The following is a 71,626-nucleotide window of genomic DNA, read 5'->3' as shown; positions in this document are numbered from 1 at the left end:
TGTTGTGTAGGTGTTGTATTGCCAACCCTATAATCCAAGTGCAAAGGATGCCAAAGATAGGCCATTTATCTTGGTTTTTCAAGATGATTGGATGTTAGAAATGGCTTTACGTTTCTCTAAAAACAACTCATGGGCCATAGATAACACTTTCAAGACAAACGTATTTGGGTTACCCTTCTATGCTGCAGTGCTACCAAATCAACTTGGTATTGGCATACCAATTTGGTGCATAACATTGGTTCATGTTGTGCACATGTGATGTGGGAGCCCACCATGAAGTCATTGCCTCGGAGTTGACATTGTGGATTGTTCTTGTCATGGGACTCTTTTGTACTTCGTCTTGAAGAAAATAATTTGAAATCTCACAAATTACATCATAATTGAAATAAAGACTTGAATTGAATTTAAAAAACATAACTAACATAATAAAAGGCAAGAGAATTAGAATAATATCACCATCAACAGTAAAGGGTAGAGAATACCACAAGACAAGATTGGGTGCAATCTCCCCCCTCAAGTGTGTAGCTTCACTTTTACGACTTGAGTATTTTGAGAATTTTATTCATAAAAATAGCCCAAGGAGCTAAGAATAGATGAGCATACAAATTGGGCTTGCTTTTTCCACTTTTGGGATATTGCTTTATATATTTTTAACCATATCAAAATCCCTAAGATTTGTACATATAAAAACCTTTGCCCAAATATAATTGCTAATGGGCCTTGTTACATAAAATAACTTTGTGCACATATAATAATGTTGTGCTCATTTTCACATTCCATTAAGCTGAATCCTGCACAAATTAAATTAAGCATATTTTTGTATGATTATTAATTCATCAAAAATATGATAAAATATATACCTGTAAACAGTCCTCCCGTTTGAGGAAGTAACTGTCCTCAGTTGTGTAAGAAAAATGTCGAGAGAACAAGATTATGCTCATATGTATTGATGTCATAACCTGCAAGGTCGGCTTAGAGGTACAAAGACATGGCTCAGAAGTTCTTATGGACATGGAATACCAACAAGAAAACTTGTGTGATGCCTAAATTGGTGATCCTCACACTGATCATCAAATCAATAATAATATGCACAAAAATTCTAATACATGATTCACAAAAGAAAAACGATCATCATCTTCACACCACCGCTCAATTCACCAGCCATACGACACCTCAATCGGTACCCACGTATAGTGTAACACCTCAATCGGTACCCTCTCACTTCCGTTGCTATACTCAGACATTGTCCACGTTAGTTAAGCAATTAATTGAACACATCAATTAATCCCAACGTCGTCTTGAGATATAGACAACCCATAAATATTCAAATAACAGCCACACACATGTTTACCAGGCGTAAGTATCCCAGGAATCACCCCTCCATAATGAACCAATTGAAACAAACAGTGGAGGCCCAAAAGCATGCCATATACGGGCATCCCTGATATATAGTTGCATAAACGCATGAGAGGATAGCTTCATGATTGGTGTGGAAGACTAAATCTACACATAATGCATATGCAATGAACTAATCAAATGAATGGATGTAAGACGAGTCTAAGTGTCCCATACCACATAGATGCATGTAAGATGGTAAAAAGATAGAAGATATAAATATGTATGGAGTAAGTATATGAAACCAATCTGATGTCCCAAACCACCAGATTAATTCCATACATCACTTCCTTCAGAATAGAACTTTGAGGCGGAGTGGCCAGTTCCCTCTGAAACTTAAATTCCAACATAAATTTTCTCTATCTAGAAATTTTATTTAAGTTACTGACCTCGAACTAATCTTAATGTTGAATCTATAGTTTATTAATTAGGTTCTTAGGTTGGAAAGATATTATAGAAATACTTATGAAAAAGTTGTATAAAAGGCAGTAAATATATACATATACATACCTCCATCATTGTAATAATATATTAAAAATAATATTAACACTCAAAAGAGATGTGAGTCGTCTCATTACTTCTATGGATAGGGTATATAAAGTTATTAAACAGAATCTCATGAGAAACTTAACATCATAAGAATAAAGTTAAATTGGTTATGGATATAAGGATAAGAAAATGCTAACCTTGAGTTGGAAAGGTTATTTGAGGGGATGTGAGATTATAAATGAAAAATTGATTAAATACGAATGACTAGTAATAATTCTAAACATTTTGATTAAGCCAACAAGTCTAGATGATGAAAAATTAATTTACATTTGTAGTTGAAATAGACTTGAATAATAAACATGAAACTTAAGCGTAAGAGAGTCATACCTTTTATATATATCCGACTGCAATGATGCTCTACGTTGAGAAAAATGAGAAACAATGCGAATGGATTGAAATATAATTACCCTTTCAAACATAACTAGGATTATATTTAATTATGACTTTATAAGAAATAGAACTTACAGTAGTATGATTTGAAACTCTATGTATAAATATTTAAGAATGATTATTTTAAGGATAGAAATGAGAAACTTACTTGGAAGGTGTTCAAATCACTGTCTGAAGATAAAACTTATATAGAAACATTGGAAAAATTATTTACTAAGTTATAGAGGATAACAATTTACTTGCAAGTGTCGACTAGTTCTGCTACGAGATACATTGTTAAAAGGACACATATATTGCAAGCATATGTGATTGTTTAATTTGCTATGAATGTTAAAATTATGGAAAATGGAGAATCAATTTGCTATGGGCATAAAGATAAAGAAATACCAACTTCCCAAACAAAAAGTTTTAATATAACAAGAGAATGAATACAAGAAATTGGACAAAATTTACATTCTTCTAATGATGCAGGTATGGTCAGGTATTATCATTTTCTTAGGGGGTAATCTGGCTCTAGGGTAACGTAGTCGATTCATAAACTCTTCATCTATTATCGATGAATAATCTTCTATAGTATATCCACGTATGATGTCAATCCACTCTAGAAGGTGGCAAAAGCGTATGTTTGGAGTAAAAACTGTGGGGTTTCCAATGGGTATGAAAACAAAACATCCCTCATGTGATCATGTGTCCAGATCTTTAACCATTCATCTTGTTCCCGATTGTTGAATATCCATAGTAGTTGTTGAGAAATAGCATGATTTCGTTCAAATATATATGCTAGGCGGGTGTATTGTGTCATGAGTCGAATGAGTTCTGAAGGCGTATAAGGATCATGAGGTGATGATCAAGTCATGATGTTATAATCATTTAAAAAAATTGACATGAAGACTTGTTAAATGTAGTTGGTGCGATGTTGTACAATCAATTTTGGTTTTAGTGAGAGAGTCTTGAGGTTATGCACTATTTTAAATACATTGAAAAACTAATAGCAATTTTAACAATCTAGATTTTAGAAGGAAGGAACACAATTACTAAAGTCTATAATTCAAGACAAAATTAAATTTAAATACATCTTTAGTCTAGGGCCAAGGATGCCATGAGTCCTTCTCAAATAGTCTAAAAAGATGAGGAAAAGTATTCATGAGGTTTGTGATAGCTATTATGAGGAATGTGCCAACTAGTTGGGTACGTGGATACGAATTTCAAAAATCATGTCAAAAAAGGGCCAAGGATGCCATGAGTCCTGCTCAAACAGTCTAAAAAGATGTTGAGGAAAAGTATTAATGAGGTTTGTGATAGCTATTATGGGGAATGCTGCCAAATAGTTGGGTACGTGGTGGATACAAATTTCAGAAATCACGTCGAAAAGGTATAGAATATACAGCTTGGGTAAGGTGTCAGGAAAGGTATTATGGGTAAGAGTCGTGATGTCAAAATCCACGATTTTTGTTGCTGAGTCCGAAGCAATTCCTCGTTCCCCCATAGTATTATAGAAGTCCATCCTTCATAGAAGGGCCATGGGGGAGGCTCATGGTTGATGAGCTTCTTGACTAGAAGATAAATATGTGGTCCAGAAGTCTCTCTGAGGGCCCATAAAAGTGGTCATCAAGAGTGGTCCATAAAAGTGGTCATCAAGAGTTGCCTAGCCATTTTAATGATGTTGATTTCAAACCAAAATTGTTGAACTTTAAGAGGAAACTTGTAAGCAAATGTATTTTATCTAGAATTTTAGGTAAGCGTCTTTTAAATACTTTCATAATATTCAATCAAAAGAAGAGTTTAACGAAAAGTATGTTTTTAATCTACCCCTATTTATATGCTAGGCTTTACTGTTAAACATAGTGAGAAGGCATTGAAAAATTAAAATAAAACATCTGAACAGTCAGTATAATTAAATTAGGGATGAGGTGAGTTGAGGGATCTTAAGGGTAAGTGTATAAACGTTTCTCTTTTTGTGAGAGAGATAAGATGGATAGTTTGATGTAGGCTTCACTAGACTACTTATCTAACTCTACAATGGACACTTAACAAGACTTTTCTTCTCCTTTCCCTTTGGGCCTATGAATATCTTTGGTGTTACAAAAATTTAAACTTTGTAATACCCTAGGTTTATATATATACATATACATACATACATACATACATACACACACACATATATATATATATGTGTGTGTGTGTGTGTGTATGTATGTATGTATGGTTGGAAATCCCATCCATAATCATCCTAGTTCAATTTTCTCTTCTACCTCTTTAGAGATTAGGGAGACATTTTCACAAACTGTTCTAGTTCAATTTCCTCTTCAAAGATTGGGGAGACATTTTCAGCTTTATTAATATAAATACCTTTCCTTCTAAGCACGGTTTTCTCCTCTCTCATCTTTTCTTCTTTTAGTGCATGTTTTTTCATTTCCAATTTATGTAGTTTCCTTTGTTTCAAAGAATGGATTTCTCTTAACATTTTCTCAATTAAGGGTCCATGAAATTTTCTCGGTTTTCTCCCATTCATATAGGAGTTAAATGGAATACTATCCACAAGGTTTCAAGTGCAAATCTGCTAAAGTGTGTGATCTTTGAAATTATGAAGGGTCCTAAACCCAGCAACTTCAACTTCCATTGTTTTTCTTGACCACATACATGAGTACTCCCTTGTTAAAGTCCCGTCTAACCAAGTGGTTATCAAACCACTCCTTTCTATGAAGCTATATATATATATATATATACATATATATATATATATATATACATATATATATATATATATATATATATATATATATATATATAGGCTCCAGCCCAAATGAACGACACGGGGCGCACAGAAAGAAAAAAAATAAATAAAACATATATATTTTCATTGTAAAGCTTAGTAAAAGCTTCTTCTTTTTTGCTAATGGCTCTAGGTGTATGAAATAGCCCGCCCTCTGCGCAGCGCGAAGGAAGGAAGCCAAAAATAGAATTCAACCAGGCCGCCATGCGTCCGTCCGCCGAGAGGAGATTAGAAATTAAAATTTTAATTTAGAACTTGGGTCCTAATCTCCCCATGCTGCGCTTCACAGGTTTGTGATTGAAAAAGATATTATTTGAAAGCTAGAAGCCTCCAGGCCGTCCATTATAGAAATCAACCATCTCCACTCATTTAGCAATATTTGCTATGGTCCTCTATGCTCTTCCCCTTGCTGATTCAATTGATACAAACAGATTATGAAGAGGATTAGTGAAATTAAAGGTGGTTTTGCAGTTTTGCAAACCCATTAATGGTTTTCCACCTTGCTTTACCCTTTGGGCAAAAGATTGATAGGCAATTGTTATCTAGTGGTTAAAAACAAGCCTTCTTTCAACCATACATAGACATAAACGTATTCTTCTTCAAATTAAATTTTAAAATTACCAAAATCAATTGGGCAAAAGATTGATAGGCAATTGTTATCTAGTGGTTAAAAACAAGCCTTCTTTCAACCATACATAGACATAAACGTATTCTTCTTCAAATTAAATTTTAAAATTACCAAAATCACCTGTGTTTTTGTCTCTTTCACCTCTTTGTCCACAAGTCTTTGACTGGCTTCAAGAAGATTAAATTAAACCAAAGCTCTAATACCACTGTCACGGCACCCTTTTGTACTTCTTGAAGAAAATAATTTGAAATCTCACAAATTACATCATAATTGAATCAAAGACTTGAATTGAATTAAAAATAAATAAATAACTAGCATAATACAAGGCAAGAGAATTAGAATAATATCCCCATCAAGAGTAAAGGATAGAGAATACCACACAGAAGACAAAACTGGGTGCAATCTCCTCCCTCAAGTGTGTAGCTCCACTTCTACGACTTGAGTATTTTGAGAATTTTATTCATAAAAATAGCCCAAGGAGCTAAGGATAGATGAGCGTACAAATTGGGCTTGCTTTTCCCACTTTTGGGGTATTACTTTACATATTTTTAACCATATCAAAATCCCTAAGGTTTGTTTTGTACATATAAAAACATTTGCCCAAATATAAATGCTAATGGGCCTTGTTACATAAAATAACTTTGTGCACATTTGCATATATAATAATATTGTGCTCATTTGCACATTCCATTAAGCTGAATCTTGCACAATTTAAATTGAGCATATTTTTGTATGATTATTAATTCATAAAAAAATATGATAAAATATATAACTGTAATAGTTCTCTCTAGAATGGGTCATGTTCATCCTACCGCACTTGTTGACAAGTCACAACAACAAGAATTAGAGGCTATACTCAAGGTTGCGAATGAAGATCCATATTATTGGGAATTTCAAGAGAATGGAACCTGATTCAAATTTCATGTCACGTCTTGCTATGTTGGTTCCATGCTAAGAAGGCTTGGGTCAAGAATCTTCCTCCATAGGTAGAACTAATCCATTTTATAGTCAAGCTTATTTATTACCCATCTAGATTGCTCTTTATATTTATAACTTCGTGAAATATGCAAACATTGTTTGTAAATTAAGGTTCCAAAGGAGATGAGAGATGATATATATACTTCAATGTTAAACCTTATGCATTTCGTTAAGGAGGATGATTTTAAGGAAAGGTATCAACTACTTCTATAGAAGTATTCAATCCAAAATAATGTTATCTGTTATGTTACAAACGGTTGGTTTGGATAAAATTGTATGTGGAGAAAACGATGGCCAAAGTTTGGAAGCATTTTCAACTATGGAAATGTTGATACAACAAATTTAGTGGAGCAGTATGGTAATATATCAAATACATGCTCTTGGAAGCTCGTATAAATCGAGCCATTTTGGATTTTAATGCATGCACTTATGAGCGATTCAAAGATTGGTAATCACATGTGTGGAACCTTGGTTTCTTTAAGGAGAAGCAAGAAGAAATAGGTATATGGACTTGTTTTTGTGTAGCTTGCTAATTGTTTAAATTTATAATCTTGCTCTTTTATTCTCGTGTGATAGCTGATTTTGGCCGGTTTAGCATCAAAGGATCATAAAAAAAGCACACTTTAAAATTTCTTGAAGGAGAGAAGATTCTATGCCGATACGAAGTTGACCCATCTTCTTTGCAGATTGTGAATGAAATGACATTATTATTTAAGGTACAAAGTAGCTCCACACTAAGTCAATGGTACCATGTCAGTATATGCAAAGTAACTATTGTGATTGTCCAGATTGGATTAGTGAATGTAAGAACCTTTATGACATCCGATTAATAGTTATGCGGCATTTTTCTCATTTGCATGCTAATAATAGACAATGCATGTGAGATGGTGTCTCCTCCAATGAATGACATGTGCGATAAGACAAGTCCCAAAGAGGAGATATTTCAATGTAAACAAGAAATTAAAGATACCTTGTCATCAATCCAGCCAGGAAGACCTAAGAGAGGTGGAATTTGTCTTGCATCAATTGAAGTTGTCTAAAGATACTCTTGCGTCATTGGTGTCTCCAAGCCAAATCAATATGCCAACTCGAGGGAATGTGCGGCAAATCCAAGCAAATGTAACCACGACTCGACTTGGGCATGGGGAAGCACAACCAAATTTTGTATCACCAATAAAGATGGGTGCACAAGGTTCCACTTGCAAACCGAATAAGCCAACACATCAAACTAGCAGTCTTAAAAAGAAGCATCAACGTGGTCAACATTGTGTGCATTCTGAGAGAGGGCCTCGAATTTGGTGTCCACATTGTTGCACCAAAACGTTGCTAGTGGATCTAGCAATTACTATCTCATGTCATACTTGTCATGCCTTGCTACCTTTGAGCAAGAGACATGGCTCTACCGAAGTACAAGCGAGTCTCATTGGTAAGGAGGTCAAAGTTTGTAATGATACTAATAGTTTTTACTGTAAAATCACTTTTTGCAAGTATGGTAACTTGCAAGATGAAGAGCGGTCATTCTCTTTGATTCTTCCAAATGCAAATGAAATTTATAACATTTTTGCATCTCAAGTAAGGATCTTGCTCATGTATACACAACACATGCCAACAACTGAGTTATTGTTACGTTAACTCCCAAGACGTGATTAGTGCAAATAGCTTAATGTGTGCATGGATAATCAAAAACCAGCAAATTCTCATTAGGCCAATGCCTTAATTTATAGAGTTTACATCCAAGCATCTAATCCCACTGATTTCTCCTTGATTCACTCCACCTCTTTTGCTTGATTCTCTCCACCTCTTCACTTTTCCCATAATATCTCCACACTTTCTAAATCTTCTCATGCTACCCTTTATTCTCTCCCAGTAGATTCTTCTCACCTTTTCACAGGTTCTCTCACATTTACAGATTCTCTTTTACAGCCTCTAACCAAGGGCTTGTTCCCGCACACACCCTATTCACTTGTATATTTCAATACCTCCCCTCAAGTGAATACTCCTAGAACACCTAGACCCTATACCAAGTTTCCCTCTTACTTGATAGTCTGTGAGACCAGTGTCTAGTACACCTCCCCTCAAGTTAACTTAGCATACCTGGACCCTGTACCAAGTTTCTGTCTTACTTGATAGCCCGCAACCAGTGCCTCAAGTCCCTAAACTCATAGTCCTTGACACTCTCTCTCTCTATGTGTCCAAGGCTACTACAAGTGCCCGTCCGCGACCTTGACTAAAGTGCTCACACATACATCTATCTACCACGTGGCCTACATCATCGGTGGCTCAGAGGTGGTTTTACTTTGTTAGGGCAGGTTACATTGGGTTGTGGGGTCTCTCTCTCTCTCTCTCTCTCTCTCAGAAAAGATGATCCGAGTCCACTTCCTTTGGAGCCTCCATGAAGTTTGCCGATGTCGTTCCTTCTCCACTGGGTTTGTTGTAGAAGTCTCTTGCCATGTGTCCTAGCTTTCCACGTTGTAGCAAGTGAAGGTCCTTCCTCCTACTCTGCCTCTTCCTCGAGAGAATCCTCCTCGAGTGAAGAATGCTTTTTCTTCTCTTGTTGTTGAGTTGAGCCATTTCTTCTCTTTGCCTCTACTCTCTTGGTCTAGTAGAGCTCCTTCTATCTCGTGTAGCTTCAATTCAGGTACATTCTTTAGTGTTGCTACAATATTTAAATATTCACCTTTGTCCACACTCTTCAGAAGTACAACTAGTGCCTCATCATCTTCTACCGTTTTGCCAATAGCTGCCAGTTGTTGCTTAATGCTTTTATATCTGTTCACGTGTGTGATTAAAGGTTCACTTTCCTTCATATCCAATTTGTAGAATTGCATTAACATATTTATCTTTGAATTTTTAGCTTGTGTGCCAAATAATTTATTGAGTTCATCCCATGCATCTTTTGCCCATTGTATCCCTGTGATGTGATGAATGATTTCATCATTTAAACTGAGTGCAATAAGTCCCAATACTTTTTCATTCCTGCTCTTCCACTCATTTTCCCCTCACCTCTGGGCATTCATCTCTTCCCTCAACTAGCCCCCACATATTTTTTCTCATGAGCAAATACATGGTTTTTGTCTGCCCATGTGTAAAACTGCCCTCCATTAAATTTGGCTATTTCTTTTGCTGTACTCATGATAATGTGAAGGGGGTCTTACCTCTTGATCCAATTTCAAGATTCAAGGGCAGTGTCTACCCTTTTACAACTCAATCTGGTGTTTAAGAGATGATTACAACAAATTTATCAGCATAAAATCACCAAAAATTACATTAAATCAAGGATAACCAATTTGTACGGAATGGTTGGAGTATCAAACCATCTCCGAATTGTAATCTGAAGTTATAGGGATCTGTACCAGATACCTAATGGTTAATTTGAACCCTCAATTGTACCAAAATATAGTGATTAGCACTCATTAATCACTGATTAGCAAATTAATCCTCTCTTTTGTGTACAGAAAACAGAGTATACAAGGAGTCTAGATCTGGTGCCTTAGACTTCAAATGAGCTCAAATGCTTTCAAGGCCATCAATAGCAATGAGTCTAGTAGAGAATTAAGCCAATAAACACAAGATTTGACCAAATATTGAATGCTTAATCTCTTTGTTTTACCAAAGCCACCTGTAGATTTGATGAAGAGCTTGGATCTCACTGTAGACTTGATCAAATTGAATTCTGACTTCACCAGCTTATAGAGCATGCTTGAAAACCCCCAGAGCTATGAGGAATTAGACCAATTTGATTGGATGAAGATAAGATCTGCAGATTTCTCAGAAAAAACTGCGCTGGCTAAAGACACGATTTCTCCTCCCTCTGCTGGCGGTTTGTGCTTCTGATTGGCTTGTTAGCTGGAGCACCATTGGGTTAGCTATCTTGGGCTAGAAGGGTTTGGGCAATGGTTGAGTGTGCAAGGAGAGGGAGCTCCTCCACTGGTTGGGGGTGCAGAGACTAGTTGAAAAAAGAGGGAAAATTTATAATTTTCTACTAATCCTAATTAGCAAAATGATTAGCAAGATAATGAGCTCACAAATTGATGGATTCTAGGCATGGCTCTGATACCATGTTGAAATTAGAGCAATGTGATGAGCTATGGTGGATCAAATGCTAGAATCAACATCATTAACAAAGTGATTAGTAAATAATTAAGACGTGATTAGTGAGTAATTAACAAATAGCTTAATGTAGGCATGGATAATAAAAAACTAGCAAATTCTCATTAGACCAATGTCTCAATTTATAGAGTTTACATCCAAGCATCTAATCCCACTGATTTCTCCTTGAATCACTCCACCTCTTTTGCTTGATTCTCTCCACCTCTTCACTTTTCCCAAAATATCTCCACACTTCCTAAATCTTCTCATGCTACCCTTTATTCTCTCCCAGTAGATTCTTCTCACCTTTTCACAGGTTCTCTCACATTTAGAGATTCTCTTTTACAACCTCTAACCAAGGGCTTGTTCCCGCACACACCCTATTCACTTGTATATTTCAATAAGGAACCCGAGATTACTTTCACAACTCGAGATTACAATCACAACAGAGACATGTAAGGTCTTTGCTATGAGAAGTAATCTCAAGATCCCGAGATTACTTTTCACAACAGAGACCCACATGTAGTTCAGGTCTCTGCTCTGTGAAAGTAATCTCGAGAACCCACATGTAGTTTAGGTCTCTATTGTTAAAATAATCTCGGGCTGTGGAAGTAATTTCGGGAACCCGAGAATACTTTCACAGCTCGAGATTACTTTCACAGCTCAAGATTACTTTCATAGCAGAGACCTAAACTGCACGTGGGTTTCTGTTGTGAAAAGTAATCTCGAACTGTGAAAGTAATCTCGGTGACCTGCATGCAGTTTAGGTCTATGTTGTAAAAGTTATCTCGAGCTGTGAAAGTAATTTCAGGAACCCGAGAATACTTTCACAGCCCGAGATTACTTTATACAATGGTACAGTTAAGGTTAGTAAACATAATTAGCAATAGAGTTAATAGTGTGGTCAGTAAATGGCACAAGAGTATTTAAATCTTTGGTACTGCTTTGAGATGAGTAGCTAATAACAAAGGGTAAACATATAAATCTTGAGCACAACAATAGTAATCCACATACAGTTTAGGTCTTTGTTGTAAAAGTAATCTCGGGCTGTGAAAGTAATCTTGGGTTCCTGAGATTACTTTCACAGCTCGAGATTACTTTTACAACAGTACAATCAGGTCTCTATTGTAAAAGTAATCTCGGGCTATGAAAGTAATCTTGGAAACCCAAGATTACTTTCACAGCACAAGATTATACAACATTGCAATTTAGGTCAATAAACATAATTAGCAATAGAGTTTATAGTGTGGTTAGTAAACATAATGAGCATCCACTTTAATACAAACATATTGTGATCACTTGTTGGAATAAGAGTACTTAAATCTTTGGTACTATGAGATTCGTTGCACAAGTCATTGATATTCTCAATGACCGTCTCATACAAAAAGTTTATGGAAAAATATAAAACCTAAAACTGCAAACATAACTTGCTTTTGACAAGATTACACGAGCCATGACTCATACAAAAGATGTCGAATCTCAATAACCGTCTCCCCGAAACACTTATGGAAGAATATAAACCCAAAAATGCAACCATAACTTACTTTTGATAAGATTACACGAGCCGTGACTCATACCAAAGATGCAAAATCTCATACAAAAGATGTCGAATCTCAATGACCGTCTCCCCGAAAGACATATGGAAGAATATAAAACCTAAAAATTAACCATAACTTGCTTTTGACAAGATTACACAAGCCATGACTCGTATAAAAGATGTCGAATCTCAATGACTGCCTCCCCGAAACACTTATGGAAGAATATAAAAACCAAAACTACAACCATAACTTACTTTTGACAAGATTACATGAGCCATGACTCATACAAAAGATGCAAAATCTCATAAAAAGATGTCGAATCTCATATAGAAGATGTAGAATGCCATACAAGAGATGTTGAATCTCAATGACCGTCTAGTGGTATATAACCATCTCATACAAAAGATGTAGAGTCTCAATGACCGTCTCATACAAGCACCCACATCATCTAGCAGTATATGATCGTCTCATCTACTGCCGCATGGTCGTCTCCAACATGCAAGTTTGGATCCAGGCTCAGAGGCCACCCTTCAATCTCTCTACATTCGCATGTGAAAACCAAGCTTTTGAAAGCTGAATACAATATATCAACAAGGTAAATGAAATGATAAATTAACCACCCATGAAACTAAAGAACATAGAGATGCAAGTTTATATCCAATTTCTAGGCTTGGAATGTTGTCATCCGCTCTTAATAAAAAATCACATGGTAGCCATAACATAATACTTGCAATCGTACCCATTAGGTTGTTGAGGAATCTTGTATAGAAATTATAAACCACATAAGTATAAAAGCATTTTTGTTTTCTATAATAGCTAATTGTTTAATGGTAAACATACCTCCACTATCGCGGCCTGACACAACGTATCTGGATCCAAGAGCTCACTTTGTACCACAAGATGAGAATTGTGGCGTGCAAAAAATGCAAGCACCCTATAATAATAACATAACTTCCATCTTAACAAGCACATGGGATTACTTCTTTACACAGCATATACAATAAGTAGATTTACACCTGTAAACACATGGCAAGTAGTGTGTCGAATAGTGCATAGACAAGGAATCAAAAAACAAGATTGCACTTTGCTCTCTAGGTAGCCCATTGACACATTGAATGTGTCCATTGTAGAATGCCACAAGGGTCCAATGAGATATGCCACAAGGGTCCAATGAGATATGTATCATTATGCTTATCATCACAAGTGATTCCACTCTACAAATAAAGTTAGCAATATTCTAGTTTTACAATTCACAAGTGGGCTTACCTATAAAGGATCGGAAAAAAGGTGAACATATAGCTCCCGAGATGTAGAAATTTTGAAGTGACACATCATCAACTTTAAGGGACATAAAGGACAACCATAAGTTGTCCATAAACCACACATGATTTATCACATTATTTGGCAAAGTGTACTCCATCCACCTACATGAAACTTCTTTAATATTAGGACACACACAAAAATGTTTCTGAAAAAGAGACGCACCAAAGCTTAACCTTAAAATTTTATCTCTTAAATAAGCAAGACTCAAGAACACACGGTGCGTTATCTTATACAAGAAAGGTTTTGTAATTGGCATTTTACAAAACAACCATCATTATTACTTAATAGTAACCAAGCTACCAATCGCATTTTTGATAATGACCATTGACATTGGCAGTTCTCGATGACTCCACTATCACACCCCCACAGTCGCTCGTCTGCAACTTGAAAACGAACGGTGACACAGATAACTATTCCCCACCCTCACTTAATCTTACCTGGTCATCAAGTGTTAGCTCTGATCTCCTCATTAAGGCGTTCCTCATGTTGTGTTATGATTTCTTTTGATATTGATTAATTGACACTCACATATCTTTATGGAGAGAAAGGGAGGGTTTTCTATGTAAGCTTGCACCTCCACGTGTAGGTTTTATACTTAATACGAAAGAAACCCCCCCGTCCTTCCTCGTTAATTCTATCTTCGTGATACTGATTAATTGACACTGTCACATATCTTTATGGAGGGTTTTCTATGTAAGCTTGCACCTCCACGTGTAGGTTTTATACTTAATGTGAAAGAGAAACCCCCGTCCTTCCTCGTTAATTCTATCTTCGTGGTATCGCTCGTATGCACGCTTTCCCCTCTGTTTTTATTTTGCAATTCCTTCTTTCAATATTGATTTGATTTTGATGCTTTCATCTAAAATATGCAACTATCTTTTGATGTGATTTAGGCACTCCAAGCATGGACGAACAGACTGCGAACCCGCACTCGGATGAGAGAAGCGTACCTGATGAAGTGGATAGAGACAAGGGAGGTGGACGCCTGTCTGGAAACATTCTTCCTCACATCCTTAACCTGTAAGAACACATCTTCTTCCTGACTTAACTTTTGTGTGTGTGTGTGTGAGAGAGAGAGAGAGAGAGTTATTAAACGTCTCCTAAAGATCCAATGGGTCTATGAGACCAAAGTGATACAATGCTACCCATGGTATGTCTCATCGTGGAAAAGAAAAACAAAACAAGTACAAATAACATAGCTTTCTGAAAGTAGAGGCTGATACAATGATCAACATGGGGAAGTATATGGGGTATACACACTAGTACAAGAGATTTTCATCATGGAGTACATGAGAATATGAAGCGTGTGGGGCACATGATCCTCTAGTAAAGGCTACACCTTTCTCAAGTATGTCAAGCATGGGGTTACTGAGTATGGCCGAGAAGTCCCCTTCTATCACAGTATGTGGGAAGGTGGTGTGATGGCAGTAAATTCTAAGAGCAGATCATTGTGTAGCGAGCGTTTTACTATGAGAAGTATGTTCTAAAATGTTGGAGAAGCTATAAAGAGAGATGCTGTTGACTAACTATAGCTGTTTGTCTTTGGTTATGCCTCAATCAACATACCGTTTTAATTGTGTAACAGGTACAATTGTGCTTCTTCAGCATCCGATTATGAAATATATGCTCCAAATGGAACATTTGAAGATCCTCTGTGATGTGTGCCCATGGGTATGATGTAGACTTATCCATTGAAGTTTTCTTGCGGTTGGTTAACATGCAGGCTACTGGATACCGGGTACCTTTGCTGTATGCATATTTGTTCGTATTGCTGTCAAAATTTGAGCTGTATCTTTTTTTGTGTACCAGAGTCAAGCAAATCAAGTCAGCCTTCTACTCTATTCCCAAAGTGAGTTTTTTCCAAGCCTTTTTTTTCTTGAAAGTGGAAGGTGGTCTGGTTATTCTCTTTGCTTTTTTGTGTCATAGAGAAATAACAGTTTTATGCCAAAGCTGAATTCTTCCCTCTTGCCACCCTGTATTGGGGTATCGTTTTGTTTGAGAGCAATCTTTTGACCAATCCATGTTTGAGGACAAAAGAACATCTAACCTTATGGAGTATAATGGCCCCTTACCTTCATCTCAATTAAATTTTCATGATCTTGACAGGCAACTCCTTCTTGCTCTTTCTTGGATTCCTGTTGCACTTTCCTTCCTCATCCTATGATTGCCTTAAAACACCAAACCTTTTGAAAGGGTGAAGGAAAAGATTTGGTCCACTAATCTATGTAGTGAGAAATGTTTTATAGAAAATATAATGGAAATGCTGATAAAGCTCAATCAGGGTAGAAGCCTTGTTTAACCTTTGATAATTCTGCATCTCCTTGTTAAAATGATTGCATGTGAGTAGAGTGTTAACGGTTTGCCTACCAGCACCTGTTGATTTTGCAAGTAGAGTTTTTGTTGCACATCAAATATGCCAGGAATTGGAGTTGCTTTATGAAGCCACTTTGGCTACTGCAACTGCAGCTCGTAAGGTGATTCCAATAGGAATGGCTGCTCCTTCCTTCAGATTTGAAGGAGGTGGCCTTCCCCTCCTGGCGTGGCCCAGGAGTTGCCCTGGATGCACTTTCACAGCAGATGTAGAGGGTGAAGATGAGATCAGTGCAAATGATGGAGTGCTACAGCTACAGAAGATCTATAGATTTGCGTTATTTAATCATCATTCTAATAAAGCAAATACACTTGGTGTGGGCCCTACAGAGGGTATTTAGGACCCAATATTGTGTCCGACTCACTCTCTATCTCTCTCTCTTATTCTGCACATATCTATCTTTCTTGTGCGTTATCTTCGTCATGGAAGATTGCTGAATTCTGTCCATTGAAGAACCGATTCTATTCACCAAGCTTTCGCATGTTACAGTAAGGTGTTTGGGAAGGCCAAGTCAAGTGGCAAAGTCCTTGTCCAAGTCCTGGGCAAACGTGTCATTCCATATGTGAAAACCATCGACTAACAATGGCCAAAAGTGGGGCCGTGTGTGAAGAAAACAGTATTTTTCCCAGCCCTAAAAAGGGATTTTTTTGGGTATTTTATATTTTATTTGGGGTTTTTTATCTTGGCTGCTGGCCTACACCTCTTAGGGTGACCGACCAGCACCCCCCCCTCAGTATATATAGCCTTGCCTATCTTTAATCATGGGTGTACCACTTCATTGTTATATCCGGTACCATATGGCCACTACCCAAGACAGCAGCCCACCCTCTGCTACAGGCCACCGTGGGACAGCAGCCCTCTCTGCTATCATCTCCTGGCCGCCTACATCAGGGCTGACTTCAGCATTTCATCATCAGGTGTACATCAGCGTTTACTTCAGCACACCATCAGGCTTACCTCAGTGTTTATCATCAGAGCTTTACATCCTTTTTATCAGCGTTTTTCTTCTGCTATCTTCAGCGTTTACCTCAGGCTGACATCAGTGTTTTACAACAGCCTCACATCAGGCTCACATTAGCCTTACATTACCTTAGGCTGACATCAGTGTTTTACAACAGCCTCACATCAGGCTCACATCAGCCTTACATCAGGCTTATATTGGCGCTTACATCAGGCTTACTTCTGCACTGTTATCTGCGTTTTACATCAGCCTAGATCAGCGCCTACATCAGCACTTCATCTGTGTTTTACATCAGCAGACATTAGCATTTTCATCAGGGCTTATATCAGCGTTTATATCAGCCTTACATCAGCACATACATCAGGGCTCACATTAGTGCTTACATTAGCATATCTTCTGTGTTTTGCCACAGCCCATGGGACAGCAGCCCCCTCTGCTATACATAGAGCATATCAGCGTTTTTGCCTCAGCTCTCACCGTCAGGACAACAGCCCACTCTTTGCTGCATCGGGACGGCAGCCCAGTGTGTGCTTCAACAAGTACGCAGCACCTGTCACCAAAGCTTGCACCACTCGGGACGGCAGCCCACTCTGTGCTTCAGGTACGCAACACCCGTGTCACGAGAGCTTGCACACTCGGGACGGCAACCCTCTCTGCTGTAGGTACGCAGCACCCGTGTCACCATAGCTTGCACCACTCGGGACGGCAGCCCTCTTTGCTTCAGGTACGTAGCACCCGTGTCACCATAGCTTGCACCACTCGGGTCGGGACGGCAGCCCTCTCTACTTGAGGTACGCAATACCCATGTCACCATAGCTTGCACCACTTGGGATGACAGCCCTCTCTGCTCTCACCGCTTTAGGTACGCAGCACCCGTGTCATCAAAGCCTGCACCATTTAGGTCTTGCAGCACCCTTGTCATCAAAGCCTACACCCTTTAGGTCTTGCAGCACCCTTGTCATCAGAGTTTGCTCCACCACCACCACATAGTTGCCAGGCGTTTCAGAAACGACAGGTATGAAACGGGTTTCATACGTTTTGAAACGTTTCATAAAAGGTAAGAAACGGGTAAAAAAAGGTTTCATACAAAACAGAAAAAACATGTATATTTTTTACTTGAAATATACAAAAGAAAAAAATATTGACAGAACTTTTAAGAGACCACATTGAATTCATTTCAATAAAAACAGAATACATGTAAGATATGATGATATCACAGATCACGTGGGTGATCACTGATGACTAAACAAAAATCAAAAAGCATCACCACGTGGGTGATGATTCATGACTCTAAATCCAAGATCAAAATAAATAACATGTCCAAAGTTCAAACTAAATAACATGTCCAAATAAAATGATACTGGCAGCTGCTAGCTACTATCTGCATCCTCATGCTCATCCTCATCTGCATCTTCTGCCTCTGCAGCCTCACTCTCAAGGTCACTGCCGGTAGCCGAGTCCTCAAAGGCCTCATCCTCTAGAGGTGCAGGTGCACCACTAGTACTAGCCTCTCGAGAAGATCGTGTAGTGCGAGCCGGAGCCATGATCTCCTCATAGAGCATAGAATAGATGTCTCTCTCCTCCTGAGGAATGTCGGGAATCTCCTTGCACTTCATGATATCAATCTTGTCTGGATTCACTTGGCAAGGCTCAATGGGATGACCCTTTTGTTCTAGCAATCGAAGATTGCAATGACAAAAGACAAGCCTCTCCAATTGTGCTGAGGACAGTCTATTTCTCTTTTTCGTGTGAAAAAGAGCCCATGTACTCCAGTTTCTCTCACAAGGCCCTGAACTGCAATCCTGGGAGAGAACTCTCAGTGCAATCCGTCTCTACATTGCACAAAAAAGAATGTTAAGTTAGAGTCAAAAAGACAGTAGCATTTGAATGTAGATTTTGAAAGAATAGGACTCACGAGACAAAGATACAAGATTCAAGAATCAAGAAACCTTACCAAGTTGGGTGTCCCAATACCGTATTTCTCCCACCAAGACACTGGCTCCAACTGTGTCTCCGTGAGCAATGCAGTAGCTCGCCCAAACATATGGCTACCGTTGCGGTAAATGAGAAGCTCATCCTCGAGCTTTCTCATCAGCTGTATATCACCTCCCACTCCCACCAACTTGGTAATGTACTCGATCCATCCTGACTCTAGCTCCTCATTGAGGTATTGCTCCTCATTCCTCCAAACGGGATGCAAAATGTGAGCAACAGCATGGATTGGCCTATGAAACCAATCCCAACGCCGATTCCAGATCTCCTTAATATCTTGAACTCTGCATGTAACATGTGACACACATAAGAGATCAAGATTTATAAAATAACTCAAAGACTAAAGTTAAAGCCCAAGGGTGAGCACCTGTCACGCGACAAGGTAGTGAAATCATTGAGAGCTTCACCGATTCTGTCCATGAACTCATAAAGCAGCCCAATGGTACTTCCCTCCATGTCTGTGAGCCGAAGGACACTATACATGGGCTGAAGTGCCTTCACAAGTCCCTCTGCATCCTGCCACCAAGTATCTCTCATGACCATACGAGAGAATGCTATAGACTTGGGCTCATCCTTGTCCTCCCATGCTGTCCATTCACGACACACAACAGTGCGTAATAAGCCATGTCGCACTCTCACTAGTCTCTCCACCACAATAAACATATATGCAAACCGAGTTTTGGAGGGCTTTAGAAGCTCAAGATCACTATTGGCCCCGTACATGCTCAAAACCTTTGGCCTCTTTGTGACAAAGTTCACCATGGTAGATGCAGCTGAAAATACATGGCTCACCCAATCAAGCTTTCCCACATCCTCAATCATCAAGTCAAGGTTGTGTGCTGCACAAGGTGTCCACACAATCTTGGGGAACTCCTCCTCTAACATCCTGCCCATGGATACACAATTGGACCCATTGTCCGTGATCACTTGCACAATGTTATCAGGCCCAATTTCATTGATTGCCTGGCGCATGTGGGACATAATGAACTCCCCTGTAACCACTATCCCTGGCACCGATGCATCTATGGCACGAATGAACATTGTGCCTTTGCAGGAGGACACAAGAATGTTGTACACATTTCTCTTCCGCGCATCTGTCCATCCATCACAAAGCAAAGTACAACCATACTTTGCCCAAGTGGCCTTGAGAGGCTCCATCTCCATCTCCACAGCCAGTTGCTCCTTGCGAAGCTCAGTAGTGCGCAATGTCTCGTAGGAGGGGCCATCCCACTCACACCCAATGTGGGAGATAGCTCTCATTGCCTTCTTCCATCGAGGAGTCCTGACAATGTGGAAGGATAATCCACATTGAATAAACAACTTCATCAATTCCCTCGTTGCCTCTTTCATGGCAGCCTTTTGCATCCCTGCCTGTACATGTCCTTTCTTGAACACTGGAAGACTAGTTCTTTTGGCTCGAGGTGCCGAGCTAGAACCACCTGCAACACCACCTGCAACCTCACCACTGGTATCTTCCTCTCTGATACTGCGAGTCCTCTTGGAGACACTTTGATGTGCTTCAGGCTCTCCCAGATTGGGGATATCCTCAAGGGGGATACCTAGCTGCATGGCCTTCCAAGCCTTGAGGCTATCATAGATTTCTTGTGGCACATGCTTACATGGCCCAATGCCGAAACCCTTTGTTTGTGAGAAATGTGCCTTCAACCTGGTGACACTGCCATGGTGCTTATCAGCACAAAAGTTGCATTTCCACTTTCCGGAGCCTGAGCCACCATATCTAGACTCGAAGGTGACATTGTTCCAAAGAGAATCACCTGTTCGAGGCATCCTACAAGACGAGGATAAATGCAGATTGTTGGCCCTGCAAGTGCGACACCGTGGAAGATATGCCATAAATATTGATGGAAGAGAAAAAAGTGTGCTGTTTTGTGAGTTGTGCAGAGAAAACCAACTTAAAGCAAAATAGGACTTTACCCCTTTGGAAGACCTCCACAAGGCCCAAGGACACCAAGGAGCTGGGGGTCGACAGATGCGATGGAAGGACAAGAAGGATGGCACGCAAATCGGCGAACTCGCATGCGGCGGCCACTGGGAAGCGTGATAATATGCGCCGTACGAATCCAGGAAAGAAACGTTTTTTAAGGTTTTTAAAAACTGCATGTTTTATGAAACGCGTTTCATACTGTACGAAACGTTTCGTACGTTTCAAAAGTGTATGAAACGCGTTTCTATGCAACACTGCACCACCACCACCACCACCACTCAGGACGGCAGCCCTCTCTGCTCTTCATCGACCACCTCAGGTACAGCAGCACACTTGTCTTCATCAGAGCTTGCATCACCTCATCTTCCGCTGCCACTACCACCTCGGAGTGCCTCCACTTCCACCGACGTGAGCCTTCGACACCGACCACCACTCGGAGTACTTTGCCTCACATCGACGCGAGCCTTCGTCATTGACCGTGCTTCAGCTTGGACATCATCTCTGCTTCTGCACTGATCTCTCTACTTAGAGTCACCTCACACCTGAGGGCTCTTGTACATATTTGCACTCACCATTATATATATATTCACTCACATATTTCATGCTGTGTGGTTTTGCTTTGATCGCTTGTATATCTGGTCCTTTCGTCCTTTCGCTCTCACACCATGGCTCCCTTCAAGGTGGACCAGCTTGGGATAGTGTATTGAATTTGCAGCAATGTGATGAGCTATGGTGGATCAAATGCTAGAATCAACATCATTAGAAAAGAGATTAGACGATAATTAAGAAGTGATTAGTGAGCAATTAACTGATAGCTTAATATAGGCATGGATAATCAAAAACCAGTAAATTCTTATTAGGCCAATGTCTCAATTTATAGAGTTTACATCCAAGGATCTAATCCCACTGATCTCTCCTTGATTCACTCCACCTCTTTTGCTTAATTCTCTCCACCTCTTCCCAGAATATCTCCACACCTCCTAAATCTCCTTATGCTACTCTTTATTCTCTCCCAGTAGATACTTCTCACCTTTTCACAGCTTCTCTCACATTTACAAATTCTCTTTTACAGTCCTTGCTAAGGTCTTGTTCCCGCACACACCCTATTCACTTGTATATTTCAACACCTCCCTTCCTAGCACACCTGGACCCTATATACCAAGTTTCTCTCTTACTTGGTAGTCCGCGACCAGTGCCTCAAGTCTCTAAACTCATAGTCCTTGACACTCTCTCTCTCTATATGTCCAAGGCTACTACAAGTGCCCGTGACCTTGACTAAAGTGCTCACACATAATCTACCACATGGCCTACATCATCGGTGGCTTAGAGGTGGTTTTACTTTGTTGGGACAGGTTACATTGGGTTGTGGAGTTTCTCTCTCTCTCTCTCTCTCTCTCTCTCTCTCTCTCTCTCTCTCTCTCTCAGAAAAGATGATCCGACCCCACTTCCTTAGGAGTCTCCATAAAGTTTGCCGATGTCGTTCCTTCTCCACTGGGTTTGCTGTAGCAGTCTCTTGCCATGTGTCCTGGCTTTCCACAGTTGTGGCAAGTGAAGGTCCTTCCTCCTACTCTGCCTCTTCCTCGTCCTCGTCCTCGATATCTCGTGCAGCTTCAATTTAGGTACATTCGCTACAATGTTTTCATATTCACCTTTGTCCACACTCTTCAAAAGCACTACTAGTGCCTCATCATCTTCTGTCTTTTTGCCAATGGCTGACAGTTGTTGCTTAATCCTTTTATATTTGTTCAAGTGTGTGATTAAAGGTTCACTTTCCTTCATATCCAGTTTGTAGAATTGCATTAACAGATTTATCTTTGAATTTTTTGCTTGAGTGCCAAATAATTTATTGAGTTCAACCCATGCATCTTTTGCCCATTGTATCCCTGTGATGTGATGAATGATTTCATCATTTAAACTGAGCGAAAAGTCCTAATGCTTTCTCATTCCTGCTCTTCCACTCATTTTCCCCTCTCACCTCTGGGCATTCATCTCTTCCCTCAACTAGCTCTCACAGATTTTTCCTCATGAGTTGCCATGTGTAAAATTGCTCCCCATTAAATTTGGCTCTCTCTTGTGTCGTGCTCATGATGATGTGAAGGGAGTCTTACCTCTTGATCCAATTTCAAGATTTAAGGGCAGTGTCTTTTTACAACTCAATCTGGTATTTAGGTGATGATTACAACAGATTTATCAGCATAAATTCACCAAAAATTATATTAAACTAAGGGTAACAAATCTATACTGAATGGTTGGAGTATCAAATCATCTCCGAATTGCAATCTGAAGTTATAGGGATCTATATCAGATACCCAATGGTTAATTTGAACCCTCAATTGCACCAAAATACAGTGATTAGTATTGATTAATCACTGGTTAGCAAAATAATCCTCTGTTTTGTGTGCAGAAAACAAAGTATGCGGGGAGTCCAGATCTGGGGTTCAAATGAGCGCAAATCCTTTCAAGGCCATCAATAGCAATTAGTCTAATAGAGGATTAAGCTAAGAAACACAAGATTTGACCAAACATTTAATGCTTAATCTCTGTTTTACCAAAGTCACCTGCAGATTTGATGAAGAGCTTGGATCTCATTGTAGACTTGATCAAATAAAAAACTGTCTTTACCAGCTTGCAGAGCATCCTTGAAAACCCTCGGGCCAAGAGGAATTAGAGCCATTGCATCTGGTGCAGACAAGATCTCAGATTTTCTTCAAAAAAGTGGCGCTTGCAAAATCGCGAAAAACAGCAGCTCTGCACGGCGGTTTGATGTTTTGTTTAGATGGGTTGAAGCACAATGGGTATGGCTATGCTTGGCTAAAAGGGTTTGGTCCAATTTTATGTGTGACGGGAGAGAGAGCTTCTCCATCCGCTGGGAGTATAGAGGCTAATTGAAAAAGAGGTAAAAAAAAACTTGATTATCTACTAATCTTGATTAGCTAGGTAGCAAGTTAATGGGCTCATAAATTTGATGGATTCTAAGCTAGGCTTTGATACCATGCTAAATTTGTAGCAATGTGATGAGCTATGGTGGATCAAATGCTAGAATCAACATCATTAGAAAAGAGATTAGACGATAATTAAGACGTGATTAGTGAGCAATTAACTGATAGCTTAATGTAGGCATGGATAATAAAAAACCAGCAAATTCGCCCATCCCCAAAGCTATCGATCCAAAATGATCGTGCGTTCGAATCAAAAACGAGCGGCTTGCGATGGGACTCAAGCTAGCGTAAAAGATGAGAGGTGTAGCCAATCACCCCGAAACTTTCTGCCACAAGGCAGAGAGACCATCTTGGCTAGCCCATCCCCAAAGCTATCGATCCAAAATGATCGTGCGTTCGAATCAAAAAAAAAAAAAAAACCAGCAAATTCTCATTAGGCCAATGCCTCAATTTATAGAGTTTACATCCAAGCATCTAATCCCACTGATCTCTCCTTGATTCACTCCACCTCTTCCCAGAATATCTCCACACCTCCTAAATCTCCTCATGCTACTCTTTATTCTCTCCTAGTAGATACTTCTCACCTTTTTACAGCTTCTTTCACATTTACAGATTCTCTTTTACAGCCTCTTGCTAGGGGCTTGTTCCCGCACACACCCTATTCACTTGTATATTTCAACATAGTGGACCAAACGGAGGGACACCTCTCCGCCAAGGGCAAGCAAAGACAATAGTACTCTCAGCCAAGGGGCAAGAGAAGGAGGCAAAAGCACTGCAAAAGGAGGGCGACCAGACCAGCATGAAAAGGACAGCCATCTAAAGATCAACGCACATCATCAAGGCAACCCATTGAGCCAAAACACAGCCCATCTTCAGGGCAGCAAAACGCACATCAGCCAGGGGCAACCTGTAGGACAGTAAAACACACCAAAAAGGGCACCCAAATCAGGTACCATCTAGGCGGCTTTGTGAGCAGCCTAATGCATAGCTGAAGGGGATCCAAAACAGTCCAAGAAGATTGAGGTATTCTGCAGTCCAGCGGACAGCAGGTAAGTTAAGTCTTGTACCTCATTCTCTTGCAAGCAATAAAGCAGCTGAAGGGGCCCGTTGAGAGGGTGGATTGGGATCCAATCTGGTGTTCATATGTACTTCTCTCGACCCCAAACTTTGCAATTCAATTTTCAGCAAGTGTGAAGCATCAATATTGTATCATGAAAACACTTTTGCAAAGCAAGTGCATGTTACATTAGTATCATAGCTTCAAGCTTTGATAAGAAAAGGTGTTTTTTGTTTCCTTTGGTTAAGGTGGTCTCGGGTATTCCTGCTTTCTCTGCCCACACCACCCTTGCTCATCCTGTAGGGATGAAGCCCTTGCCATTGCCTTGACCAAGAGGTGTTGAGGCTATTTGTGTGGTTGGTTTACATTCTTCGGGGAGCACACCCCGAGAACTGAAGTGGCTGCCATCCCTTGAAGGGTGGTAGCGTTTTAGGAAGCCTCCAAAAGAGCCCCATACACCTCTAGTGGATGGTCTTATTGCTCGGACACGAACATGAATACGAACACTCCCACTATGAGTAACGAAGAAGAGAGGGAGCAACCAGTTTCCCGGATCTCTACAAGCAGCCTCTACTTTGAGTGTTCCACCTTCCAAGGATACCTACATGGCTATGATGCAATGTATGCTTCACTCCACATTATAGTCAGTACTTCTTTTTTTCCTGGAAAAAGATCCTTCAATTAGTTAAAGAGAAAATAGCCACAAAGAGCTAAGTACAACCATGAAGGGCTAAATACAAACTTGCCTCATATAAGGGCGGGAAACAAGTGATCATAAGGGGGAGAGATGCTTCGCCTTCGGTTGGCCGCTCTATGAGGAGAAGGTTATCTCATACAGGGGGAGGGGGGGGAAGCAACCACACAGGTGGTCTTCTGTAGTGCCAAATGGGGTCACCGCCTCTATCAGTGAAGAAAGGGCCAGGCCTCCAAAGTTTCAAGAAGGCTTTCCGCCACTTCTGCATGCGGTCAGAAACTCCCTGCAGCTTCCCCCACTGACCGCGGAGGGTGTGAATGATGTCGAGCCATATGCTCTTGATGGTCTCAGCTGGCAGAGTGTGGGTACTCTCGATGGCCTCGCTACATCTAACATGCCAGATGTGTCAGGCTACTATGCTACTGCAAATCTCCCAGCGCTGGCATGAGCCTGGACGCCAAACACCTACAGGTGGGGCTATGACGGGTACTACTGCAATATGATGGTGGGAGACCTGAAGGGCACGGCCTCCCCCATCCTCCTCGTAAGTCCTGACCACTCTAGCCTCGGTTGCCCAAGCGACAGTACCCCAAGTGATAATCTGGGTCGTTGCCTTGTCCATAGCAAAGATGCGGAGAATTCGTTGCCAAATCTGCTAAGCCTTCGGGCAATCTCAAAGGCAATGTCGCTGAGACTCTTGGGGGTGGCCGCACCTCGGGCAAGCCGACTGCCAGCGAAGTACCCATTGCCAGACTCCTGTGTGCCATCAACCAGAGGAATAGAGTGATCTTCCTCGGCCGAAAGCTGTCCCAAAGCCTCTTCTAGAAATTTGAAAGGAAGCCTTGCTATAGGCCCTGAGACTGCCAGTGTGCTGCTGTGCTGGTGTGCCATCTATCTCCGATATCTGGATGTATATGCAAAGAAAGGAGCATCCAGAGTCTCCACCCGATCTGTGGGATCATGCCACCTCCTCTCGAGGGTCCCATTGCAACCGTGTGAGAGGTCGACACTCCCAAATCCATAATTGCAAAGATCTCTCCTTGGTCACCTTGGCCGGTGCTGGATCTATGTGCCGTGCACGTCATAGTGACAGGGGAACGGCGGGACGCCCACGTGGGACGTGGGAACGTCGTCCCGACTAACTGCAGTTGCGTAACGGCGGCGGGATGGCCTGGGGGACGGGATGGCCGGGACGTGACCAGGGGATGGGTGTCCCCGCTCGGGGGGACGGGGGGACGTTGTCAGCCGGGGACGGGGGGACGTCTGCGACGGCGTAACGGCTACAAATTTGAGCTGTTTTTTTTTGGGTAACGGCTACTAGTCGTTTTGGCGGCTGGCCGTTTGAGAGTTTGAGAGAGAGAGAGAGAGAGCTGCCATATGCTATATAATGGGCTTCCTGCTACTCCTCTTCTACTCGAGCCTTCCAACTTCCAAGACTTGAGTACCTCTAGGCTCTCCACCATCTCCCTCTCCTACTCAAGCTTTCCTCTCCACTATCTCCCTCTCCTACTCCACCACCTTCCTCTCCACCCTCTCCTACACTCCACCACCTTCGATCTTCCCTCTACCTCTTCTCCTACTCTACCCTCTAAGCTCTCTCCACCCTCTTCTACTACACTACTTCAATCTTCCCTCTACCTCTTCTCCTACTCTACCCTCTAAGCTCTCTCCACCCTCTTCTACTAGACTACTACTAAGTTACTAACTATTCATGGCATCCTCTTCTCGTGCGGGCGGTAGGAGTAGAACGGATGGGTGGTCATGGTGGGATGAGGTCAACTTCGAGCCTCCTACTCATGCGGGGGGTGCACATCCATGGGCATGCAAGCTTTGCCCATATAAGCGTGTGGGTGGGGCCAATAGGGTGAGGGCCCATTTGTTGCATGGGCCCGGTCATGAGGTGAAATTTTGTGAGTAGGTCACACCGGAGATAAGAAAGGAGCTTCTTGCAAAGCTTGCCGCCCATCAAGCTTTGAGTGCAAGCCAAAGGGTGCGTGGAGTGGATCCCAACACTTATGTCACTCCAACCCAAACATCAGGTTCTACATCGGGTGGTGGTGCATCTTCATCTACCCCTCTAGCACGTCCTCCTCGTGGCACTACTCGAGGCTTCACACAAGCCGCCTTCTCAATGCCGCAACCTAGTCCACCCTCTCTCTCTCGTCGGCAAAGTACTCTTGAGGGGAGTTGGGATCCCAAAAAGAAGGAGGAGGTTGATGCCGCGGTGGCCCGCTTCTTTTTTCATGACCACATTGCTTTTCGTGTGGCACGGTACGTATTTCACTCATATGATTTCATCATCATGTCTCACGGGTCACCATTTTGCCATTCTAATTACTTACCCTCTTTTTTTTTGAAATGATAAATAGGTCCGACTACTTCAAAATGATGGTGAAGAAGATTGGTGAGTACGGTCCTCACTACACACCTCCATCCTCCGAAACCTTGCGGACCACTATGCTTGACAAGGAGAAACGCCTTGTTGAGCAAGCGGCGACAAACACAAAGAGACAATGGGCTCACAATGGAGTCTCTTTGATTGCAGACGGATGGAGTGACACGCGGAAAAGGTCTATCCATGGCCTTGTGGCATACTCACGGGGGGGGATGTACTTTGTCTCCTCACATGATGCTTCAGGGACGGGAAAGAGTGCGGATGTACTTGCTGCTGAGTGGAGTAGTGCTGTCGAGATTATCGGCCTTGAATGTGTGATCGGTTGTTGTTATTGATTGATTAATCTTGATTCTTTACTCCTCTAAAATTAACAATTTTGAGTGTCGTCCCCACCCCCCGTCCCCGTTCCCTACCTTTAGCCGTCCCCGTCCCCCGTCCCCCTCCCCCTCCCCTGGTAACTATGGTGCACGTGCCGGAAAACCAATCACCCTCGCCCTCTACAAGGTGTAGCCTCTGAAATCCTCCAAGGGGTGCTCTGATCTCTCTAATCTGCCATGTAATCCAATAGAAAAAGTGAGCAGACAATTGTCCTCATCTGCTCCATAGACCGTCACATAGTTGCCAGGCGTTTCAGAAACGACAGGTATGAAACGGGTTTCATACGTTTTGAAACGTTTCATAAAAGGTAAGAAACGGGTAAAAAAAGGTTTCATACAAAACAGAAAAAACATGTATATTTTTTACTTGAAATATACAAAAGAAAAAAATATTGACAGAACTTTTAAGAGACCACATTGAATTCATTTCAATAAAAACAGAATACATGTAAGATATGATGATATCACAAATCACGTGGGTGATCACTGATGACTAAACAAAAATCAAAAAGCATCACCACGTGGGTGATGATTCATGACTCTAAATCCAAGATCAAAATAAATAACATGTCCAAAGTTCAAACTAAATAACATGTCCAAATAAAATGATACTGGCAGCTGCTAGCTACTATCTGCATCCTCATCTGCATCCTCATGCTCATCCTCATCTGCATCTTCTGCCTCTGCAGCCTCACTCTCAAGGTCACTGCCGGTAGCCGAGTCCTCAAAGGCCTCATCCTCTAGAGGTGCAGGTGCACCACTAGTACTAGCCTCTCGAGAAGATCGTGTAGTGCGAGCCGGAGCCATGATCTCCTCACAGAGCATAGAATAGATGTCTCTCTCCTCCTGAGGAATGTCGAGAATCTCCTTGCACTTCATGATATCAATCTTGTCTGGATTCACTTGGCGAGGCTCAGTGGGATGACCCTTTTGTTCTAGCAATCGGAGATTGCAATGACAAAAGACAAGCCTCTCCAATTGTGCTGAGGACAGTCTATTTCTCTTTTTCGTGTGAAAAAGAGCCCATGTACTCCAGTTTCTCTCACAAGGCCCTGAACTACAATCCTGGGAGAGAACTCTCAGTGCAATCCGTCTCTACATTGCACAAAAAAGAATGTTAAGTTAGAGTCAAAAAGACAGTAGCATTTGAATGTAGATTTTGAAAGAATAGGACTCACGAGACAAAGATACAAGATTCAAGAATCAAGAAACCTTACCAAGTTGGGTGTCCCAATACCGTATTTCTCCCACCAAGACACTGGCTCCAACTGTGTCTCCCTGAGCAATGCAGTAGCTCGCCCAAACATATGGCTACCATTGCGGTAAATGAGAAGCTCATCCTCGAGCTTTCTCATCAGCTGTATATCACCTCCCACTCCCACCAACTTGGTAATGTACTCGATCCATCCTGACTCTAGCTCCTCATTGAGGTATTGCTCCTCATTCCTCCAAAGGGGATGCAAAATGTGAGCAACAGCATGGATTGGCCTATGAAACCAATCCCAACGCCGATTCCAGATCTCCTTAATATCTTGAACTCTGCATGTAACATGTGACACACATAAGAGATCAAGATTTATAAAATAACTCAAAGACTAAAGTTAAAGCCCAAGGGTGAGCACCTGTCACGCGACAAGGTAGTGAAATCATTGAGAGCTTCACCGATTCTGTCCATGAACTCATAAAGCAGCCCAATGGTACTTCCCTCCATGTCTGTGAGCCGAAGGACACTATACATGGGCTGAAGTGCCTTCACAAGTCCCTCTGCATCTTGCCACCAAGTATCTCTCATGACCATACGAGAGAATGCTATAGACTTGGGCTCATCCTTGTCCTCCCATGCTGTCCATTCACAACACACAACAGTGCGTAATAAGCCATGTCGCACTCTCACTAGTCTCTCCACCACAATAAACATATATGCAAACCGAGTTTTGGAGGGCTTTAGAAGCTCAAGATCACTATTGGCCCTGTACATGCTCAAAACCTTTGGCCTCTTTGTGACAAAGTTCACCATGGTAGATGCAGCTGAAAATACATGGCTCACCCAATCAAGCTTTCCCACATCCTCAATCATCAAGTCAAGGCTGTGTGCTGCACAAGGTGTCCACACAATCTTGGGGAACTCCTCCTCTAACATCCTGCCCATGGATACACAATTGAACCCATTGTCCGTGATCACCTGCACAATGTTATCAGGCCCAATTTCATTGATTGCCTGGCGCATGTGGGACATAATGAACTCCCCTGTAACCACTATCCCTGGCACCGATGCATCTATGGCACGAATGAACATTGTGCCTTTGGAGGAGGACACAAGAATGTTGTACACATTTCTCTTCCGCGCATCTTTCCATCCATCACAAAGCAAAGTACAACCATACTTTGCCCAAGTGGCCTTGAGAGGCTCCATCTCCATCTCCACAGCCAGTTGCTCCTTGCGAAGCTCAGTAGTGCGCAATGTCTCGTAGGAGGGGCCATCCCACTCACACCCACCAATGCGGGAGATAGCTCTCATTGCCTTCTTCCATCGAGGAGTCCTGACAATGTGGAAGGATAATCCACATTGAATAAACAACTTCATCAACTCCCTCGTTGCCTCTTTCGTGGCAGCCTTTTGCATCCCTGCCTGTACATGTCCTTTCTTGAACACTGGAAGACTAGTTCTTTTGGCTCGAGGTGCCGAGCTAGAACCACCTGCAACACCACCTGCAACCTCACCACTGGTATCTTCCTCTCTCATACTGCGAGTCCTCTTGGAGACACTTTGACGTGCTTCAGGCTCTCCCAGATTGGGGATATCCTCAAGGGGGATACCTAGCTGCATGGCCTTCCAAGCCTTGAGGCTATCATAGATTTCTTGTGGCACATGCTTACATGGCCCAATGCCGAAACCCTTTGTTTGTGAGAAATGTGCCTTCAACCTGGTGACACTGCCATGGTGCTTATCAGCACAAAAGTTGCATTTCCACTTTCAGGAGCCTGAGCCACCATATCTAGACTCGAAGGTGACATTGTTCCAAAGAGAATCACCTGTTTGAGGCATCCTACAAGACGAGGATAAATGCAGATTGTTGGCCCTGCAAGTGCGACACCGTGGAAGATATGCCATAAATATTGATGGAAGAGAAAAAAGTGTGCTGTTTTGTGAGTTGTGCAGAGAAAACCAACTTAAAGCAAAACAGGACTTTACCCCTTTGGAAGACCTCCACAAGGCCCAAGGACACCAAGAGCTGGGGGTCGACAGATGCGATGGAAGGACAAGAAGGATGGCACGCAAATCGGCGAACTCGCATGCGGCGGCCACTGGGAAGCGTGATAATATGCGCCGTACGAATCCAGGAAAGAAACGTTTTTTAAGGTTTTTAAAAACTGCATGTTTTATGAAACGCGTTTCATACTGTACGAAACGTTTAGAAACGTTTCGTACGTTTCAAAAGTGTATGAAACGCGTTTCTATGCAACACTGCTCGTCCCACCAAGTAGCATTCTGTAAGATCCCTGTTCCCACCGAGCAACGGATTCGGGGTACTGACAGCGGAAGTAGCGCTTCTCGCGCGGGACAGGGGTCCCACACTCGGGGCCTCGCCCACGGATATCCGGATAAGAGACTAATCCGTCGGTTGTTCCAAAACCGAACCCGGAAAAACTTCCTTTACCGGAAAGCACGGGCGATTCCACCAGGATAACTTTTTACTCTAACGTAGTCAAGATCATTTCTGATCGAGATGATCCGATTACATCTATAAGATACTTAGTCAGTTCAAGGAAGAAACTTGCACTTGGATCATTGGGATCAACGCTTTTTTCCCCATTCAAGAGGCACAGCCGTTGATTCCTATCCATAGAACAGTTACTGTCCGGGATTTATTTATTTTTTTTTTCTATCGTAAAAACAAAAGTTTGAGTCTCGGTTTATGGATCCATCAGTCCAGCCTAACCCCATCCGATCCCATGGGTTAGCCAACCGCCCAACCACTGTAGTGATGGGATCCAATTAAAAATTTGGTTAGGTTTTGTCCCGGGTACCAGGGAAAAGAGTTCCAAGGCCCCCTAGCCGGAGGTTCATGCAAAATAAAACTAGTCACACCACTCACACACCCAATATGAAATTGCCTTTTTCAATCAGATTCAACCAGTTTAAAACAATCCTTTAATAAAACCATAGTATCACTGATCACAATCTTCCAATTTATCCCATTGATTCTTAATTTTCCATCATTCCTTCATCAGAGTATATATGGCATCATTGGCAACTAGAACGCTCAGGGGCCGTTTCGATAGTTCCTAGCCTTTAATAATTTTCCATCATTCCTTCATCAGAGTATATATGGCATCATTGGCAACTAGAACGCTCAGGGGCCGTTTCGATAGTTCCTAGCCTTTAATACTTGGCAATATAATCACTTATCAAGATGGACTCTCGTTGAAGATCAGCAAGATCAACCAACAGATCCATATAAGGGGCCATGGACTCATCCATTGAAGACCAGCAAGGTCAATCAACCAGATCCATGCCCGATTCAGAAAACAACTCCAACTCTGTTCCAATATCTTCCTCGACGCACGCGTGGGTATCCTAGGCGACCCAGAGCCCGAGCACCGTATGGTCAGCACCCTCTAGGATCCTTCGCAGGTAACCTAGCGCTTCACGCATAGGCCGCTTCCTTGGCCCCTCATCCACCGTACCGGAAGCTCACCATTTTAATCGCACCGAGGCTGGTCAAGACCTCGGCCGACCTTGCTACGCGAGACGTCCTTCATTGACTCCCCGTCAGCAGTTGCAACTTTACCATCACGACTTTAATCACAAGACGGTCAAAATGCTCCCCCCAGCATTCTTGACATAAAACAATCATTTACAAACAGCATTTACAAACAGCATTTACAAACAGTTTACAATACAATTTCTATTTTAACTTTCATTTTTCCACATTATCCCTCATCAATCTACATTACTTATTCCATATTCCATTTATATGTATACTCATCCCATCACATCATTTCTATCTCATCACTTCAGATTCCCTCACATCATATATCGCATATTCACATCCATACATCTACATCTATATGCGTACATTCACATCTACATACATACATCTACATCTCTATGCATACATCTACATCCACATTCACATTCACCTCCATACATCTACATCTATATGCATACATCTACCTCCACATTCACATCCACATCTATACATCTACATCTACATGCATACATCCACCTCTACATCCACATCTACATCTATACACCTACATCTACATGCATACATCCACATCTCCATTCGTATCTACATCTACATCTATACATCTACATCTACATGCATCCATCCACCTCCACTTCCACATCTATATCTATACATCTACATCTACATGTATACATCCACATCTCCATTCACATCTACATCTATACATCTACATCTACATGCATCCATCCACCTCCACATCCACATCTACATCTATACATCTACATCTATATGCATACATCCATATCTCCATTCCCATCTACATCTATACATCTACATCTACATGCATCCATCTACCTCCACATCCACATCTACATCTATACATCTACATCTACATGCATCCATCTACCTCCACATCCACATCTACATCTATACATCTACATCTACATGTATACATCCACCTCCACATCCACATCCGTATCTATACATCTACATCTACATGTATACATCCACATCCACATCTATACATCTACATCTACATGCATACATCCACATCTCCATTCACATCTACATCTATACATCTACATCTACATGCATCCATCCACCTCCATATCCACATCTACATCTATACATCTACATCTACATGCAAACATCCACATCTCCATGCATGATAAAATTCTTTTAATTAATCTAGGATGATAGTTCCTAGAATATGGTAGAAAGTCCTCTTTTTATGCTTTGAATGAATTTATTTTATGCGTAATTTCTATAAAAATTTTGCCATAGCTCCGCTACTATGACTGATAAATCTCAATTTTTTTCTAAGGGATAAAGCTCATTATTAAAGAAATAATTAGAATGGTCTCTAATTGGATCATCAATCCATAATGGTCTCTAATTGGATCATTAAGAAAACAATTAGAATGGTCTCTAATTGGATCATCAATCCATAATGGTCTCTAATTGGATCATTAAGAAAATAATTAGAATGGTCTCTAATTGGATCATCAATCCATAATGGTCTCTAATTGGATCATTAAGAAAACAATTAGAATGGTCTCTAATTGGGTCATCAATCCATAATGGATTGAATCATCAATGTGCATAAACTAAAAGCATAGCAAAAAGCCATTAATTTGGCCTCAAGAATAGCTTAATCTTGGATTAAGGAAAAGCTTTATGAAAAGCTTCATTTGGATTGAGAATGGGTCATGAGTATGACCATTTCTTGAGTGAGAGAGAGAAATTATAAAAACCATTAGAATTTAAATATAAGTGGAAATTAACTTCTATAGCATTTATTAAATTATGTACCTCTTCACTACTATTCACCAATTAACTTCATTAGCATTTAAAAAAAAACCATACCAATTAAACTTCTCAAGCTTGAGAGGGGTTGAGAAGAGAGAATCATTGAGAAATCATAGAAAAGATCGAAATTCAATATACTTACCTTATGATTTGCTTGATTCTTTATTCACGGTAGAGGCCCCCAACCAATCAATTGGTTTAGTATGTTGATGGAGCCACCAATGGAGATTGAAGAAAGAGAGAGGTATCAAAAACTAGTGAATTATTAAAGAATTCACAGTTCTTGGCTTAGGTAGAGTAGAGTAACAAGGCATAAGACACTATATATTTTAGCTTAGGTGGAGTAGAGTAACAAAGCATAAGACTCTATCTAATTTGGCTTAGGTGGAGTAGAGTAACAAAGCATAAGACTATATCTAATTTGGCTTAGGTGGAGTAGAGTAACAAGGCATAAGAGACTATATATTTTGGCTTAGGTGGAGTAGAGTAACAAAGCATAAGAGACTATGTATTTTGGCTTAGGTGGAGTAGAGTAACAAAGCATAAGAGACTATATATTTTGGCTTAGGTGGAGTAGAGTAACAAAGCATAAGAGACTATGTATTTTGGCTTAGGTGGAGTAGAGTAACAAAGCATAAGAGACTATGTTTTTTTTCAACAAGGGGAGGCTTCTATTTATAGGAAAATTTGAGCTCCTAACCAAACAAACTGATTCTAGAATTTTCTAAGTCAGTTTGGTCACTTTTTGACCATTTTTAGGTCAGTTAAGCTAACTTTCTGGAACTAGACTTGAATGAGGAGAGAGGAGAGATGAAATATCTCAATTTTTATGAGTTTAAAACTCATTCAAGCATGTGAAATATGCACCTCCTTTAAAGAATTCCCCTTCCTTACATATGTGTCAAAATTGTATTGCTCATAGTTTTTTACTAATAAACCTTGTACATTTTCAACTCTTCATCTTATGTGAAATATGCACCTCCTTTAAAGAACTCCTCTTCCTTACATATGAGTTTATTTACTAATAAACCTTGTACATTTTCAACTCTTCATCTTATGTGAGCATTTACTCATTTTTGGGTATCTTCTTTTACAATTTGGATTTATCTCCTCCCTACACATGGATTGATGCTATTGGCCCATAGAAACCTTAATTGGACCATAGTCTAAAGATTTCTGAAAATCTAGGCCCTTAGACTAAGGTTCTTTATACCTATTTTCAATTAATTCCAATTGCACATTGGAAATTTCTTTTTGAATTTCTATTTCACGGGAACTTATTTTAATAAGATGAGTTATTTTTCTATCCAAAAATATTCATAATCTGAATATTCTCTCTCTAGAATATTTTCTCTCTCTAGGTTAAAACAGTTAGAAACAAGGTCTTTATATTTCTGAAGAGGGATTGATTACGGGGGAAGATACTAGACATCAAAAAGGGGGTTGGGGGAGGAATCTTACATTCTACCCCACTTAAAAAACGCGAGATGTCCTCATCTCGCAACTTGGGATAATTTCGCAAGATGCACGAATATGAGACTTAGAGAAAATTTTTAATCAAGATTAACCACCAAGAAAAGTCTTAAAGAGAGCAAGATTCAAAATAAGAACAAGATTTAAACTTTACTCATTCACGGGACTTATACAGTAAAGATAGAAGAACTCTTTACACTTCCATAAGCCCATCCATCATATGGTCACAAAAGCAGTCCTCACAAGCTGCACAAGTATAGGGTAACTCATCTATGGGAATGATTCTGCTGGTTATTGCCGCACCTATCTTAGTGGTATGAGGTGATCTAACAAAAGGACCTCTGAGAGGCAAGCCAAAAATGGGGTAAAGGCATATCTTCTCATGAGGAAGAAAACATGCCAGTAAAAAGACCCGCTCAGAAAACCCAAGATGCCTTGATCTCATGACACAGTAGTATCGGGGACCCAAACCCAAAGCTTCAATAACCATGGCCAAGCGGACATTGTTACGAAAGTGTTGCTGACCCCAGGGTGTTACCCTAGTTATGTTTTGATAGGTCCGCCATTTGGTCTGCGCTACAGAAGTTCCTAGGTGAGGAAAAAGTGAGCGCTCATACTGTTCTATAAAGTCTTTCTTCACAGACTCTCTTGCGTCTTGAAGGTGAGAAATCATCAGGGATAAAACTAATTCCTGTTGCCAAGCCATGAAGGAGATTAAGAAAGAAAGGAGATTGATGGGAGTAAGATTACTGTGAGCGGCAAGTAAAAGTTACGACTTATATAAAGGAAGGAGCTAGCGTAACCTAGAAGCCAACGGTAACTTGCCACTGAAGTTTTACCGTCTTTCCATGATTTGGGTTTGGCACATTTTTCTATAGAAGGCATTAAGAATTTTGAGATGAGGAGATAAAAGAAACTTGTAGGCTAAGTCACCTACTTTCATTGAGAATTCAGATATAAGGATCACAATATCTGGGCGATAACTTCTTATACTCCCAAGAGATAAAGAACTTCTTTTGGGCCGTACTCGAATGAAAACCAAAACCTTGGTATCCAAAACACCGATTCTCACTTCTAAACTCATTGTTCTAAATCCTTAAAACAGGTGGGACTCCTGAGAGTATTCTAGGGAAAGGGTCTTCCTTTTTTTAAACAGAAACTTTCTTTTATTTTAGAGAGGGAATAATTATAAGATCAGAAAGGGAGATTCTTACTCCTGTATACCTCGAAGGCTGGGGAGGAATCTTACATTCTACCCCACTTAAAAAGTGCGAGATGTCCTCATCTCGCAAGGTAGAGGATAACTCTTTTTCTTAAGATCCACTTTTATTCTGGGGTTCCTTATATTCTGGTCAACCCAACAGAACACTGGGATAATTATCCCTTATATAGAACTCATCATTAAATAACAATTCATTCAGATCATATCATTCATATCTTTAACATGATAAGGTCCATTAGACCGAAAAGTTTCCTTCGGAACATTCCTCCACGGAAATTTCAGTTAAGCAAGTTCTCAATTTGACATCCCTTAACTTGATCTACCGGTCAAGTATTAACAGTAGCAATCTGACAGCACAACCCACTAATCTCATAGTGATTTGCTGAATTCGTTATCATCATTCTAGTTATGAATATCATCACAAGGACTCGTCCCATTCCCCCTCATTGTGGTTTCATTATATTTCAACTAATTTTTAAAAATCAACATTTTTCAATCAGCATTTTCAATCAGAATCCAAATCAATTCATTCATTCTCAAACAGAATTAAAAATCATATCAATCACATTCGAAATCATCATCTAGATAGCATTAACGCTTATAATTTCAAGTCTTAGATTTACTCGTATATACTGTCAGTAAAGAGCTGCAGTATACTCTCGGTATATACGCGTAGTCACGGCCCTTGGAATTATAAGGTAAATACTATCATGTCTAGGCCTCAAGCAAGTCAGGGATTCTATATAATCGCGGTACTTCCATCTGGAGAACCAATTACCAAATTATGAATTTCAGTTTGAATATCAAATTGTATGAATTATATCACACAATTATAACCTTTTTGTAATTCTTGATAAATTTTTGACATATTTGTCTTCTCAGTTGATCTTTATTAACCTGGCTCTGATACCAACTGTAAGATCCCTGTTCCCACCGAGCAACGGATTCGGGGTACTGACAGCGGAAGTAGCGCTTCTCGCGCGGGACAGGGGTCCCACACTCGGGGCCTCGCCCACGGATATCCGGATAAGAGACTAATCCGTCGGTTGTTCCAAAACCGAACCCGGAAAAACTTCCTTTACCGGAAAGCACGGGCGATTCCACCAGGATAACTTTTTACTCTAACGTAGTCAAGATCATTTCTGATCGAGATGATCCGATTACATCTATAAGATACTTAGTCAGTTCAAGGAAGAAACTTGCACTTGGATCATTGGGATCAACGCTTTTTTCCCCATTCAAGAGGCACAGCCGTTGATTCCTATCCATAGAACAGTTACTGTCCGGGATTTATTTATTTATTTTTTCTATCGTAAAAACAAAAGTTTGAGTCTCGGTTTATGGATCCATCAGTCCAGCCTAACCCCATCCGATCCCATGGGTTAGCCAACCGCCCAACCACTGTAGTGATGGGATCCAATTAAAAATTTGGTTAGGTTTTGTCCCGGGTACCAGGGAAAAGAGTTCCAAGGCCCCCTAGCCGGAGGTTCATGCAAAATAAAACTAGTCACACCACTCACACACCCAATATGAAATTGCCTTTTTCAATCAGATTCAACCAGTTTAAAACAATCCTTTAATAAAACCATAGTATCACTGATCACAATCTTCCAATTTATCCCATTGATTCTTAATTTTCCATCATTCCTTCATCAGAGTATATATGGCATCATTGGCAACTAGAACGCTCAGGGGCCGTTTCGATAGTTCCTAGCCTTTAATAATTTTCCATCATTCCTTCATCAGAGTATATATGGCATCATTGGCAACTAGAACGCTCAGGGGCCGTTTCGATAGTTCCTAGCCTTTAATACTTGGCAATATAATCACTTATCAAGATGGACTCTCGTTGAAGATCAGCAAGATCAACCAACAGATCCATATAAGGGGCCATGGACTCATCCATTGAAGACCAGCAAGGTCAATCAACCAGATCCATGCCCGATTCAGAAAACAACTCCAACTCTGTTCCAATATCTTCCTCGACGCACGCGTGGGTATCCTAGGCGACCCAGAGCCCGAGCACCGTATGGTCAGCACCCTCTAGGATCCTTCGCAGGTAACCTAGCGCTTCACGCATAGGCCGCTTCCTTGGCCCCTCATCCACCGTACCGGAAGCTCACCATTTTAATCGCACCGAGGCTGGTCAAGACCTCGGCCGACCTTGCTACGCGAGACGTCCTTCATTGACTCCCCGTCAGCAGTTGCAACTTTACCATCACGACTTTAATCACAAGACGGTCAAAATGCTCCCCCCAGCATTCTTGACATAAAACAATCATTTACAAACAGCATTTACAAACAGCATTTACAAACAGTTTACAATACAATTTCTATTTTAACTTTCATTTTTCCACATTATCCCTCATCAATCTACATTACTTATTCCATATTCCATTTATATGTATACTCATCCCATCACATCATTTCTATCTCATCACTTCAGATTCCCTCACATCATATATCGCATATTCACATCCATACATCTACATCTATATGCGTACATTCACATCTACATACATACATCTACATCTCTATGCATACATCTACATCCACATTCACATTCACCTCCATACATCTACATCTATATGCATACATCTACCTCCACATTCACATCCACATCTATACATCTACATCTACATGCATACATCCACCTCTACATCCACATCTACATCTATACACCTACATCTACATGCATACATCCACATCTCCATTCGTATCTACATCTACATCTATACATCTACATCTACATGCATCCATCCACCTCCACTTCCACATCTATATCTATACATCTACATCTACATGTATACATCCACATCTCCATTCACATCTACATCTATACATCTACATCTACATGCATCCATCCACCTCCACATCCACATCTACATCTATACATCTACATCTATATGCATACATCCATATCTCCATTCCCATCTACATCTATACATCTACATCTACATGCATCCATCTACCTCCACATCCACATCTACATCTATACATCTACATCTACATGCATCCATCTACCTCCACATCCACATCTACATCTATACATCTACATCTACATGTATACATCCACCTCCACATCCACATCCGTATCTATACATCTACATCTACATGTATACATCCACATCCACATCTATACATCTACATCTACATGCATACATCCACATCTCCATTCACATCTACATCTATACATCTACATCTACATGCATCCATCCACCTCCATATCCACATCTACATCTATACATCTACATCTACATGCAAACATCCACATCTCCATGCATGATAAAATTCTTTTAATTAATCTAGGATGATAGTTCCTAGAATATGGTAGAAAGTCCTCTTTTTATGCTTTGAATGAATTTATTTTATGCGTAATTTCTATAAAAATTTTGCCATAGCTCCGCTACTATGACTGATAAATCTCAATTTTTTTCTAAGGGATAAAGCTCATTATTAAAGAAATAATTAGAATGGTCTCTAATTGGATCATCAATCCATAATGGTCTCTAATTGGATCATTAAGAAAACAATTAGAATGGTCTCTAATTGGATCATCAATCCATAATGGTCTCTAATTGGATCATTAAGAAAATAATTAGAATGGTCTCTAATTGGATCATCAATCCATAATGGTCTCTAATTGGATCATTAAGAAAACAATTAGAATGGTCTCTAATTGGGTCATCAATCCATAATGGATTGAATCATCAATGTGCATAAACTAAAAGCATAGCAAAAAGCCATTAATTTGGCCTCAAGAATAGCTTAATCTTGGATTAAGGAAAAGCTTTATGAAAAGCTTCATTTGGATTGAGAATGGGTCATGAGTATGACCATTTCTTGAGTGAGAGAGAGAAATTATAAAAACCATTAGAATTTAAATATAAGTGGAAATTAACTTCTATAGCATTTATTAAATTATGTACCTCTTCACTACTATTCACCAATTAACTTCATTAGCATTTAAAAAAAAACCATACCAATTAAACTTCTCAAGCTTGAGAGGGGTTGAGAAGAGAGAATCATTGAGAAATCATAGAAAAGATCGAAATTCAATATACTTACCTTATGATTTGCTTGATTCTTTATTCACGGTAGAGGCCCCCAACCAATCAATTGGTTTAGTATGTTGATGGAGCCACCAATGGAGATTGAAGAAAGAGAGAGGTATCAAAAACTAGTGAATTATTAAAGAATTCACAGTTCTTGGCTTAGGTAGAGTAGAGTAACAAGGCATAAGACACTATATATTTTAGCTTAGGTGGAGTAGAGTAACAAAGCATAAGACTCTATCTAATTTGGCTTAGGTGGAGTAGAGTAACAAAGCATAAGACTATATCTAATTTGGCTTAGGTGGAGTAGAGTAACAAGGCATAAGAGACTATATATTTTGGCTTAGGTGGAGTAGAGTAACAAAGCATAAGAGACTATGTATTTTGGCTTAGGTGGAGTAGAGTAACAAAGCATAAGAGACTATATATTTTGGCTTAGGTGGAGTAGAGTAACAAAGCATAAGAGACTATGTATTTTGGCTTAGGTGGAGTAGAGTAACAAAGCATAAGAGACTATGTTTTTTTTCAACAAGGGGAGGCTTCTATTTATAGGAAAATTTGAGCTCCTAACCAAACAAACTGATTCTAGAATTTTCTAAGTCAGTTTGGTCACTTTTTGACCATTTTTAGGTCAGTTAAGCTAACTTTCTGGAACTAGACTTGAATGAGGAGAGAGGAGAGATGAAATATCTCAATTTTTATGAGTTTAAAACTCATTCAAGCATGTGAAATATGCACCTCCTTTAAAGAATTCCCCTTCCTTACATATGTGTCAAAATTGTATTGCTCATAGTTTTTTACTAATAAACCTTGTACATTTTCAACTCTTCATCTTATGTGAAATATGCACCTCCTTTAAAGAACTCCTCTTCCTTACATATGAGTTTATTTACTAATAAACCTTGTACATTTTCAACTCTTCATCTTATGTGAGCATTTACTCATTTTTGGGTATCTTCTTTTACAATTTGGATTTATCTCCTCCCTACACATGGATTGATGCTATTGGCCCATAGAAACCTTAATTGGACCATAGTCTAAAGATTTCTGAAAATCTAGGCCCTTAGACTAAGGTTCTTTATACCTATTTCCAATTAATTCCAATTGCACATTGGAAATTTCTTTTTGAATTTCTATTTCACGGGAACTTATTTTAATAAGATGAGTTATTTTTCTATCCAAAAATATTCATAATCTGAATATTCTCTCTCTAGAATATTTTCTCTCTCTAGGTTAAAACAGTTAGAAACAAGGTCTTTATATTTCTGAAGAGGGATTGATTACGGGGGAAGATACTAGACATCAAAAAGGGGGTTGGGGGAGGAATCTTACACATTCGAAGCCGATTGCTTTGAACCCGAGTAAGCCATGATTTCTGCAAATTCGGGCAAAAAGTTGAATAGGCTTTCAAAGTTAACCATTACAGAGAAATGAGTCCTTTTTTTTTCTTGTGTTTAATGGGGAGAGACTGTGCAGTGTGCAGTCCAGATTGTGACATAGGTATTAAACAAAGAAAGAGAGAGAGAAGAAAGAGAAAAGCTTGCTGCCTTGCCTTTTAGATGAATGTAGTCACTGTGTGTACACTGTATAGTGTACACTGCAAGTATGCAAGGGCTGGTTGCCTGGCTGGGGCAACTGTACTATGTAGTACAGAACAGGCAAGACAGTACGGGCAGGACAGTACAGGCACTGGGGAGTCGTGGACAGCAACGGTGACTGGTACAGGCGTGAACTCCGAAATGCGACGGGCGAAAGGCGTACGGGACCCAGGTGCGAATTTCCGAAAAGCGACTGGCGCAAGGCTTATGGGATTCTATTTTTAAAAAAAATTTCCACGTCAGTAGCCTTCCCACGTGGGGGAACGGTAGGCTCGCGTTCCCTCTCCCGTTCCATCTCTCGTTCTGCCATCGTTCCCTGCCGTTCCACGTTTTTTCGACCACCTCAGCGTTCCAGCCCCCGTTTCCAACGTTCCACTGCTGGTTCAAGCGATGGGGGAACGCGTTCCACCGTTCCCAATGGGGGGAAACGGGGTTCCCCTGCTACTATGCTTTGCAAGGTTCATAACCCGCATCTGCACTTCCAAGGATCTTCATGGGTGATACCCGGTTATAAAGAGAAGCCAAGTGCTACCATATGCCTCTGGCCAGCGTCATGTGCTTTACGTGATTGATCACTTGTGGTGTGCAATTGAGGAAAATAAATGACCGGACCCTGGCGTTGACACGATCCCACATCTGTGCCTGTGCCTCTCGATCCTTCTTCATCGACAGTAACTCCCCTTCCTCTCTTCCGGCCTTGGAACCCCGACAACGATGAAATCAGCAAGGTCATATGACTCCAGCACGGACTCCATCATCACCTTCCAGATGCCGTAATTGTTCCCGTCCAACTGACGGTCCACCGGGATCGTGGGGAGAGTCGGAATCTTCACATGCTTCAACCTGCAAGTGGCTGTCCAGCACTTTAGCCCACCTTCCTCTAGCAACTTCTCTTCCCGAACAGTCCAAACAGTCCACCAATCAGCAACATAACTATCCCCCTCTTGCTCAGAAAACTCCCAAGATCTTTCAAGAGCCTAGGGCTCTGATACCATGTCAAAATACGCAGCGAAAATGATAGCCAAACTTGAGACCACAAGAGCAAGTAGAGTGCAGAAAATAGACAGCACAAGAAAGACAAAGAGATAGGCGTGTAACTCTTCTCTATATACAAGATCTCGAGGAAAACTGAAATGAATACAATGTGGGAATTATGGGGCCTATTTATATGGCCCCATGAGTGCAGTCGGCCAGCGCATAATGTCCCACCAGCCCTTCACGATTGGGCACAGCCAGTCGGCCAGCAGAGAAAAACACCACGACCCCTCCTGATCAAGTCGGCCAGCTCCAGGTACACAAGAGTGCAGTCGGCCAGCATCAGAGGCTCCAGCCAGCCTGTGGCATCCACCCACACCATGGAAAAAATGGAAAAAAATACAGGGAGTGAGGAAAAATGATAAAACACCTATACAAGGTGGGCACACCCACAACAGAGGCCCTAGTGTCTGATTAAGATAGGAGATGACTTCTAACAGCCTAGACTCCCTATTCTTGAATCTCTTCGGACGCCAGGAGAGATCAATCATCAACCGCATCATCGGCCTGAACTTGACCCAGCTTCACCAAGTTAGACATAAGTATCACCACCAACACTTCCTATGAAGCTTCAGTTCTACAAAGAGCACTTCTTGAGGGTTTCAAAGGGTAGCTTCATTAAGGAAGTACAGTATCTTCACAAACGCATGTCACATGCGATGAGGATTGCCATCAGTCACCTGAGGGTGTCCTCCCACTACCTCAGGATTGAGTCTTGGAGAGCTCAGGGTATCCTACGGGAGGCCAAGATATGCAAGTTATTCAAGACAGGGGAGATTGAGACGAGGGGCATTACATACATTGATGCCCAGTTTAATATGAGATACATATGGCACGCCATAGTACTCACAGGTTGTCAGCTGTTTGGCATGCATGGTCTTCAGATGGACTACCTCCCACCTGTTGAGTACAACCTAGAGTCCCCATTCTTGAATCTCTCCCGACACGAGATCAATCATCAACTGCATCATCAGCCTGAACTTGACCCTGCTTGACACGAGTCAAGACATAGGTCTCACCGCCAGAGTTTCCACAAAGCTTCAGTTCTCCAGAAAGCATTCATGAGGGTTTCAAAGGGTGGCTTCATTAAGGCACTAAAGTATCTTCACAAATACATGCCACATATGATGAGGACTGCCATCCATCACCTGAGGGTGTCCCACTTCAGGATTGAGTCTTGGATACCTTTGTTATGAAAAATGTAGTGGTGTAATGTGCACATAATATCACATAAAATAGTGTTAGGGATAGTGCACACATGAATAAGTGCTTACACTAGCTTATGTGCGCTAGAGAGCCTGAGAACTTTATTTTCAAGTTTGTTCACCCAAATTATGTAAACCCTAGAAACGAAGGAGAAAAGGCAAAAGGAAATCCAACCTATCATTGTCTTGTATTCTCTTATGCTAGTTCAAGAGAGTGCTCTTATTCGCTACTCTCCTATGCTGTTGCTTTCTTGCTTGTATGCATGTGAGAGAGTGAGTGTGTGACATTGAGTTGTGAGGCGGGTCGAGATTCAATTGGTGTGCCGGCGTGACAAGGGGGTCAAGCTCTCAAGTGCTTCTTTTGTGATGCTACCTACTATTAGGCTTAGTGAGCCGTGAGCATTCACGAGGTAAGTGACACACCCCGCCCATGCTTTATGTGTTAGACCTTAGTCTAGCACATTAGATGTTAGGATCAAATGAATGGTTGTAGACCTTAGTCTAGCACATAGCACCTTTATTAGTATAGGTACACCCCTAGATGCACACATGGCATGAGAGAATTTAGTTGCTATATCTTTTGTATATATGTGTAATAGTTGCTATATGGGCCTAAGGACATAACGTGTAATAAAAGGAGGCTTAAACATTAATAGAAATCAAGCTTCCCACCCATCATCTCTTCATTCCCTTAATCCCTCCTTAACCTTGTTTACTCATGTTGGTTATCTTCCCCCTCTCTTCTTTGTGTATATATGGGACCAACAAGCTCAAGGCATGCCACAAGAGATATGCAAGTTCTACAAGACTGGGGAGATTGAGACGGAGGAGCATTGCATATGTAGATGCCCAATCTACTATGAGATACATGGGAGATTTCATTGCCTCTTCTGACATGGCTTTGGCTCCCTCTCACGAGTGATGCAGTACGTGCCTAGGCTTATACTTGTTTGAGCTTTGTTGTCATTGGGAGACTCTGGTGAGCTAAAACACTGCATTCCGGGAGACGAGATGAGATGGACACCTCTCAAACCTCCATCGTAAACTTCTTTGGTTCCCATCAGGCGATCACAATGCCCACCACCCAAACTCGTCCAGAGGGGAGAGAGCACCGACGCTGCAACCAAGCCCGCATTGCTATAGCTCCATGCACCCAGGGAGTCACGAGAAGAAAGATCTTGACCCTCCACTTGCTAGCTAGCTACACATTCAGAACATCCTCAAACGCCATACAGAAGTACCGCCACATGAGGCAGCCATTGCTGCACTGTACACCAATCACGAGGAGGACGAGCTTTGACACTCTTTTTTGTAAACATGCTCTTGTAGTACGTGGATCATATGTACTCATTTTCAATCTCATAAACCCTTTGGGGGTCTTTCGTAGATGTTTCATACAATTTGCAAGCTCAAAAATGGCACATCCCAATGTAACTCCGCACAGGCGGCAACAAGGGGGGCTTCACGAAACACTTGACCATTAATACAATTAAACACTTAAATTAGCCACAGCCTTAAACATATGCCACTGCATTCCACAAAACTATAAAAGAAAGATGTCTATATCTGACACCACATAGAGGCCGGAATTGGCCACAGCCTTAAACACATGCCACTTCATTCCACAACTTTTTAAAAGAAAGATATCCACATTTGACACCATAGAGGCTGGAATGGGCCGACCTCCACACACAACACCAACACCCCCCCCCAATGTTATTTGACGGATAATAGTCATGGTCATTTATTATTTGACGGGGACGCCCGAGTATTTTTACTAGTCAGTAATGGATGGATTTCCATGTGTGGGTGGACTCCAACGTGTATTTGGTGACATTTTGGTATTTGATTTATATATATTTTATGATGATGCATGTTTCTCATGAACACGTTAGGATTGATTGATGCGATGCCAATTGATTGTTACTAACGTAGTTTATGTTTATGAGTTTAGGTGATGAGGTATGCAAGGGTACCGATATAGGTGTTGCACAGTGCGAGGGTACCGATTTAGGTGTCGCACAGATGGTGGATTGAGCCGTGGCGTGTGGACAGATCTCATTATTATATTCACAATATTTTGTGGCCGTATGATGGCATTTGATATTATTTTGACATCATTGTGATGTGTGTGTGCGCACGCGTCAATTTATTATACAATGTGCGTGCGAGCATTAGTTGATTTATTTTGTAATGTGCATATGTACACAAGTTAGATTATTGTATTAGAAAATTGTGCAAACCTTAGAAGGCTTGAGGACAAAGGCTAATTAAATGGCAAAGTCCAAATATGGATGTGTACTCTATTTTTGGCTCAAGGCCTACTTTTGGAATATATCACAAATACCCACGCGAGAAGAAGCCACTCACATTGGGGAGGGAGATTGCATCCAGCCTTGTGTCGATGGTGATGTTTTTCTTTCTCTTGCCTTATGTTTTGTTATGTGTTTTAATTTTCAATTTAATTTAAGTAGTTGTTTTAATATTTGATATAATTTATGAGTTCTTGATTTATTTCTTCAAAGAAGATTAAATGGATCCAGTGACAGTGATATCAGAGCTTTGGTATAATTGAATTTTCTTGAAGGCGGTCAAAAGAGGTGAAAGACAAAAACAGAGGTGATTTTGGAAATGGGCGAATGTCCGCACCGTCCTACTATTCAGGAACAGCTTGATTCTCTCCATATTCTTTTGAATCAAGAACGAGAGCATCGAGACAACTTTCAAAGAAAGATTGAACGATGTTTGTCTAGAATGAACAAAGATATTAAGAAGAAAGTTAAAATTGTGGAAGTATCTGACATGCATAGCCCGACCAATGACATCGTATCCAAGCTGTCTATTGTCAAGTGTTTCAGGTGTAAGATGATGGGACATTATGCTAAATCTTGTCCGACTAAAAAGAAGAACCAAATTGCACCAAAGGACACGCTTGACACCAAAGAGGTTAACACACTTGACACATTAACCAAAGGTGGAGGTATGTGTTAAAAATTATTTATTGTATACAATGTCTTGTTTGCTTTTGTATCTGTCTTCTGAATATTCTTTCCTTCTAGACCTAGTTATAAAATTTTAAAAAACTTTAGCTCCTGAAAGAATTTTAGACACCCTGACCTAACTAGAAAGATCGAGACAAGATTAGCAAAGTTATTTTCAAGATCTAGTTGCCCAAATTCAAGTAAAAATGACTGCTAGACATTTCATAGAAGATTAAGACCAATTTAAAGATTCAAGATCCAAGCAAGTTTCTCCAGTCTTTGATTCAAGTTATCAATTGCTTAACCATCGATTAGCGATGATAAAAGTAAAGAAATGGCTTTCAAGTGACTAGAAACCAAGCTTAAGTTGTATGCCAATCACAATTACGAAGTTTATACCAATTGATGTAAAGTTTTGTCTAAATTTTCAAGTGTTCTAGTTCAAGATCTATCTGAGTACAAGATTCTTTCTAGACTAATAATTGCTCTAAGTCAAAGATATTTTCAACCACAAGATTTAAACCCCTTAAGAACAAGATTTATTCAAGAATTAGAATTTTTATTTAACTAAAGACTAATCTCTCAATTTTCGTCCATTCAAGTATTTTTAATCCAAACCAAGATTCATTACTCACAACATGCTCGAGACCCATCAACCCTAACTTGGCTAATCAATTCGGCTACCGTTTGCTAGAAATCTGCACTTGAACTTGGACTAAGATACAGTAATCCCATAAGTGTCCAAGTGGAGGACAAAACTGATCTGAACCAACACAGAAGACGGCTCAGAGAAAAAAATCCAAGGAAACCCAAGATTTGAAAGTTGGTCAAGAAACGAAGTCAGTGGGTAAGCAAACCTTTCACAAAAATTTAAATCAGCACACGGAAAATTATAGACATGAAGCAAGCTATTTCAAATGCAGAAACCACCGTCATATATTCTTTTACTATCCAGAGCTTTATGAAGCAACCAAGTAGGTTTTTCCCTCCCTTTTTTTTTGAAGTGTTTGTAACTCCTTAGCCTAAATGGCAACACAAGATTTTATGCCATATATTTTGTCTAACCAAGGAAAGCACAGGTTATGACTCCTAGGTTGATGGGAAGTCATCCGAATGTTACATTTGAGGACAACTCCATGGAAGTTGGAGGGGATGTCACCAGCCATGACTGTTATAGTATGAATGTTTTCTTGGACTGACACAAGATTGCATGCCACCATGTGCGCTGAAGGATTAAATTGAGGCCTGCGATCGTATCATGTCCGCAATTCTAGATGAACTCCATTATTTAAGAGGCCAAATTTCATAACATGTTGTGCGCTCTCCTTTTGCAATTCCTAAAAGGAAATCCCCTTCCACATGCCATGGCATAAATCCTCTACATAGCCTTGGGGTAAAAAGATTGTCAGCGTTGCAGTCATAGGAACTCTATTACCCTTCAAAAAAATTGATGGCATACAGTACATAAAGGAAAAACAAATCCAAAGTGACACCACACTATGATTGTACGAGTGATACCATGTCAATTTAGCATCCCTAAATTCTACTCATTATAATGATTATTTTTTTAAATTTAATGCTAGCACAAATTACAATACAAAATAGCCCAACCTGCAATCTTATAAGTGAAACCATATCAATTTGCCGTCCCAAGATTTTGTAATGCTGGATGTTATCAATATTTATCTGCCAAAAAATTGACGGAAACAACAAAGGAGCATAAAATTAGACACACACTAGTGCAATATAGAGCTAGTACAACTGCACAACTACCACCAAACTCTCAAATAAAGACTACAGTTTAGAGTGTACACTTGTACTTGATATTAATTGGACCATCTCCTCCTAAAAATCAGGTGAGGAATTGCTTGATCTATTTTTTGAATGCATACCTCTCCGTTACTAGGTGAAGTTTCATGCTCGTGTACTGTGTACTCTCCCATCTTCCCTTCGCTGAACACCTAAAATCCAAGCCATCTTCAGTGTATCATAATTGTGAGGCACAACTTTCCTTTAAGCTTTGGAAGCTTTGGATACGATAGCCATATTTTTTAGAACATCAATGGGTCTGCTTATTTCAACATATCCCCCTTTCAAGGGCTTATTGCAAAACCCCAATCTATGCAATCTTCGCCCGTGCATGATGGCCATATCGGCCAGTTGGAGCTTCACTTGCTATAGCTACTCACAATTTGCAGCCTCATTCCTTTCACAAAGGAAAACTCTTGTGGCAGTTTATCATTAAGCTCTCATAGAACCATGTTAACGAGCAAATTTTTGCTACGACTAACCAAATACGATCGTCTTCATTCCCTGAGGTGGTTTATCATTAAGCTCTCATAGAACCACGTTAAAGAGTAAATTTTTGCTGCTACTAACCAAATACAATCTCAATCATCTTGATTCCTTAAGATAAGACTTTAAGGGTTAGTATCATCAAGTGCAAAATGACAAAGCAATCCAAAAACTGCATGTGGGACAGAAGAGGTTGAGATTAATCTTTAAACCCTTGCCATATAAATCTGTCTATAATTTTGAACCTACATGTAAAAGGCCTCCCAAGCCTGTCCAACCAAGATCTCCTAAACACAGTCCAACACAAGATTACCAATGCCTGGCCACAAGGCCCTCAGCAAGACTATATGTGATCTGCCATCTCCACAGCAAGAGTAGAAGAGTTTGCAAGAGTAGAGGGTAGGACTCTAAAATCACCCTTAAGACAAACTAGAGCGTCTTCTAGTAAAAAAGACAATGTATGATTGAAACCGATCCCGTCAAGTGGGAAAGACTCCGTGGGACACCCACATGCGTAATAGCACAACTTAATACCACAATTTGAAATGGACAACTTAATTACAACTTGAAATTGAAATGAAATGAAATGAGATAAATGGACACCAGCACTGGGGCCGGAACGGGCCGACCTCCCCTCAATATATGATATATTTATTGGGAGTATTTAACAAATACAATGCTCCATGGGTTCCAAGAACCAGATGATGTCCATGTACAAGATGAATACAGTACCAAACAAATAGGCTCGAAGTAGATATTCGAAGCAGAACGACCACTAGCGTGGTCCAGTCTCTACGGTCCTGTACTTTCACTGGACTCCGCAGAGAGTGCCCAATTGGTGTTCCAGGACCTCGCACAAACAGGCGCTCCCGTACTAACGCCTGGCTCTCCCCATCTCAGCACCTTTAGACCGAGGTTCTCCAATAGAGCTTGGACTACCTGGCATCGAACGGGTGTTGCCGTGGAGAGAGTCCCTTATCAAATTTATAACAAAATACTTTACTTAAATCTGAAAATTCACTTACTTGTGGATGGCAGATGGAAGTCCAATACCCATGGTGTCTATCTGTGTGCAGCTACTAGTGGAGGATACCAGGGATGCAGTCGCCTGGCTGTAGATGAACACCTTGGTTGCAAAGAGGAGATGGAACGGTTCAGTAACGCCTGGGTGCAGTTCAGTAACACCTGCAGGAGAGCAGGTGGGGTAGGCGCCTGAAGTAAACAGGTGCAGCCTGCTGGACAAAAGTGAAACAGCCGCTTGCAGGGCAGAAAGAGCAGCCGCCTGGATGCTAGCTGTTTTGGCCGCCTGCAGAGAATCACGCAGCCTGCTGGGAAACAGGTGCAGCCGCCTGTGGAAGTACAGCCGCTTGCTGGAAGTACAGCTGTCTGCTAGGAAACAGGTGCAGCCGCTTGCTGGAAGTACAGCCGCCTGTGGAAGAGCATGCGTAGCAGTACAGTAGCAGCCTGGGTGAGTTTTGCGCAGCCTGTGGAGATGCAGCCGCCTAGGAAAGAGCATGCGCAGCAGTACAGTAATCGCCTGGGAAAACGAACGCAAGCGATGGACGTGGGCTGATCCTTTTTTTTTTTTTTACAAAGATGGTGGAAAACGATTGCTTGATGATCTACGATGGAGGTGATGGCTTCTGTTTTATAAAAGTTAGAGTGGCGTTTAAACTATTGTGTTGGTCGGCTCCCCACGCTTGCATGTGGGTGGCCAGTTCCAAAGGGGTGTGGGTAGGTGACCCACCCCCACACACACACTTATTAAGTGGGGCTCCCCACCTTGGCCCCTAAGTGGGTACCCAAAGGGGGTGCCCACTTTTAAGTGAGTCTAAACAAATAACCTTATAAAACAAAGGGTTAAAATATGAAATATTAAACCAACATGTGCAATATACTTACCACCTGTTCACATGCACCAAAACTCGTCAGAAGACAGAGCAGACTTCACGACTCACTGGCAGGCGTCCCCGCTCAATAAGTGACACGTCAAGCAGGCAAACACACAAATACAAGTCATGCGAAAACAGTTTCAAACATGCAAAATATGAGTGCATGTGCAAATAGTATCATGGACATATCTCCCGTTCATGGAACAAGTACAAAATATCTGTCGGCACAAAAATGGCACGACGTAAAACATAAAAACCTAGTCTTCCTATGGAGTGACAATCCCATAGGTAAGACACAGTTCCGGGCACGAGCCTCCCTATGGAGTGACAATCCCATAGGCAAAACACGACACGAATACTGACTCTTCCATGGCGTGACAATCCCATGGGTCGAACACAATCCAGGTCATACACGGGTGGCACCAGTCTAGCTCCCGTCCATACGACACCATCCTGCTAACACACGGGTGGCACCAGTCTGGCTCCCGTCCATGTCAGCAAAATACTGGCCTCTTCACATGAGACACCGGGCCTGGCCTCAAGTGAACGAGACACAAAAACTGGAGATGGACCAAATGGTCGGCATACACGGGTGGCACCAGTCTGGCTCCCGTCCATACGACACCATCCTGCTAACACACGGGTGGCACCAGTCTGGCTCCCATCCATGTTAGCAAAATACTGGCCTCTTCACATGAGACACCGTGGGCTCAAGTGAACGAGACACAAAAACTGGAGATGGACCAAATGGTCGGCCAATTGGTGACAATGATCCGTCCAATTTACATGGGCATCATGGTTATGAAACCATTCTTTACCTATACTAATGTCTACCCTATCTAGATTCATCAACAGAAAATCTAGTCTATCCAAATAACTCTGGATAGATGTAGGTAACTAGGTCACACATCTATCCTAGATCTGTCCATGGCCTGCCGCCAGGTTCACACAATAGACATGATCACTTGGCCGGGTCTCTGCCATAGTCACAAGAAACAGCCGTTTCAGTCTCTCCTTTTCAGGAACCCATCCGTTTCCATGGCCGTTTCTCGTTTCCCAAGTGATCTTGTCACAGAAAACGGCCTTTTCCACCCCTAAAAACTTGTTTCCCCGTTTCCGTTCCCGTTTCTGATGAATATGGTCTCTGCATTAGTAAAATTGAGAGTGCTACCAGGATCAAATAGGATGTGTACAAAGCTCGAGTACCAAAGGTTTCTCGAGCTCCATGTACAAGAAAAGAGGTGCGTACTCTGCTCCTCGATGTTTTGCTCCACGCAGAACATAAGAAAATCTCAAGGTGAGATGATTAAAGGACTATGTGCTCGTTTAAATAGGTGCGGCCCAAGCTTTTTTTAAAAGCTTATAAGGCTTTTTCTCTTCAAAAATATGGGCACCTCTTTCTAGAACTCTAAAAGTGGCCAAGTATCCTTTTTTTAAGAAGGTTGCTTTTTTATAAAACAGCATGCTTTCTGTTTATGGTTATTTGTAGCAACTCTCCTTAAAACAACCAAGGCACGTTTTTCTCCTAGCTGCCTACTACTAGAATCTTCTTAAAAAACCAAGGCACGCTTTTCTCCTGGCCGCCTACAACCAACGCCCAAAATATCTTCTGGCAACACTTCTTAAAAAAACCAAGGCACGATTTCCTCCTAGCCGCCTGCTACCAGAATCTTCTCAAAAAACCAAGGCACGCTTTTCTCCTGACCATCTGTAACCAGCGCCCAGAATCTTTTGGCAACTCTCCTTTAAAAAACCAAGGCGCTTTTACTAGAATCTTTTTAAAAGACCAAGGCACGCTTTTCTCCTGGCCGCCTGCAACCGGCGCCCTAGATCTCTATCAACGCACAGTAGCATTGCTTCTACCCTAACACAATTCTGCTGCCCTGTAGCCTCCTCTTCCTGCTCTACTGTGCTGTGCTTCTCTTTCTCTTCTCTGATGGGCTATGCCAACAGACTGGCTGCCTTATGCACCATCTGTTTTTTTGCCACACAAGCTGCTGGCGTAACTTGTTCTGCTCCCACCAGCAACTGGCTATATGGTTCTGCACCTAGTGCCCAACATGTGGCTGTGCAAGCAGCCCATGCTCACCCAGGTGCCTAGCCCTACGAATGTGATGTGCAGGCTAGGTTAATCCACCACATACCATACATGGTCAAGTTGAAACGCTAATACACAGCCATCAAAGAGACGACCAAAGGAACAAGAGTTTTTAGGAATTTCTACACATCCTTCCTACACGCATGAGTCTCCACTTTCCCCCTCTCGCAGAATCCACCTACATCTGCCTGACAATAATCCTAGAAAGCATACATCTTGACGAGACAATCAATTGTGGTGCCGAGAGAATACCTCGGAATCACGACACGAGATAAACCATGAGAGACACGCAAACCTTTGCAAACTCTGCGTTTAGGTCGCTCTAATACCAAGTGTAAGAGGCCTCCCAAGCCTATCCAATCAAGATCTCCTAAACACGGTTCCACACAAGATTAGAGAAAACCAAATAGAAAGGGTGCAGGCAAGCTCACCACCCAACCATAGGATCATTACTTCAATCCACCCCCGAGCTAGGGGCCAAGGTTCCACTAGTCAACACTCGCATCCCATACCACCAACACTTGCCCACACGGGCCCTCGGCAAATAGAAAGAAATTGCATGCTACCGACGCAACTCTACAACTAATGTCGGCACCAAAACCGACTATGGCCTCGTCATACATGGAGTCAACTCTAAGTGAGTTTGCTAGGCAACTCGCTCAAAGGAGTTGAAGTCCTAATTGGGTGACCTTGTTTGCATGGGTGAGGAGGGGTTGCGCAAAGTTGTCGTAGGCCCTAAAACTTGTCCCCAAGATGCACAAGGTATTGTGAAGGCAAGAACCGAGTCTTGAGGTCCTCCACAACCGAAACCACTCACAAGCCACCACACCAATCACTAGATCGGTATGTTGGCTCTGCTATCCTCCCACCATATGCTTGCATCTCTGAAGAGGTGCATAGCGGCTAACATAACCCTTTCTTGGTCGGCTCTATGAACAACAACAAAGTAAGAAATGAATTAATGAAGCCATGAATGAACAACATTTGCGGTAAACTATTGGCTGTGCGGAACTTCTGAAGCTCCCCTTACACCATGAGATGGTTTATATTATTTGCAACTGTCAGGTAGTTTGAGGACTGGATAATTGTGGCTATGGCTTCTAAAATGCATCACCAGCCTCAAATATAATTGTTGTTGGAAGTCGGTAGCGCAACCTGCTCACCCCCCCCGGGCTGTGGCTCTACCTATGCCTCGCCCCCCTTCGCCAGCTGCTCTTGCCCCCCCTTCCTTCTTCGCGCCCCCAACACCTCCCAGTTTCATTTCGCTTGCCCTTCCCTCCCCCCTCTCCGTGTGTGCGTGCTCGCCCGCCCTTCGTCGTTTTTTCTTTTCTTTTCTTTTCTTCCCTTCTTTCTTTCTTCTCTTTTTTCTTTTCTTGTTCTTTTCTTTCTTTCTTCTTTTCTTTCGTTCTTTCCTTCTTCTTCTTCTTCTTTTCTTTTCTTTTTCTTTCTTTTCTTTTTCTTTTTTTCTTTTTTCTTTTTTCCTTTTTCTCTTTCTTTTCTTTCCCTTTCTGCGCCCTCCCTTTCCTCTCTTCTCCGCCATCTCTAGCCCGTCCTTGTTCCTCCGACAACGCCCTCAGGTTGTGGGTATTTCTTCATTGTTTTGGCAAGTTTCGGCCTCTTCTGGTCTTCGTCTCCAGGAGGACTGCATGGCAGCCGCTCCATCTCCCCCGACCAAGGCCGCCATTACCTGCCTTTCGTTTTCCAAAGCGGACCTGCAGCTTCTCACTACGACTGTCGCATCCCTAGAGGCCTCCACTCTGGTATGCAAGATTGTCAATAGCCGCCCCGCGCATGGCCAACTCAGAGATCTTCTTCAAGCTAAGCCTCCTAGTGCGCCAGCAAAGATCGCAGATATTCATTCTTTGGGACGCGGCTACTACCAGTTGAGTTCGACTCACCAGCGGTGTCTGATCTTGTCATGCAGCTAAGCCCCATTGCATTGCGTACGGCCCAAGCCTTCTTCGCATGGTGGCAGCACAGCTTCGACCCGGCACGTGACCCATTAGCTGGAGTTTCAAGCTTTCCCGTTACAGTCTGCTTTCGAGGCCTCGGGAACGAATACCTTCCTTTTCTCCCAGTGATTGGTGGTGCCATCGGGAGAGTGATGGAATCCCCCCCACCGCTACCTCGGCCCTCGCACGAGCAACGGGAATTCCATCTCTCCGCATTTGTATTGCCTTGTCGGATTCTATGCCTCACATGATATCTATTCCCACATGATTCTGTCCTCACATGATATCTATTCCCAGTCTTCGGGGCGATCCCATTATGCAGCGAGTGGAGTATTCCGGCCTTCCAGGTGTTGAGAGATATAATCGCGGTGTTGTGTGTATGTGGGAAAGCACCCTAGAGGTGCAAGATATTGTGTGTATGTGGGAAAGCACTCTAGAAGTGCAAGATATTGTGGTGAGATGGAATGCCACATGTAATATTGTATGGTGTGTGAGTGTTGACCAAAAGAAGTGGAAAAGGAGTTGCCACATGGATGATGATGTGTAAAGTGGGATAAGGCTTGAGAGCCTATATCATTGTATGGTTCATTGTGATATGCAATACAAGGGAATAGTGTTGAGTGTGCAATCTCTCTCTCTCTCTCTAGTCATGGAGTTTTTAGTGTGGTTTAATCCACCTTAATTTTATGCTTAATCTATGTCCTTCACCATGACCAATCCCATTTCTAGAATCTTAACATGGTATCAGAGCCAAATGGGCTCTTGGTCATGGGTGATTATTATGTATATTAGTTTGGTTGTGTGTTTCTTTGATTAAGCATTATATTTTCAGCTTATTATGAAAAAAATTATGCACACTCATATTATGATTTGGATTTGCATTTGTGAGGATTTGAGAGAGATTTGGAGCTACCATTCTCAAGTTAGAGAGGAGATTTGCAACAAGGAAGTTGCATAGAAGCTGCCCAAGAGAGTTGCAAATGGAGTTTTGCAACATGGAGAGTTTGCTCATCATCAAGGAAGCTGAAAATGGAGATTTCAGCATTATGAAGGCTATGGAGTCTTCATCGTCGTCAAGGAAAAGTTGCCAAGAGAAGATATGCTACTGATTATGCCTCAAGAAGGTTGGTTTTGTGAAGTTTTGCCTCAAAGTTTTGTGTTTGAGCATGGAAAAATGCTCAATGTATAAGGGTTGCTGGACGGGATGGAAGAATCCCAAGGTTCTTTGCTTCCAAGCAAAGAGTGTAAGAGGTGCAATGCTTGTCTAAGAAGGGACAAGCGGTTATGGGCTTAGAAGAAGTCCATGGTTGAGCACATTGGAAAGAGTGATGCTCATTGTTTTGTTCATAAAAGATGGGCAATGTTTGGTGGAAGCTTTTGGAGTTTTCACATTGGTTTGCACCTTGGTTTCTTGAGAGAAACCAAAATGGAAAAGCACCCTTGAATGGATGCATGCATTGAAGGAAAAGCATGCTAATTTAGAAACCATGAAGGCCATGCCAATGGTAATGGAACACCTCAACTTGGAGGTCTTGGAGAGGCAAAAGTAGCAACGGGAGATGCTATGGAGTTTTGAAGCTCATATGAGAGCCAACAGCATGAGAAGGTACAACAAGAGGAGTTGCACACACAACTCATTTGGAGCTGAAATGGAAGCTCACAGAGATGATAGTGGAGCAAAGAAATTTGCAGCTCATGGAGGAGTTGCATATCAAGCTTGCATAGTCATTTGAAGACCAAGACTAGTGGTTTCTTGGATGAAAGAAGCCACCTCAAATGGAAATGTCAAGGTATTGGCACAATTAAAGCAGTTATGGTTGGTGAGAAACTGCAGGCAGCCAGACGCACAACAGTGTGCGCAATGTGGAGCATGCGAACTTCACATAGCAACGATGCATGATGACTCATAGAGATTAAAGAAAAGCCAGCAGCCCCTCGCACACATGCGATACACTCGTCAGTAGAAGGCAGCCGAGAGTAGGCAAAAACCCTTATGCATAGGTCATGAGGAAGGTTGTAGGAGCTGGCGGGCGTCCCGGCGGCTGGTGAAGTGGCCGTTGAAGCGGACTGAGTTGCGGTCCAGCGAGAAGCGCCCAGCGAAGGTGCCCAAGTCGACCTTGCCCTCGGCAGCAGCCATATTGCAAAGGGTGAGGCTGGACGCTGGGTGCACGAAACGGATAACCAAGGCGCAGCCTAGTTACGGTCATTTGGGAAGAGACAGGCGGATCAGAAGCAGCGTAAAAGAACTGAAATTTTTGCAAAAGAAAAACAGCAGCGTGACTGTAGCAAGCTGACTGGCGCCCAAACAAGGCGGTGGCGGCGGCTGCTGTGGTGACCTCAGTGACAGCAGCGGCATGAAGCTGAAGAATTTGGAAGGTAGTAGAGCCAGCAAAGAGAGAGAGCAGGTGCAGTTTGGTGCCCTGGAAGAAGGCGACTGCGTGTAAGGTCGCCATGGGAGCTGCAACAACAGGTAGCGTAAGAAGCTTGTGAAGAAGAAGAGTGAAGAGCGGGTCCCCTAGCTGCAGCATAGGAGCATTTGAGGCATTTGGCGTGTAGCACAAGAAGCGGTGTGACTAATGCTTGCAGGTGACGTGGGTCACAAAAGCAAGGCGCCAGCGATGCAGAAGACAGTCCGCTACCTGCACTGCATTCAATGCGTGCAGCGGATTTTTGTTTTTTTTTTTTTTTAAAGAAAAAAAAAGATCTAAGGTTCTTTAACCCTTAGATTTTGATTCACACACACCTTAATGGTTCCCACTAGGTGGTGTTAACATGGTTCTAAAAATTTATTTTATGGAGATCACTCATCCGCATAAGGGTCCGCTGCCCGGCTTTGGCCAAAAAGGCTTTGTAATTTTGTATTTTTCACCCAAACATGATGATGGACAAATCATCCACGAGCATGCGTGCTCAAAACAGAATTTTTTGTAATCATCCATGGTATGAGGGTAACCTACCCGAGCTCACCGAGAAGCTCAAAATGGTTGTTGTGATGTGTGCAAGAGCGATGCACGTGTGAGGTGCATGCGCATGGGTTGGATCCCACCTGAACTTCTACGTTCAAATCAGACTCAGTGGTTCCGCTGTGAGCGACGAGTCGGCTCAAAATGGACTAGGTGTCTAAGATGGTAGACACGTGCACACATGTTTGGTTGATAAACACTCCAATGTATCATTGAGGGGGAGTGTTGAGAGATAGCGATTGCGTTTGTGCAATGCTACATTGATATGGGTGATGGATGATGGGTGAGTTGTGGAACACCTCGATTAAGAGGGGGTGTTGAGAGATATAATCGCAGTGTTGTGTGTATGTGGGAAAGCACCCTAGAGGTGCAAGATATTGTGTGTATGTGGGAAAGCACTCTAGAAGTGCAAGATATTGTGGTGAGATGGAATGCCACATGTAATATTGTATGGTGTGTGAGTGTTGACCAAAAGAAGTGGAAAAGGAGTTGCCACATGGATGATGATGTGTAAAGTGGGATAAGGCTTGAGAGCCTATATCATTGTATGGTTCATTGTGATATGCAATACAAGGGAATAGTGTTGAGTGTGCAATCTCTCTCTCTCTCTCTAGTCATGGAGTTTTTAGTGTGGTTTAATCCACCTTAATTTTATGCTTAATCTATGTCCTTCACCATGACCAATCCCATTTCTAGAATCTTAACACCAGGCCAATGCTTTATTTGCAGACAGATGGGTCATCTGGATTCTAACCAGAGTTTTCCCTCGGTGTCAGACTAGGCGACCGCCCCCGGTGGTTCCCCCACCTACTTCCTACTCGTATCCTCATCAAGGGGCCGAGGGAGGAGCAGGTTCCGCCCCCGGTGGTTCCCCCACCTACTTCCTACTCGTATCCTCATCAAGGGGCCGAGGGAGGAGCAGGTTCCCAGGCTGCGGAGCACCAGGTTCCGACCACGGATGACCCATCAGCGGGAGAGTGGTAGACGGTTGGCTCCCGTCCCAATCACCAACCGAGCACCAGAGCTAAGCATCGCCACCGTGTGCGCCAGGCTGGCAACATGCAGGAGGATTCGGTTCTATCAGAGAACCATTTCGAGCACTTGTCACACAGCACCCGCCTGCAGACGGTGGGCCCCCTCCAGTCACGGAGACCCCCCCCGTGCGCGCGCGCACGGTGGCAGCCGATTCCTTCTCTCGCGACTTCTCCTCTGGCCTTCAATGCCCAATGGGGCAAGTTGACCCCACCCTCGCTTCATCGAGCCTTCCCCAGCAGCCTTCCTCTCTGATGGATACCTCTCAGCAGCATCCCTCTGCAGCCTCTCCGCCTTCCCACTCCCCCTCGCCTCCTTCCCCGCCGCCTCCCCCTCCTCCCCCACCCTCGCCTCTCTGACTCCTCCCGCAGTCGCTCCATTTGCCCCTTCCTCTTTCTCTGTACCTACCCCCCCTCCCCCCCCTCCAAAGCATTCCTGTTGGCCCCCAGCAGCCCCTGACCCGGAGAGGAGACAGCCGACAAGTACCGTTCGCCACCTGATTCATCATTTCTCAGAGCCGGCAGAGATGACTATTGCGGCCTCACCAGTGAGGGCTCTCCCACCTGAGTCTCCAGGCAGGCCCCTCGAGATCTTAGGGCAGCCTGTGGATTATAGTTACTTCCGGTGTCTTCCAACGGAAGGGACAGACAGGTTCGAGGAGATCGTAGCCCCTATTCGGGTATGTGTGGTCTTCCACCACTCCAAACCCTCTACGCCAGAGAATGGCGCGATGATCTTCTCTTTCCCCTTGAGCGCAGACCCTGAGACAAAGTGGGATCCAGAGTCGGTGGCCGCTACCATACAAGATCAGGCAGTTGAGCTATCGCATCATCTGCAAGATCTCCGGATCACCGACGTTCTTACTCATCTATTATGGCCTTTTGGCCAGGAGCTTGGTGGATCAGCCCACAGAGGCCAGGGAGGGGAGATGGTGACCTCCAGCCTGGAGGTGCTGCTTTTTGTGTTCATACCTCCCTCTCTCGCAGTACCTCTCCCCCCTTCTTACAGATACCTCCATTGTGATCGATGGAGCACAGAGTATGCATACTCTCGCGCTCGGGTAGAGTGGCAGTACATGGAGGGCAGGATCCACGCCCACTTGGCGCGACTCTGCACCACGACAGATTGTGACTAATCCCCGTCTAAGCCCTTGCCCAAGACTCTTCGCGTGGAGGGCAGTTCTAGTAGTTCCGCCTCACACAAACATTGATATGAGGATTGTCTCATGGAACATTCAGGGCTTAGGGGGGCCTCGGTGCCTTCAGAGATGAGGTGTCCTTAGAAGAGAGCTACATCGAGCTATGGTGGGGGGATCTATCGACATTCTTTTCCTTCAGGAGCACCATCTTACTAAGGGGCATACCCGCCGCTACGAGAAGATTCTACCAGGCAAGAGTCATACTTTTTGGTCTCCATCCGTGAGCCCTTCAAGGACGCAGGGAGGAGTGTGTCTCTCTATCAGTGAGCAACTTCTGCCGTCTGCCTGTGAGACAAGATTAGGAGTCATAGTTCTAGGACGTGCTCAATGGGTTACCATTTTAATTGGAGAGGATAGCGTTGGCTTCCTCAACATTTATGCCCTGAATGCGGCTGCAAGTAGAGCTATCTTTTGGAGCACTGTCCGACAGGCCCTTCCCCAAGCTGATTTTTGGTGCATGGGCGATGACTTCAAGATGATAGAGGCAGCAGAGGACAGGCTTGGAGGTGGCACGGCCACTGTCTCAAGGGTGTCCTCTGCATGGGAGGAGATGATACTCATTCTAAGGGGGTAGGACCCTTGGCATCTTCTAGAGTTTGAGCGCACCCCCGGGAGTCTCATCTTTTCTCGATTTGATAGGCAGAGCACTGGCCTCAAAACCTCTCGACTAGACAAGTTTTATGTTGACGAGTGGACTTGCAGCCATGGAGGAATGGTATTCTGGCAGGCACTACATTTTCAGATCATGCCCCAGTTATTCTGTCCCTAGAGGACCCATGGAGGCATGACAAACATGCGAGCTTCAAGATTCTAGACAGCCTCATTCAGGACCCCGACATTTGTAGCCGGATTGTTCAAATATGGGCGGGTCTAGAATTTTCCTCAAGATCTGCAACGTGCACTTTGGATGAGGGCCTTGGGGAGGTCAGTATTTTCTAACAGGTGGCAGCCCCCACCAGAGGAGATTGGAGGGATTTCGGAAGCAAGAGAGGAGTCTGAGAAGGGGCCTAGCCTCTTTACAACGTCTTCAGGAGAGTCCCCCGGACAGCCCATGGATTGAGAGTCAGATCGCTGCTGCTCGCACGGAGATTCGGTCCATTGAGGAGGAGGGGGGAGTATAGATACCATGCCATGGCCTCATTCTAGACTCAGGCCGGTTACAAAGTTACTAGAGACTTCTTTGAGATAGCCGGCCCTCACAGGAGGAGAGACACTATTCGCAGGCTACGTGGCCAGGATGGAGTTATTGTTTCCAATCCCCCGCCGTAGGTGAGAGCCATCGCCACGGATTTCTTCCGGTCTCTTCTCACTAGTGCCCCATTATCCCCCAAGGTGATGGATGCGCACGAGATAGTCTGGAGACACACGAGAGAGGTGGTTCCCCCCTCCCTTCAGTTGCGCCTCCCCTCCGCACGCAGGAGGAGCTACTGGACTCAGCGTTTGTTGCAGACGACATAGCAGCCTACCTTGCTAGAGATGTTGGGAATCTCCAGAGATTCGTGGAGGCGATAGAGATTTTCTGTCATAATACATCAGGAGCACAGATCAACTGGCACAAGTCATGTGGCTTTTGGGTAGGCTCAACACCCATCCCAACTTGGTGACCAGTTGAGACTTTCCAGTGGATCTCGAGGGGCACTCCAGTCCGATACCTCCAGGTTGGCATTGATCTCTCTCCCGAGCAATAGCTCGCTCTGCTTCTTATGAGTATTCGGAAGAAGCTTCTATATTGGAGCTTGGCGAGGCTATCCCTTGCAGGCAGAATGGTGGTGGCGAACCAGGTACTGCTTGCCACCATGTGGTACATCACCTCGTGTTGGGCCTTTTCTAGGCTTGTATTGGCCAGGTACAACGTTTGATCCAAAACTTCTTGTGGGCCAGAAGTAATGGGAGGCCAGCCAAGGCCAAGGTGGCATGGAGAGATCATTCAGCCACGTAGCAGAGGGGGGGTAGGTCTCATTGATCCACCTATACAGAGCCGTGCCCTGTTGGGCAAGTTGATTGTCAGAGGACTCCAACCTGGTGGTGAACCTTGGAAGGATTTCCTCTTGGCCTAAATTTCAACTCGCACTCCGAGCCTTGGAGTGCCCGTGGCCGCAGAGTACTAGATGGATCTTCACAGAGATGTAAGCCCATTGTTTTAGTCCTACCTTTGAGGACAGATTCGCAGCCAGTCTACTTCGTGCTTGGGATCATTTCAGGCCATCCCTCAGATAGATTGTTCCAATGGCCTCAGATGAGCAGCTTCAGCAGCCTTTGATCTGGAACCCCCTCATCCGTTTACCCACAGTGGCCACATGCTAGGGGCCCGACCACACATCCTGGGCGCCTTGAGCATGGGACCAGCTAGGTCTCTTGGAGATTGGGTTGCACACAGGCACTTACCTCAGGAAGAGCAGGAGAGAGGCCTGACAGGGATCCAAGGTAGAGACAGGCTCAGCATCGACATTGACTCAGCTATTCCTCCGGAGTGGCTGACTCCTATTACAGACCCAACCCCCCCGATATGGCTAGGCGTGTTCACCAGACATGATATTCTCGTGACGGTGACGGGAGCCAAAATAGTAGTAGTAATGCTTGGCATAACGCTCGTAAGAGGGGTGCTTAGTGTGGCCTCAAAAGGCTCATAGCTTTGTGGCACTGGCTCTATTAAAGTAGATGTTGAGATTCCATTTCTTGGTACCCCTTTGAAATACTCGGGGAGTCCTACCATTGGCGGGTCCTGTCTGCTCTTTGCCGGCATTTCCAAATCTTCGAGGGTTGGTCCACAGACATCTATGGTGCCTACATAAAAAATAGCTCCTTCACTTTGATAATCAAATCCTATTTTTGACCGTTCAAGGGTCACAATTTAGTTCAACGTGGTTGCCAACATTTGCTTGAACCTGGAGTAGGTATTGATGTTAGTCACAGTGGCCCGCAACTCAACCCATGAAACATGATAGGAACAGATGCCAATTCAGTAAAAGAGGAAACAAGGGTAAGCATACACAAATGGAAGCAATCCACTCTCATCAAACACACTATCGAAACAAAACAGTACAAGGTTCAAACATGTCCCGAGTCTGCATGAATATTTGGGGACCCCCATACAGTTCCGTCTTCCAACCATCTTCCCTTTGTACTTTTGCCTCTGGCTACCCCAAGTCCCGTTTGGCGCTGTCTTTCAAGAGAGATGACAAAATGCAGGAAAGCAAACTAGTAAATTTACATATTGCAGCCTTCAAAAGCGAAAGACATGGTATTCCCATCACTTGGTTGCTTCAATTAATCATGGTCCTTCCCTATAAAGTTCCAGAGCATAATAGTGCTCTACGAGATTTTGTAAGAGAAAACCATCATTAAGCTCCCACAGCCCATAACTTACATGGTTTGCACTAAAACACCCCCTAAGTACTCCATGCTTGTTGTTTTAGTGGTGCTCACCCAATCAAGGTCATTAAACAATTACATACACACTTAATCCACATTGTAACTAAAATGGTTAAACGAAGGCACATGGGAATAAGCTAAAGCAGGTTCTTCCATTCAAAATATTGTGTATGCAAACCATTGCAGTAAATCAAAGCATCTCAAACTTAATAATTGCAGGGTAACGAAGCATGTTTTCAGGAAACAACAGTGAAAGTAAAATAGACACCTTAGCAAAAAAAAAATATTGCCAAGACAACTATGAACAGAGTACATGTTCCAGCTTAGAGGCATGGCACAGTGCACACATGAGTTTCATGACAAGGTACTTTGCAATAAACACCACTGAACAATTTATCTAGACCCTACAAGATTGGCATGTCTAGGCCACTTCCCTTGAACATGGTTAAGGTCCCATCGCTACAAATAAAGCATCTTGGCCATACAAGGCCCGCTTTTCCATTAGCAATTGAAACTACTCTGCTTTGTAGCCATAGTAACCAGAAACGGCGTTTTCGCCCTCTGGAAACGATTCGGGCATTTTCGGAAACGGCAGACCAGCAGAAACGCCGTTTTCGTACATTTTTTTTTGGCAGGTTAAACGGGGGGGCCGCGTGCGATTTCTTCATTTCGCTCCTCCTTTCCTGTGATTCTGCGAACGCTGCGCCTGTCACCCATTGCCACACAAGGGCCCAAGGCTCAAGGCCAAGGCCCTAAGGCTCAAGCCTTTGCCCCCACAAGGCCCCAAGGCTTGTACTCTGCAGAGCAGCCTGCTCTCCAGTCTCACAGGTGGCTGCCGGGCAGCCCATTCTTCAAGGCTTCAAGGCTCAAGCCCAAGCCTCCAAGGGCAAGGGTTCTCAAGGGCAAGTGCTTTCAAGTCTCACTATGCCTACAGATCCCTATTGGCGGTATGCAACAAAAGGGGATGGATATGTCGGAGGTGGGGGTTCCCGCAAGTGGAAATGTAATTTTTGTGGATATGAAAAAACAGGTTCAGTGACCCGGGTAAAAGACCATTTGGGGCATGTCCCAGGCAGAGATGTCGCTTTATGTCAAAATGTGCCGCTCGATGTATTGGCATCACTTGAGGGTTGGAGAAAGCAACGCCTTGGTTTGGATGTTGGTGAGCAGCATATGGCAGCACATGCAACAGGTGAAGCATCCTTGAGCCAAGTGGCCTCTTCAAAGAGGACTAGAGTAGAGAGCCAGATAGATGTTGACAGTGCACATGTATCTTCGAGTGTGGGTGAGGGCCCTAGTGCAAAGAGGACGCCTTTACCTAGTGTGGAAGTGCCTGCAAAGGGTTCATTGCAAAGAGCAAGCATTACAGCAGGCTTGCAAAAGCAAGCCATGAAGGAGGCAACAAGGGAGGTCACGCGCTTGTTTATATGGTGTGCTATCTCTTTCAGTGTGGCTCGCACCATACAATGGAGGAAGACCATGTGGGCCGTTAGCCGCATTGGCTGTGAGTGGGAGGGTCCCTCGGCTGAGACAATCCGCACACGAGAATTAAAGAAGGAGAAACTCAACGTAGAAGGCCAGCTTGAGTTTTTGAAAGAAACATGGAAGAAATATGGCTGCACTATCTTATGTGATGGATGGTCAGATGTACGCAAGAGGAATGTGTATAATGTGCTTATCTCCTCTTGCAAAGGCACCATGTTTTACAAGGCCATTGATGCATCGGCTGCGGGTCTCCTATTTGGACACACATCAAGAAGGTGATTGAGGAGATTGGCCCACAAAATGTTGTGCAGGTTATTACGGACAATGGAAGCAATTGTGTCTCCATGGGGAGTATGTTGGAGGATGCATTCCCAACAATTGTGTGGACCCCTTGTGCCTCCCATAGTCTTGATTTATTGATTGAGGATTTGGGGAGAATTTTTTGGGTCAGCGAAATCTTTGCCACCGCGAGGAGCATTGTCAAATTTGTGACACAGAGACCAAAGGTTTTGAGCATGTACAGGGCTAATAGTACCTTGGAGCTTCTCAAGCCATCCACTACGAGGTTTGCATACATGTTCGTAGTGCTTGAGCGGCTTCTTCGTGTGCGGCCAAATCTGATTCGCACTATTAGTTGTGATGCATGGATCCAGTCGGGTAAGAGTATGACCCCAAAGTTTGTGGATTTTAGACGCAAGATCCTCAATGAAGCATGGTGGGAAGAGGCAGAGGCATTAGTGAAGACCTTAAATCTCATCTACACGGTCTTGCGCATTACGGACATGGAGGGGAGTACACTAGGCCTCATTTATGAGTACATGGATAGGATCGGGGAGGCACTAGACAACAATGCCTACATATCTATGTAGAGAGGTATGTACTTCTTCGCTCATGACTCATGGCTCATGAGCCTTTGCCAAATTGCCTTTTTGTCTTGGCTCTTTTCTAAGTTCTAACTTTGAAGTCTTTCTTTGGTTTTGTTTGTTACTTGTAGAATCGCGGAGATCAAGTAGATTTGGCAAAACCGTTGTGTTTGGTTTCATAGACCAATCCATGCCGTGGCTCATGTGTTGCATCCTCTATGGCGTAGCGAGGATCAGCTTGAGTGTGAGGAGCTAAACGATGGCTTCCAAACCTATGTGGAGAAATGGTGTGGTGGCAATTTGGAGATGTTGCGACGCTTAGAGGATGATCTCCTTGCTTTCCGCAACAACACTGGCTACCTCACAAGACCTACTGCAAAACTTCGAGAAACGCAGCTTCAGCCGGTCTCATGGTGGGAGAAATATGGACATGGTGTGCCTACGTTGGTGAGTAAGAAGCCCCTCCGCTTAAGCTTTAACGGCAACACCTTATTTGTATAATGTACTAAATCCTAAATCTGCTCTTTGAACAGAGACATCGTGCCATTCGAGTCCTCTCACAAGATTGCAGCTCTAGATCTTGTGAGAGGAATTGGAGCACATGGGCGCTCTACCATACGAAGAGGAGGAACAAGTTGACTACAGCCCAACTTAAGCGTCTTGTTTTCTGCAATTGTAACTTGAAGCTTCTTGAGCGGGCAGCTATGGGTCCTGAGCCAATGCAAGTGAATGTCGACAAGATTGACATTGAGAAGGTGCGGGATATTCCCACAATTCTACAAGAGGACCGAGATCTTTACACTTTGCTTTACGAGGAGGCCACAACACCAGTTCACGACACACGTGGTGGTGGTCGTAGGAGAGGGAGGCCGGCTGCAGCTAGTACTAGTGCTGCTACTAGATAGGAGGCTACTGGAGAGGACTCATCTTCTTGCAGTGAGGACACACGCGAGAGCTATGAGGACTCTCAGGAGGATTCAGACTCCTCGGGTGCTTCAGATGAGGCTCAACAGTGATCACTGATTCACTGATGTTCCATGTTTTTTGTTTAGTTTTTCTTATCCTTAGGGATTATGGACAGCCGGCATGTCCGTTATTTTGTAGTTTTTGAACTATTTAATTTTGAAAATCGACAGTGCCACAGTGGGCACCTCTGACTCCCAAGTTTGATGATCATTGTTGATATGTATGATGTATTATGATCAGAATTTGCAGCTCGCTATGTATGCTTCAGCCTTCAGTTTTTTATGGTTCACATGAATTTGCTACGACATCATACATGTTCATTATCTACATTCTGTTAAGTGTTATGATTCTAATGTCCACTTGAGTCTTTGATGTGTCTTGTTTGAGGTCTCTAATACTCTATGCATGTTTTTTGCATCTCTTGACATAAGTTTATTTAATAGGATGTCTCTATGCATGTTTTCTACATGTCTAAAATAAATTCAAAAGAAACTCCTTTTCTTGCCGTTTTCGACCTCACGGAAACTCGGAAACACCGTTTCCAACCCGGTCCAAACCGACCGTTTCTGTTACGACCCTGTGTTTTTCTCTGGACAATATGCAGGTGTGCACGGGGACATGGAGGACAGTGTGAATGGCATCAAGTTGGAGTGAAAAAGGAAGCCCATGTGTGGACAACCCCAAGTGTGAAGGGGGGGCCAAGTGATTAAAGTCTTCTCTCATAACTCATGGGGACAAAGGGTTTTGGAGGGGGACAAAGGTTTAAAAGCTCTTAAAAATAAAAGAACCCCTTTTTGGGGATAATCATGGCTTTTATGCTTTTTATGGGGGCCTTATGCTTTTCTTAGAGGGAGTCGAGTTGCAGATCCAGTCGCATGTGCTTTTTGGGAGGCGACTGCTGGATTCTGAAGGAGGGAGCTTCTAGGTCTTTCTTTGTTGACTGATGGCCTGAACTCCACGTGGTTGGACTGCACGTGGGTTGAACTGCAGGTACAAGTTGGCTGCGTGGAGGATGCACGTGAGCTGAACTGCAGGTACAAGTCGACTGCATGGAGGAGAAGACAGTCGGGCAGGGACTGAACAGAGCGTGGGTCTCTCCCCCTTCCTGGTGAAAAGCTGCGCAGGCAGTTACAGGGCTGCTGGAGGTGGAAAGAGCTGGTGACTGGACTGCATGCAGGTCCTGGGGATCGTGGAAAAGGAGTGAGCTGGACGGGCAGCAACGCTGGCTGATTCTCTCTCTCCAGGCGCACAGTTGGGCAACAACGCTGGCTGGTTCTCTCTCTGGGCACACAGTCGGGCTGCAGTACATAGCACACACAGGTTTTTCCCTCTTTGCAAACAACAGGCTGGCAGGTTGGTAGGGCAACACGCACAGTCTCTCTCTTTCTCTCTCTCTCTCTCTCTCTCTTTCTTTTGGAAGGAGGCGGGCAGAAGGAGGCGCATAGTCAGGACTGTTTTGAGGACAGTTTATGGGCTGTTTTTGTTTGGCTGCAAATTCAGCTATGTGCTTGGGTTATTGGCTGCAAGTACAGGTCACTTGAATATGTTTCTTGGCATGGGAGTGATGCAAGCTCGTATGGCTGCATGCTCATGGAGCAGATTGTTTTCTTCCTGCTAGAAAGGAACAAAGGGACCTACAGTTATGGGCATCTCTATGTTGCCAGATGTTTCATGAGGGAGCAGGTAACTTGATGTATGCTGTTGTTGGCACTGTTGTTGAATGGTGCCATGAATGGTTCTGTATGGAAACAGGACATAAGTTTCAAAAGGGAAACAGGCCTAAGGGTTTCATGTGGAAACAAGTCGTAGGTTTCTCGAGGAAACATGTTTTTTGGGTTTCTCCAAGAGATAGGTCACATGCAGGCAGAAGGTACAGGAATGGACACATGTATGGTACAGCCTTGCTACTGATTGGACAGGGGACAAGGAATCCATGACAGAGATGGATATACCCTTGGAAGGTAGAGAGGGTTGGTACAGGTGTGTCGACTGTATGGTATGCTGTGCTGTGATACGAGTTCTCTTTTGAGAGACAGTTTGGGAGTCTGTGTTGTGATGCAGAAGCACTGGATGTGTCAGGGTGTGATGCTGTTCATAGTGTGAGAGGCTATGGATGGTTGTGGCAACCTTGATCAGGGGAGAAAGCTTCTATATGCAGACTCAATGTGAGAGAGTCTTTCGATGTGAACAATGGCTGGATTTGTTTGTGGATGCCGAGTGGACAAGAAGCCATGATGCAGGTTCTTTGCAGGCTTCAAGAGTTCTACTATGACGGTTGAGTTTCCAGCTTTATTGTAATCAAAGCTCTTATAATCAATTAAAGAAATACCGCAAGGGGCGCCACTGCGTTTTGGGGCCAATCTGTGTCCGTGTACTGTTTGCAGGAGCACTCTAGCTCCCTCTGTTTGTTTTCCTTTTCTAGGTCCTCAATGGCGTTGAAGTGTTTTATGTGCGAGTGTTTGTTTCACCGCCCGTCAGGCCGGTTTCAAGGTTCCGTTGCCGGGACACATCGTCGACTTTCTCAAGGAGGCGAGTCCGTGGTTGCTTTGGTCAGGACAATCACCAACTTTCCTAAGGGGGTGAGCTCGTGGTTGTCTCATGAGAGTCACATCAAAAGCTTCAACATGAGGAAAGTGAAAAGGAAGTGCAGGATACAGTGCAAGATTTTGTGTCTTTGCCTATATGAGGTGAAGAGCAAGAGCTGAAGATGAAGCTCAGGAGAAAAGACACCAAGGACAAGAAGTAGTCGGCCACGAACAAGAAGCAGTTGAAGTGTTATGGTGCAAGAGATGCGTTGAAGGCTATGGCTTTCGACAGTTTGTCACCAGTGGTATCTTCATAGAGGCTTCATTGTTGAGATATCGAGCTCGTCTAGTGAGGCGGTGGACACTGATGACCCGCCTGGGGGATAGGCCCCACACTTACACTACTGGCATGGTTGGTGAGATCATGGGAGATATGCGGCCAGTGGGATGACAGGCTGTGTGACAGCCACTCTAGAGACTGGCATAGTTATAGCGCCAGCTCATTTAGTCGGGTTCACA

The 71,626-nt window shown here is 42.9% G+C and overlaps 5 protein-coding genes across 7 annotated transcripts; 2 read left to right on the top strand and 3 right to left on the bottom strand.

Moving 5' to 3' along the window:
• Window positions 1-14,319: 14,319 nt before the first annotated feature.
• Window positions 14,320-47,868, top strand: LOC147608355 (uncharacterized). 3 transcript variants are annotated; one of them, XM_086789206.1, is made up of 5 exons: window positions 14,320-14,439; window positions 14,557-14,683; window positions 15,249-15,334; window positions 15,473-15,512; window positions 47,440-47,868. In XM_086789206.1, the coding sequence occupies exons 1-5, from the start codon at window positions 14,341-14,343 to the stop codon at window positions 47,520-47,522; spliced, it is 435 nt and encodes a 144-aa protein (XP_086645332.1). In that variant the 5' UTR covers window positions 14,320-14,340; the 3' UTR covers window positions 47,523-47,868. The 3 variants fall into 3 exon arrangements, with proteins under 3 accessions (XP_086645332.1, XP_086645333.1, XP_086645331.1); XM_086789207.1 differs by lacking the exon at window positions 47,440-47,868 and adding an exon at window positions 23,337-23,491; XM_086789205.1 differs by lacking the exon at window positions 47,440-47,868 and adding an exon at window positions 15,770-15,972.
• Window positions 17,989-19,175, bottom strand: LOC147608358 (uncharacterized). The gene is made up of 2 exons (XM_086789419.1): window positions 18,950-19,175; window positions 17,989-18,827 (listed from the first exon to the last, which is right to left on the bottom strand). The coding sequence occupies exons 1-2, from the start codon at window positions 19,085-19,087 to the stop codon at window positions 18,366-18,368; spliced, it is 600 nt and encodes a 199-aa protein (XP_086645545.1). The 5' UTR covers window positions 19,088-19,175; the 3' UTR covers window positions 17,989-18,365.
• LOC147608357 (uncharacterized) lies at window positions 19,713-21,183 on the bottom strand. Its single transcript, XM_086789042.1, has 3 exons — window positions 20,923-21,183; window positions 20,309-20,809; window positions 19,713-19,719 (listed from the first exon to the last, which is right to left on the bottom strand). The coding sequence occupies exons 1-3, from the start codon at window positions 21,024-21,026 to the stop codon at window positions 19,713-19,715; spliced, it is 612 nt and encodes a 203-aa protein (XP_086645168.1). The 5' UTR covers window positions 21,027-21,183.
• On the bottom strand, window positions 28,797-30,548 carry LOC147608356 (uncharacterized). Its single transcript, XM_086789119.1, has 3 exons — window positions 30,017-30,548; window positions 29,612-29,933; window positions 28,797-29,489 (listed from the first exon to the last, which is right to left on the bottom strand). Exons 1-3 carry the CDS (start codon window positions 30,541-30,543, stop codon window positions 29,016-29,018), a joined length of 1,323 nt encoding a protein of 440 aa, XP_086645245.1. The 5' UTR covers window positions 30,544-30,548; the 3' UTR covers window positions 28,797-29,015.
• Window positions 47,869-66,192: 18,324 nt separating the features above from the next.
• LOC147608354 (uncharacterized) lies at window positions 66,193-68,521 on the top strand. The gene is made up of 3 exons (XM_086789431.1): window positions 66,193-67,028; window positions 67,799-68,063; window positions 68,150-68,521. Exons 1-3 carry the CDS (start codon window positions 66,193-66,195, stop codon window positions 68,519-68,521), a joined length of 1,473 nt encoding a protein of 490 aa, XP_086645557.1.
• Window positions 68,522-71,626: the final 3,105 nt, after the last annotated feature.

The sequence above is a fragment of the Cibotium barometz genome, chromosome 53, assembly GCF_041138505.1.
Source record: "Cibotium barometz isolate CiBa-2024 chromosome 53, ASM4113850v1, whole genome shotgun sequence".
Taxonomy (NCBI): domain Eukaryota; kingdom Viridiplantae; phylum Streptophyta; class Polypodiopsida; order Cyatheales; family Cibotiaceae; genus Cibotium; species Cibotium barometz.
The sequence above is the reverse complement of the archived record's forward strand: the minus strand, read 5'-3'. Positions and strand labels throughout refer to the sequence as shown.

What these genes read in the sequence shown, in the direction of transcription:
- LOC147608355 (XM_086789205.1), top strand. Translation starts at nt 14,341, where the DNA reads ATGGAGGGTTTTCTATGTAAGCTTGCACCTCCACGTGTAGGTTTTATA. An exon ending in TCTGTGATGTGTGCCCATGG is followed by an intron (nt 15,335 to 15,472) that starts GTATGATGTAGA and finishes TTTGTGTACCAG; the next exon opens with AGTCAAGCAAATCAAGTCAG. An exon ending in CCTTCTACTCTATTCCCAAA is followed by an intron (nt 15,513 to 15,769) that starts GTGAGTTTTTTC and finishes TGATCTTGACAG; the next exon opens with GCAACTCCTTCTTGCTCTTT.
- LOC147608358 (XM_086789419.1), bottom strand. Translation starts at nt 19,087, where the DNA reads ATGAGAAAGCTCGAGGATGAGCTTCTCATTTACCGCAACGGTAGCCAT. An exon ending in GTATTGGGACACCCAACTTG is followed by an intron (nt 18,828 to 18,949) that starts GTAAGGTTTCTT and finishes TGTGCAATGTAG; the next exon opens with AGACGGATTGCACTGAGAGT.
- LOC147608357 (XM_086789042.1), bottom strand. Translation starts at nt 21,026, where the DNA reads ATGCGAGTTCGCCGATTTGCGTGCCATCCTTCTTGTCCTTCCATCGCA. An exon ending in TGTGGAGGTCTTCCAAAGGG is followed by an intron (nt 20,810 to 20,922) that starts GTAAAGTCCTAT and finishes TCGCACTTGCAG; the next exon opens with GGCCAACAATCTGCATTTAT.
- LOC147608356 (XM_086789119.1), bottom strand. Translation starts at nt 30,543, where the DNA reads ATGGGCAGGATGTTAGAGGAGGAGTTCCCCAAGATTGTGTGGACACCT. An exon ending in ACTACCTTGTCGCGTGACAG is followed by an intron (nt 29,934 to 30,016) that starts GTGCTCACCCTT and finishes TGTTACATGCAG; the next exon opens with AGTTCAAGATATTAAGGAGA. An exon ending in GTATTGGGACACCCAACTTG is followed by an intron (nt 29,490 to 29,611) that starts GTAAGGTTTCTT and finishes TGTGCAATGTAG; the next exon opens with AGACGGATTGCACTGAGAGT.
- LOC147608354 (XM_086789431.1), top strand. Translation starts at nt 66,193, where the DNA reads ATGCCTACAGATCCCTATTGGCGGTATGCAACAAAAGGGGATGGATAT. An exon ending in TTTGGACACACATCAAGAAG is followed by an intron (nt 67,029 to 67,798) that starts GTGATTGAGGAG and finishes TTGGTTTCATAG; the next exon opens with ACCAATCCATGCCGTGGCTC. An exon ending in GACATGGTGTGCCTACGTTG is followed by an intron (nt 68,064 to 68,149) that starts GTGAGTAAGAAG and finishes CTCTTTGAACAG; the next exon opens with AGACATCGTGCCATTCGAGT.